General features: G+C 42.6%; 1 protein-coding gene across 2 annotated transcripts; it reads left to right on the top strand.

Moving 5' to 3' along the window:
- Positions 1-28,371: 28,371 nt before the first annotated feature.
- On the top strand, positions 28,372-71,226 carry NPL (N-acetylneuraminate pyruvate lyase). Of its 2 annotated transcripts, XM_070384830.1 has the most exons (12): positions 28,372-28,436; positions 33,086-33,169; positions 39,354-39,427; positions 40,532-40,619; positions 44,310-44,367; positions 52,512-52,587; positions 54,098-54,190; positions 55,130-55,278; positions 55,904-55,950; positions 58,561-58,645; positions 62,889-62,928; positions 66,488-71,224. In XM_070384830.1, the coding sequence occupies exons 2-12, from the start codon at positions 33,102-33,104 to the stop codon at positions 66,670-66,672; spliced, it is 963 nt and encodes a 320-aa protein (XP_070240931.1). In that variant the 5' UTR covers positions 28,372-28,436; positions 33,086-33,101; the 3' UTR covers positions 66,673-71,224. The 2 variants fall into 2 exon arrangements, with proteins under 2 accessions (XP_070240931.1, XP_070240932.1); XM_070384831.1 differs by lacking the exon at positions 28,372-28,436 and having other exon boundaries at positions 33,135-33,169; positions 40,444-40,619; positions 66,488-71,226.
- Positions 71,227-72,089: the final 863 nt, after the last annotated feature.

Below are 72,089 nucleotides of genomic sequence, written 5' to 3'. Positions count from 1 at the left end.
GCAGGGTGACAATATACAGCCTTGATGTACTCCTTTTCCTATTTGGAACCAGTCTGTTGTTCCATGTCCAGTTCTAACTGTGGCTTCCTGACCTGCATACAGATTTCTCAAGAGGCAGGGCAGGTGGTCTGGTATTCGCATCTCTTTCAGAATTTTCCACGGTTTATTGTGATCCACACAGTCAAAGGCTTTGGCATAGTCAATAAAGCAGAAATAGATGTATTTATGGAACTCTCTTGCTTTTTCCATGATCCAGTGGATGTTGGCAATTTGATCTCTGGTTCCTCTGCCTTTTCTAAAACCAGCTTGAACATCTGGAAGTTCACAGTTCACATACTGCTGAAGCCTGGCTTGGAGAATTTTGAGCATTACTTTACTAGCATGTGAGATGAGTGCTGTGGGTTAAATGTGATCATTTTAAGGTGCTTGTCAAGCACCTTAAACAAGCACCGTGCTTGTCACATGATAGGTTCTATTACACGTGCATGTAAACTGAGGGGCACACAGATCACTTTGCTGTCCACCTGAAACTATTAGGACATTGTTCATCAGCTACATTTGTTGTTGTTGTTGAGTTGCTAAGTCGTGTCCGATTCTTTGCAACTCCATGGACTATAGCCCGTCAGGATCCTCTGTTCATGGGATTTCCCAGGCAAGAATGCTGGAGTGGGCTGCCATTTTCTTTTTCAGAGGATCTTCCCAGCCCAGGGATCGAACTCATGTCTCCTGCATTGGCAGGCAGATTCTCAACCGCTGAGCCACCAACTGTAAAGTAAAAAGTTATTAAAAATGATCATCATTATTACTAGCTTTTACTATACTGGCACTTGGAAAAGGCTGAGTGAATGAATGAATGAATGACCTACCCTTCAGTGTATTAAGAATAGAAAATTACCAAGAAATACAGAATACTGCTGTTCCAGGCCAAATACCGTGACATTTAGTGCCGCTGCTAAAGCACACACATTCGGTGCTTGTCACCTATCCTGAGGTGGCCTTGAGATAACGCATGGGACACAGGGTCTCACTGATGATCACCAGCTGACGCTGGCAAGAACTTCAGCCTTGATCAGGAATGCACTTCGTGGTTATGCCCATTAATTTACACCTGGAAATGCTGTGTTCAGTGGAAATCAATCTTGCAATTTTAGCCCCAAGTAGCAGTAGAATAAATCTATTTCAAGAATAATGGGAAATCAAGAAATGTGTATCCTTCTATGGGACCATAGATAATATTTAAGACAACCTTCAGCCAACAACTCAGCAGTGTGAATAGTTGGACAGCAGCCATTTGAAAACATTCAGATTTTAAGAAATGGTGTTGACAAATTCCTTTCCTAATATCCTCTGGGGGGGCAGGGGGGGGAAACCTCTGCATTGAAAGAAAAATGATGCGTGTATGATCAATGGTCCTGTGTTGCTTTCCCATAGAAACACAAAACAAAAGCCTTTGTGCTGTCTCTGGGCCTTTGCCTATGGTGTTCCCTGAGCCCAGAATGTCCTCCACACACCTCCTGTCCTCACTCGGTCCCATAATCCCAGCAAATCAGGGTTAACAGCATGGGTTCAAATCCCAGCTCCACGTTTCCCTGGATAGGCGACACTGAACAGGTTACTTCTCTATTATTCAGTTTTCTAGGGGATGAGAACTGTGCCAACCTTGTAGGGCTTTTGGAAAATTAAATAGGTTAATATATGTAAAACACTTAGACTACGACGGCTCCTGGAACAGAGGAAGCACTACATAGTCTTGTTGTTCACATCCTAGCTTCAGCTCTGACCTCTTGTGAAGGTTCCTTCATTCCCCTGGGCAGAATGAACACCTCCTCCTCCAGGCTCACACACATCTCTGCTGTAGTATGTATCACCTTCAATCACAACCGCCAGTGTGTATGTCTGCCCTGCCACTCTGCAAAAATATGAAGAATAGGAACACCATCATTAGACCCCGGGAGTCTTCAGGCTTTTTACCAGAGCCATGAGCATGATAGATGCACAATAAATATTGGGTTACTATAGGAGGGCATTAGTTAAACGCTCCTTAAGCTTTTCAAGCTTCCTATGCAATCCTTTTCCTTCCTTTCATGAAACTGTTGAAGAATTGTTGTGGTTCGGTCTGCTTGGAAAGTCAAATAATGTAAGGTTCTGAGCTTGTTCGACTATCACTGATTTCATAAAAATTCTTTCTCGCACCACTAATAATGGTGGATTAATGTTGTTACTGAGAAGGCAGAATGACTTGACCTAACACATGTTAACTCTAGAGATGACCTTTAACATGTTCTCGGGAAGCCTCAACTTCTCTGCATTGCTGGGACATGAGACCAATCACAGTCCTGTGCAGAGATGTGGGAGTGGCTACTCACAGCCAATCAGCAAGCGGGATAGGACCTTGGCCGGAATGTGATGCCAGGAGACACCGAAAATAGCAAGTCCATGGAAGGCCAGGGGAATTTCACCTTGTCAAAGTGAGAAGGGGATGATGAAATAAGAAGCTTCCCGGCAGTTGAGTGGAAAATATCCTGACTGAGTTGCAAGGCAATGAGGAACCAGGGAAGGTTCTGCCCACCTTGGAAAGGCAGTGGAGCAGTCAGGAGAGCACCAGATAGGGGATCCCAAGAATCGAATCTCTCCTTCTGCACAGCACAGGGAGCTCTGCTCAGTGTTACGTGGCAGCTCGGCTGGGAGAGGTGTTGGGGGTAGAATGGATACATGTAAATGTATGGCTGAGTCACTTTGCTGCCCCCCTGGAACTATCACAACATTGTTAATTGGCTATACTCTGATATAAAATTAAAAGGTTTTAAAAAAAGAATCAAATCTCAGTTCTTCCATTGGATGAGTTAACTTTCTCCTCTTCAAAACAGAGAATTAAGTGAAGAAAACTGCAAAGTGCTAGATAAATGTAAAAGAAATGAGGACTTCCCTGGTGGTCCAGTTGCTAAGACTCCATGCTCTCAGTGCTGGGGGTCCTGGGTTCCGTCCCCAGCCAGGAAACTAGATCCTACATACCGCGACTAAGATCCAGTGCAGCCAAACAAATACAAGTAAACATTTTTTTTAAATATAAGAAATGATTCAATATGTTTGAAAAAAGGCCTCTTCACTCAAGAACTCATGGAAAGAGCTCCCACCCTGAAGAGAAACCTCTCCATCTTCTTCACTCTACGGGTTGGAAGAGAGGGTCTCTTCCAAGCTTAAATGAAGAGAGACCTTCATTTAAGCCTTCATTTAACTTAAGTTAGCAACTTTTTAAGAAGTGTAGAGGGACAAGAGGTTTAAAGGTTTTACCTTGGGATAAAACATTATTAGGAATCTCCTCTTTTGGCTACTACACCTTTGAAACATATTCAACTATACAGTATGATTTATGGCCTATGTAATCTTTTACCTTAAGAGCAAACATTTAAGATGCAAACTTGCAGTGGTGTGTATTGGGAGCTGGTGCCTCGAGGTAGCAAGATTATTTTGCATATCTCTTCCCAGTTTTGTGTTTTGTGATGCCATGTTGGTAACTTTAAGTTAGCATAGGGCATGTGTTTAACCCTGGCAGTTGACGAAGGCTATAAATCAGTTGTTGGGCTTTTTTTTTCCTCTCTCTAAAATTTGGCTGACCCGCACACCACTGACTGAGCCCCAAAGGACTCAAAATTCCCCCGGCCATCACTCTCCATCCAAACACTACAAAAAGGAAACTGCAATCACATACACAAATACTAGACAGGGATACAACACTGTGTGGATAAAACAGCAAAAACAAAATGAAAACCCCTGATGTATTAATTGTACATTCTTATCACATGAGATTCTGACAAAGAGATGTCTTGAGTTTTCTTCTTTTTAACTGAGAGTAACTGTAACATGCCAGAGAATTTTGAATTAGCCTTATCTGGAGCTTCAGCTGAATCTACTCAAAAGACATACAACAGCTGGAATTCAAACATCTCCATTGCATGTTGCAGGTAATAGAATGATAGAATAACTGGCTTGTCAAAATAGGTGACCTCTCATTTTTCCCAGTGAGCTAATGTAGTGTTGCATTTATAACCTTTCAATCCATGATGGTCAACTGAACACATAGTCTTTGCTTTCTCTTACTTCTATTATCTACACTCTTAAAGTTTAAATGGATTGTTCCTTTTCTTCTGCAACTCCAAACATTATGCTATGTTCCCAAGACTGACAGGGGAAGAGGAAAATGCCCGCATGTATAGACCACTGACGCTTCTCAGGGGTCCTTCTCACAGGCAATTCTCACTTAATTCTTACGCACACTCTCTAAAGTAAGGTGCATCCATTTTCAGATGAGGAAAGAGATGTTCCTCATGATAAGAGCTGTGGACTCCGCACCCTATTGTCATTATTGTTACTAGCCATTGGACACTGACTATCATAGCCATCAACACTCTGCCACTAGAATGACTATAGTACGGGAACAAAAATTGCCACCGCAAATTGTGCCTCTTTGGCACGAAAATTAATCTAGGCTGGTTATTTTTCAGGCCTAAAAGATTCAGGAAGAACCACTGAATTTTCCCTAACAGACTAAAAGAGTGTAAATAGAAGACCAATTCCAGGAAGGCATTATCATCATTATTGATACCTGTAGTATGAACTAGGGAGGAAACTGGGAAATTCCGGCTCGTAAAAATCCCTCTCTGTATCCCACTGTCTCTGTATGCCCTGCAAACATTTATTTATCAAGTATTTGCTTTTCCACCTCCATATATATAGCCTTCCTCCTTTTTGTAGGTCCAAACCATTACCCCCAACATCCTCTTTTATCTTTAGCTAAAAATGGAATTTATGATGAGGGCTTTGGCCATTTTGGTGAGTTACTGAGTTTTCCTGGGTTTCTCCAATGTATACATGTTACAGGACTTTCTCCTGTTAATCTATCTCCTGTCTACATAGTTTTTTAGATCAGCTAAAAGAACCTAGAAGGGTAGAGGAAAATTTCTTCCTTCCTGACATTACCAAACTGCCCCTGCTTCTTTGGGTCATAAAGCATAGGACAAGAACTTAAGTCTCATGTTCAAACACTGTCTCATGTCAACATTTCAAGCAAACCAGTATCTGGTCTTTTTTTTTTTTTTTCTTCTTTTTTTGGCTTTGGCCATAGGAAGATTCTCCACCTAGAAAGACTTACAAAAAGTTAAATTTCCCAAACATAGGAGGGAGTTCAAATTCAGGACAGTAAATATTAACATGATGATCATGGGCATCTATCCTATTCATGGCAGTCTATTAGCTTTTGAGTCTCCTTCTTTATTTGGGGCAATAACCAAATTCTGATCATCACCATTCCAACATAAGAAAGAATACAAATTCCCAGCCTTCCTGGCAGGTAGGATTCAGGCACGTGCTTTAGTTAAAACCGATCAGGGATGCCATGATAAGACTTTGATTCAGAAGTAAGCCACGAGGAAAGATGCTCTGGCTTTCTGTGCTGGCAGCAGCAGTTGTGGCTATTTCCCAGGGATTGCAATGGTGTATTTCTGATGTAGAAGCAGCGGTTGTGCAGCAGCAGCAATTTTCTATTAGATCTATGTCCTGGTTTGTAGTATTGCTCCTCCAGGCTTATCCTCAAGTCCAGTTTTCCAGTTCACTCAACAGTTCTGTGAGCCATCCAGTATGTTTTAAATAAAATGCTTTTCCACTTATTCGGCAGGAGTCAGCTTCTACTGTTTAGAGAACTCTGAGTAAGAACAACTATTTTTCTATTTCTCAGATGTGGAAACGGAAGCTTTAAGAGGTTAAATTCCTCAAGATCACAAAGTTAAACAATGACAGAGCAAAGATTTGAAGCAGGACCGTCATAATCCAAAACTCACATTATAAACCAGGAAAGTTATACCACAAGGATGTAAAACTGATGAATCAGAGTTGAGTGTCTGTTGTTTTTTGAAGTTAGAATAAATTATAGAAATACCTAGCCCTGGCAATGGCACCCCACTCCAGTACTCTTGCTTGGAAAATCCCATGGACAGAGGGGCCTGGTAGGCTGCAGTCCATGGGGTCGCTAAGAGTCAGACACGACTGAATGACTTCACTTTCACTTTTCACTTTCATGCATTGGAGGAGGAAATGGCAACCCACTCCAGTGTTCTTGCCTAGAGAATCCCAGGGACGGGGGAACCTTGTGGTCTGCTGTCTATGGGGTCGCACAGAGTCGGACACGACTGAAGCGACTTAGCAGCAGCAGCAGCAGCAACCTGAAGTTCTGAGATATAAAGTGAAAAAGCAGAGGCCACAACCCAGATCTTCTGATCTGACGTGCTTTCTATGGTACCTCTCATCCGCATAATCCTATCACGTTGTTTCTTTATACATTTTGAGATTTTTAAAAATTATTTATTTATTGGTTGCACTGGGTCTTTGTTGCTGGGTATGGGCTTTCTCTAGTTGCAGCGAGCAGGGGTTGTTCTTCACTGCAGTGCGCAGGCTTCTCTTGTTGCGGAGCCCAGGCTCTAGGCACACAGGCTTCAGTAGCTGCAGCTCACGTGGGTCCAGTAGCTGCAGCTCTCAGGCTCTAGTTGCCCGTGGCATGTGGGATCTTCCCGGACCACAGATTGAACCTGTGTCTCCTGCATTGGAAGGTGGATTCTTATTCACTGTACCACCAGGAAAGTCTTTTGAGATGCAATGTTAAGTGCAGTTGAATTCAAGACTTATACAGGGAGGCTTTCCATTGTTTCTTGCATCTCACATTTCCCTTCTATACCCAAAGCCTATCTTACCAAAGAATATACTTTGGTAGTTTTGTCCACAAAAGTCTATTTTTTAAATTATTTATCATTAAATACTTTTATTTCCCTCTCATTCTTGATGATAATTCTGTTGAATATGGATTTCTGGGCTTCCATGGTGGATCAGATGGTAAAGAATCTGCCTGCAATGCAGCTGACCTGGGTTTGGTCCCTGGGTTGGGAAGATTCCCTGTAGGAGAGAATGGCTACCCAGTGCAGTATTCTTGTCTGGAGAATTCCATGAACAGGGGAGCCTTGTGGGCTTCAGTCCATGGGATCGCAAAGAGCCAGACACGACTAGGGTACTAAGCACACATAGATTTCTAGGTTGAACATTATTTTTCATCAAAAAAAAGGATAGAGAACCTCTCCCTGCCTCCCTAATGGCTTTCTGATATGAGAAGTGATGGTTGTATCTTCTGCATGTGCTTTTAGGGAAATGGGCATCCATGCCTCTTTTCCCTGCAATCTTCCCACCACCACCCCTGCCTAGGATACAGACCAGAAGGCCAGAGCTAAAGAAGCCATGGGGGATCCTGAAATAGAAGCCACAAATTGAAAATAACAGAGCCACTCTAGCAGCCTTTGACCTCTTACATGGGAGAGAAGTAGCTTTCTATCCATGTTTTAGGGTATCTTTTTAAAAACCTTTTTATGTCATATTGGAATACAGTTGAGTAACAATGTTGTGCTAGTTTCAGGTGTACAACAAAGTAAAAAGTGATTATTTTATATATATACATATGTGTGTGTGAGTGTGTATACACATATACATGTATCTGTTCTTTTTAAAATTATTTTTCCATCTAGTTTGTTGCATAACATTGAGCAGGGTTCCCTGTGCTATACAGTAGGTCCTTGCTGGTTATCCATTTTAAATATAGCAATGTGTACGTCAATTCCAAACTCCCTAACTGTCCCTAGCCCCCAACCCCTCCCTTCTGGTAACCAAAAGTTCATTCTCTGTGAGTGTGTTTCTGTTTTGAAAATAAGTTCATTTGTATCATTCTTTTTAGATTCCGCATATAAGTGATATCATATGATAGTTGATGTTCTTTGTCGGACTTACTTCACTCAAGTGGTATGACAATTTCTTGGCAGGACACTCTGTTAAATCTGAATTTCAGATAAACATTTTTCCTTTAAGTATGCACAATTCAACTCTTAGGACATACTTATACCAAAAAACATGTATATGTATGTATGTATATACATTCACTGTTTCTGCGGAACTCAACTGTAACTGAGTATTCCATATTTTAGTTTGCGAAACCTGACAAGCTTAGTCGCCCTGCCTAAAACTGGCCTGAGGCCACATATCCAGTCTCTACATGAGCCTCAGCACCCCGACCCCCAGATTCTAGGACACACATGCAGATCCAGGAATATTAGCTACAGTTAACACATTGACTCTAAGTTCCTTTTTCATAATGAGAACTAAACTGTTTCACTTACTTTTTCAATACTGGTTATACATATTTTTAATTGCTGACATGTTTTATCCAGACCTCTACATACATGTAGGGGGAGAGGAGACTTGTCCATGTCAGCTGTTGGCCATTGTCAGAAATGCTTTAATTACTTGTCATATGCCTCTCGGCCTCCAGCAGAGCAATGTGCGATGCCATCCAATTGAAAGCCTGGAGCACAGAGGGTTGATTCACCCGAATTAACAGGAAGACAAGGGAATGTGCAGGAACAAGCCCTCACTTGTACTCCAGGGATGCTGCCCATCTCAGCAAAAGGAATTATTCCTACAGGATGCACTCTTCAAAAGGGGGGCAAACACGCCCCCGTTTTAGCTAAGGTTTGACTTTCCCCAAACCTGGGTATCCAAAGATTTCTTCTATATTTGGGAAACACAGAAAAGGAAGCAAAATTTTGACTTTGCTGGGTTTTATTTTCACTGGGCCAACTGAAGATGAGACACTAGATGGTGAGGTAAAAATAGAAAATTATTAACTAAACGGGGTTCAAACAAGTATATTTTAAGACCTTAAATTAGTCAAAACCTAAAAAATGTAAGACACCGAGTCATAGGGTGAGAAAATAAAGTACTTTTGTATTGAAATGTTTCAGAGAAAGGCCCCTTTCAAAACAGTTTTAAATCAAGTTCTCGGAATTGAAAAAGAGTATTTTGTTTTGACTTTAGACATGGAAAATCCCGTGCACCAAAAATTCCAAAATCCTTTCCAGAATACTCCAGTATTCTGGCCTTTTTTTCAGCAATTCCACATCCTCCATGTGGTTTCAAGGCAGGGCCTAATTTGTCTTCAGCCTCATATTCACCAAAATTCTCAAATTCAGGCCTTTGACCTATCTCCAAATAAAATTTTACTTTCTGTTCTTGTACTCTGTGTTCAGGGTATTCATTTGTTCAAGATAAACATTTAAAATACAACACAACTTCTCAAATTCTGTTTTGGTGTGTTTTGTTTTGTTCTTTTTTTTTTCCCTCGGTATTTCAGACACCTTTAAAATTGATTCATGTCCTAGGCTTTCTGCCCCCTTTAAGGTTTTGCTGTTAAAAATTCATGTTGTATGGGCCTTAAAAAATGTGCATACCTCCAAAACATCTCCTACTTGATATGAGTTCAAGAAATAAGGTACATATTCTGCTAAATAGAAATTATTTATAATTCAAAGGAAAATGGAATAGTGCTTTTGATGTGTGTCTCTAAGCCCAGAACTCCTCTGTTGCGTGAGTTCTTCAGTTCCAACAACCTCCACCTCCACCTCCAGCCCCAAGATCTGTAGAATTCCTGTAGGACTGGTCTGCTGCTACTGTTCAGTCACTTCAGTCGTGTCCAACTCTGTACGACCCCATAGATGGCAGCCCACCAGGTTCTGCCGTCCCTGGGATTCTCCAGGCAAGAACACTGGAGTGGGTTGCCATTTCCTTCTCCAGTGCATGAAAGTGAAAAGTAAAAGTGAAGTCGCTCAGTCATGTCTGACTCTTTGCAACCCCATGGACTGAAGCCTACCAGGCTCCTCTGTCCATGGGATTTTCCAGGCAAGGGTACTGGAGTGGGTTGCCAGGACTGGTCTACCCCATGCTAAAAATCTCACAGGGTAACAGTCCAAAGTATGACTACTCAAACGCTCAAACTAGATCAAATCAGAAAACCATAGGCTTTTAATACATATTTTACTTCAGAGCAAACCATGTAGCTTGGGCAACATTTGGAAATTACACAAAAGTGTAAAGAAGTGGAAAATCCATATGTCTCCACCACACTGATAAATTTTTCTACACAAAACATTTTTAACAAAAAATGAAATCCTACTCTAGAAGATGTAGAATTTGCTTGTTTCCACTTAGCTACATATTGTGAATATTTCCCACCATATTAAGTATTTTTCTACAGCATTTTAGTAATTACACATGCCATTTTCTAAATGTGTGCTATTTCATTAGTCCTTTATTTGAGGACATTTAGGTTGTCCCCAATTTCTCTCAACTCTGTAATACTTATTCTTATAGAAAAGTTATCCTTGCAGTCAGTCATGATTATTTCCTTAGAATAAATTCCCAGAAGTGAAATTGATAAGCTGACGACTAAGCGCATTTTGAAGATTTGAGGGACACGTTGCCAAATTACCTTGCAATACGTTTGTCAGCCCCATCAGCATTCAGGAGTATCTATTTGCTTGCTTTAAGGAATCTTGTATAACTAGGAAGATTATCTATTATGCAAAAGTACTCTTTATTAATGAAAAGGACTTACAACCCAGTTCTATAAACACTGAATCTCCTAGTACATGTAAAACATTATTCAATTTAAAATAAGACTTTAGGAACCCCGTTGGTGGTCTGGGGCTTCCCTGGTGGCTCAGACGGTAAAGAAGCTGCCTGCGGTGCAGGAGACCTGGGTTCGATCCCTGGGTGGGGAAGATCCCCTGGAGAAGGGAATGGCTACCCACTGCAGTATTTTGGCCTGGAGAAACCCATGGGCAGAGAAACCTGGCAGGCTACAGTCCATGGGGTTGCAAAGAGTAGGACACGACTGAGGGAGTTTCACTTGATGGTCCAGCTATTAAGAATCCCTGCTTCCAATGCAGGGGGCACAGGTTCGCTCTTTGGTCAGGGAACTAATTTCTCACATGCTATGCAGTGGAGCTAAAAAATAAATAAAAGTAATTTAAAAACAAACAAACAAACAAACCTATCACAGGAGCAAAGACCATTAAAAAATAAAATATGTGCTTAAGACTCCGTGCTTCCAATGCAGGGGGCGTAGGTTCGATCCCTGGTCAGGGAATTAAGATCCCACATGCCTCAGGGTGCAGCCAAAAAACATAGAACAAAAATATGATTTTACATTTCTGAGGAAATTTTCTGTAGCACAATTAATAAAGAAAAGAAGGCATTTCTCTATTTGAATATTTTTTAACGGAGGATGCCACCTGTCAAAGAACCCCTTCTCTTTCTGTCCTCATGCAGCCGGAGGGGAGGTGCCAGGGTACCGCAGTTGCTCGGCTCTATTCCATCTCCTATTTCACATTCAGTTTCCCATCATGCACTGGGGGAGCACGGCAGCCTGACATGATGAGAAGCCTCCCTGAAGACTGCAGCCCACACTCATCCATCCCTTCATGAACTCTATTATACTTATTGTCTGTACCACACAATTAGCACTTTATTATATACTGTCTTGTTCTCTAATTGCCTCCACCACACAATTTAGCACTCTATTACATTCTGTCAGATTCTGTAATTCTGTCATGTATTTCTGTCTTGTCTTTCCACATAGATTAGGAGTGCCAGAGTGGCAGGGACCCTGTCTGGTCTTGCTTCGGAGCTTCCCACAGACCCGAACACTGTTTCAGGAACAACAAAGTGGGCCTTTGACAAGTGCCAGCTGCTTTTCTGGTGGGTGGGGGGTTTGGGAGACTATTTAAGTCAGCATCTGAGCCATCTAGAACCTGGAGGAGAAAACAGAGAAGGTGCTGGGTTACAGAACACGGCACCTTGGTCGTTCCAGCCACCATCCTTCAGTTCAAACTGCCTCATCACCGACCAAGTCATTTCGTTTCTCTCTACCTAGGTTTCCCTTGTATATAGACTAGAGAAACCAAAACATGTCACCAGATAATGCCATTTTTTAGATCACATGATGTTTTTCATCCAAAGATTTTACATGATAACATCCTCCCGTGGGACAGGCATCACTGTGTAGAGGAGAGGTCATGCTTTGAAATTAGAGAGACTTCTTACCAGCTATGGGATCGTTCACCAATAGTTAAACAAACTTCACTCTCTGAAACTAAACTCTCATCTCTGAAGTTACTTCAGTGACTGTAATTATTTGTAATATTACTACTGTCCATAAGCTTGTTGTAATATTCTTATTTTTTCCAATTTCTGCAAGTGCCATGCCTCACAGGAAGTGTTAAGAATTATTATTATCCTAATAAGTATAACAAACATCTCTGTCTCATACACTAGTTAAAGAGCGTCTGCTTCAGAGGTGATTCATGGATTTTCTTCTTAGAGAACAAAGTTGGGGAGTTACACAATTTCTTTATCTTTCTTGGTTGAGGAATTGTTTATGCTTAACGGTCTATCACATGACTTCAGACTTATTCAACTAAATAATTAGTGAAGAAACACCCGATACAGGGCACTAACAAATCCATTCCTCAGCCTGTCACTTTCACCTCTGCTATAAACATGTAGGTGAATGGAGCACAGAGTCAACTTATTTCTCTGAACTAGGGATGATACAAATAAAATATTCTGTCCCTGTGTGTCACTTGCTTTTCCCCCTTTTGATCAATATGTTTGCCACACTGTATCCATTTCTGTTTTGTTTTTGTTTTCTGGATCGGCAGGTACACAACTAGTCACGTAGTTGTGACATGTTATTTTCTTAGAACAAGAGCAGTTCAAGCCTCCCCCAAAGTGCTGCTCTAACCCTGGATCTTCTCCACCTGAGGACCCCAGGAGACTAAAGAGCTTTGAACGGCTACTTTGTAGGATAGATGACCACCCTTTTTAAAATTATTTTTAATTGGAGGATGATTACTTTACAAAGTTGCGTTGGTTTCTGCCATACAACCATGTGAATCAGCCATAAATATACATATGTCCCCTCCCTCTTGAACCTCCCTTCCATCCCTCATCCCATCCCACCCTCTAGGTTGTCACAGAGCACTGGGCTGAGCTCCCTGTATTATAGAGCAGCTTCCCAGCAGCTCTCTGTTTCACACTAGGTAATGTATATGTTGGAGAAGGCAATGGCAACCCACTCCAGTACTCTTGCCTGGAAAATCCCATGGATAGAGGAGCCTGGTAGGCTGTAGTCCATGGGGTCGAGAAGAGTCGGACACGACTGAGCGACTTCACTTTCACTTTTCACTTTCATGCATTGGAGAAGGAAATGGCAACCCACTCCAGTGTTCTTGCCCGGAGAATTCCAGGGATGGCAGAGCCTGATAGGTTACTGTCTGTGGGGTCGAACAGAGTCGGACACGACTGAAGCGACTTAGTAGTAGTAGTAGTAATGTATATGTTTCAACGCTACTCTCAGTTCGGCCCCGCTGGGTCCACAAGCCTGCTCTCCATGTCTGTGTAGAGGACACCCTTTAAGATGAGTTTTCCTCCCTCTTCGTAGGTTGCCTGAATATCCCTTTGGAAAAGATGAACTGTTTCCTTTTGCATACCTGTGCTAAACAACTATTCGATTATTCTCTCGAAAGTATTCATCAAGGTCTGCCGTGTAACGGGCAGGGCCTGGGTGCTGGAGAGACAAAGGTGACTACCACTCTACCCTCCAGAGCTGGGGGACTCCCACTGTAAGAACCCACAGTGGGAACCCCCCTTTGATGGGGGAAGCAGAAAGCCTGAAAGATAACTACCACTCAGGGAGATAAGTGTGAATCGAAAGTGTGTGGCCAGGCTGTCAGCCTGAGGCCAGTGTTGGCCACCACTAGAAGTCAACTTTGTTTGATAAATCTAAGGGAGCGGTTGGCCTGGTTAGGAACTGATTAGACTGAAGGGAAGGGATGGCTTGAAGGTGCTTGCGACAAAGGAATGATAGGAAGGAACAGTCCTGGGGTGCAGAATGGGGCATGGGAAAGAGAAAAACGTCTTCTGACTTTGGCTCCCTGCCTAAGCTCTATAGACTCATTTCTGAGCCTGTGGACGGAGAGCCTGCAGGCAGAGAGGGTAGGGCTCAGTGAGCCGCTGGATACAAGTCATGTCATTTTGAGACAAGGGTGAGAAACTGTGGCCAAGAAGGGGCTTTTCTCTGTGTCTTTAGGCACCGAGAGAGCAACTCTGGCTGAGAGCAGCTGTGAAGTGGCTGAGGGGAGACACTGCCCCCCAGTGGCCTCATGGCAGGGGACACCAACAAGGAGCTGGAAGACTAACAGGAAAAGACTGGAGGGAACACCAGCAGTACCACATGCCTCCCAGGAACACTGGGGGAGACGTGGAGGGAGGGCTGCCCACTCCGCAGGTGGGTGGACACATAGCCAATGCAGTGGGAGTTCTCACCACTAAGACAATAACCGTTACCAGCAGTGCTGACACATAGGTAAAACTTCAGGAAACAGAGGTTCGGTTCAGTTCAGTCGCTCAGTTGTGTCCGACTCTTTGCGACCCCATGGACTGCAGTGCACCAGGCTTCCCTGTCCGTCACTAACTCTGGGAGCCTACTCAAACTCATGTCCATCACGTCAGTGATGCCATCCAACCGTCTCATCCTCTGTCGTCCCCTTCTACATGCACAAAAGTTATGTGAACACCAAAAAAAGCCCTTATTTTCTGGCCACAAGATTAAGCAGAGTGGTATGTACGCTAGTTAGTAATGGGTCTGATAGGTAGAGCTATAGGAAGTCCAAGATAAGTAACAAGAGGAGATTCAGACACAACTTTGGGGGTGAGGGTGGAGACTGGATGGCGGTGAGCGGGAATTCAGCCAGACACAGAGAGGGCTGCTCCAAAGCTCTGGGTGGAGGAGTTTCCAGGAAGATGCAGCCAAAGAAGATGGCCCCGAGGCTGCGCACAGACTGGATGTCAGACGACCAGACAGGAGTGCTCAGACCAAATTTAAAACAGGACTTCTCTCCTAACTAAACAAAATGAAATTCTATCCACAAGTACGTGGTTCTCGGAAAAAAGAAGCAAAAACTTTGAACAGCCCTAAAAGGCATGTTGAAAAATAAGTCCCTCCCTTCCTCAATCCCTGTTGCCAGGAGAAATGACTGATAGTTACTGGCATGCTGCTGCTGCTACTAAGTCACTTCAGTCATGTCCGACTCTGTGTGACCCCATAGACAGCAGCCCACCGTCCCTGGGATTCTCCAGGCAAGAACACTGGAGTGAGTTGCCATTTCCTTCTCCAATGCATGAAAGTGAAAAGTGAAAGTGAAGTCGCTCAGTCGTGTCTGACTCGTAGCGACCCCATGGACTGCAACCTACCAGGCTCCTCCGTCCATGGGATTTGCCAGGCAAGAGTACTGGAGTGGGGTGCCATCACCTTCTCACTAGTATAAAACAACTAGCGAGTTGTTAAAATTCTTAAAATATTTCCTTTCAGGTTGATAAGTAGCTACTGCTTCAAGCCCATAAAGTGCTGCCTGCCCAGAATTTCAATCCATCATTAATGGGTTAAAGCTTAGATTCGAGGGGGTCTCCAGCAACCTTCCAGCTTGAAGGCCAGCAGCCATCCTGTTTGTCAATGCCGAGCCAGATAAATATTCTGAACATCACTGTTATCCTTCCAGATAACCTATTTGCATATATAGGCATATCCCTACACACATCTTTACTTCTTTTAATACAGATAGAAGAATTGAACACTGTTCTGTGTTCTGCATGTTTTTACCTGCTTGGCCCACCTTTACAAATGTAGACTGTATGTATTTCTTTCAGAGCTAACATAATCTAGTTATAACTAAGCTAAACTGGCCTGAGAAATGGGGCACAGGAATAAAGAGTGAGATTCTGGAATAACTTATGGGAGCTTTCCAGTAGACCCAGAAGAACTTGGCCGATGGATTCAGTGGAAATACCACTGAGAGCTGGAATCCAAGAGTGCTGGCCTAGGACAATGATGCCCTGATGGCTTGGGTAGAGAGAATGAGGAGGGACAGGCCCAGCAAAACCTCCCTGAGTCTCCCTCCAGAGACCATCTGGGCTCCTACCCCTGCTACCAGCTGGCAGAGAGGACCTAAGCTTTCCAGAGGTTGAACTATTAGTACCTAAATTCAGGCCTTACCCAGAATCAAACCAGTCTTGGGTAAAAATATATTAAATTTCAAATTGCCCTTACCTCAATGAATTTCCTTTCTTTCAAAAGGGACACATAATAAATTTTCCTCATAAAAGAGTCAAAATATATTTCTCCTAACTGCTCCATCTTCATCTCAAATGTGAAAAGAAGCGTAGAGCTTTTTTATTCATGAGGGAGAAAATCCTTACAAACTAAATTTGAAGAGGATACTTAAAAACTACACATTTTTAAGTATCCTCTACATATCAGAAAGTCAAGACCACTGAATATACATCTTCTTATAGTCATCTTTATCATTAAAGCACAAAAGACTACAATTTGCGGGGGAAGGGGGGAACATAATTTTTCATGTCTAGCTTTTGTGTTTCTATACATCCTTTTTTTAATATTAAGAGGCAAGGATTAAAGAAGATTTAAAATTAAAGATGTCACCTGCATAGATTAAGGGGAAAGGAGGATGAGGAAATGGGAGAAGGAAAGGATTAGCTAATATTTTTATTGTTCACTGATATTCCCAGAAACTTTCAGTCCAGGAAGGATTCATCAAAAGAGAAAGTAATTTCCGCTGATAGACTGCCACCCAGTGGTGAGTTTTTACTTTACGCATCGTATTGGGTTGGCCAAAAAGTTCTTTCGAGATAACTCGAAAGAACTTTTTGGCCATCTCGAAAGAACTTTTTGGCCAACACAATACAAGCAGTTACTGAGTTTTGGGGATGTTTTGGGATACATGCTTATTTCTCTTTAAGATCCCTGGGGAATGCTATAGACTATTGTCACAAGGAGAATGGACTCACTTGTATGCTTCCCAAAGACCTAATGATCAGGTGGCACAGTAGTAAAGAATCCGCTTGTCAACGCAAGAGACATAAGACACAGAAGAGATGTAAAAGCAGTGCTAAGGGGAAAGTTCATGGCAATACAGGCACACCTCAAGAAACAAGAAAAAAGTCAAATAAATAACATAACTCTACACCTAAAGCAACTAGAAAAAGAAGAAATGAAGAACCCCAGGGTTAATAGAAGGAAAGAAATCTTAAAAATTAGGGCAGAAATAAACGCAAAAGAAACAAAGGAGACCATAGCAAAAATCAACAAAGCCAAAAGCTGGTTCTTTGAAAGGATAAATAAAATTGACAAACCACTAGCCAGACTCATCAAGAAACAAAGGGAGAAAAATCAAATCAATAAAATTAGAAATGAAAATGGAGAGATCACAACAGACAACACAGAAATACAAAGGATCACAAGAGACTACTATCAGCAATTATATGCCAATAAAATGGACAACATGGAAGAAATGGACAAATTCTTAGAAAAATACAGCTTTCCAAAACTGAACCAGGAAGAAATAGAAAATCTTAACAGACCCATCACAAGCATGGAAATTGAAACTGTAATCAGAAATCTTCCAGCAAACAAAAACCCAGGTCTAGATGGCTTCACAGCTGAATTCTACCAAAAATTTAGAGAAGAGCTAACATCTATCCTACTCAAACTCTTTCAGAAAATTGCAGAGGAAGGTAAACTTCCAAACTCATTCTATGAAGCCACCATCACCCTAATACCAAAACCTGACAAAGATGCCACAAAAAAAGAAAACTACAGGCCAATATCACTGATGAACATAGATGCAAAAATCCTTAACAAAATTCTAGCAATCAGAATCCAACAACACATTAAAAAGATCATACACCATGACCAAGTGGGCTTTATCCCAGGGATGCAAGGATTCTTCAATATCCACAAATCAATCAATGTAATACACCACATTAACAAATTGAAAAATAAAAACCATATGATTATCTCAATAGATGCAGAGAAAGCCTTTGACAAAATTCAACATCCATTTATGATAAAAAAAAAAACTCTCTAGAAAGCAGGAATAGAAGGAACATACCTCAACATAATAAAAGCTATATATGACAAACCCACAGCAAACATTATCCTCAACGGTGAAAAATTGAAAGCATTTCCCCTAAAGTCAGGAACAAGACAAGGGTGCCCACTTTCACCACTACTATTCAACATAGATTTGGAAGTTTTGGCCACAGCAATCAGAGCAGAAAAAGAAATAAAATGAATCCAAATTGGAAAAGAAGAAGTAAAACTCTCACTGTTTGCAGATGACGTGATCCTCTACATAGAAAACCCTAAAGACTCCACCAGAAAATTACTAGAGCTAATCAATGAATATAGTAAAGTTGCAGGATATAAAATCAACACACAGAAATCCCTTGCATTCCTATACACTAATAATGAGAAAATATAAAGAGAAATTAAGGAAACAATCCCATTCACCATTGCAATGAAAAGAATAAAATACTTAGGAATATATCTACCTAAAGAAACTAAAGACCTATATATAGAAAACTATAAAACACTGGTGAAAGAAATCAAAGAGGACACTAATAGATGGAGAAATATACTACATTCATGGATTGGAAGAATCAATATAGTGAAAATGAGTATACTACCCAAAGCAATCTATAGATTCAATGCAATCCCTATCAAGCTACCAACGGTATTTTTCACAGAGCTAGAACAAATAATTTTACAATTTGTATGGAAATACAAAAAACCTCGAATAGCCAAAGCAATCTTGAGAAAGAAGAATGGAACTGAAGGAATCAACCTGCCTGACTTCAGGCTCTACTACAAAGTAGCCACAGTTATCAAGACAGTATGGTACTGGCACAAAGACAGAAATATAGATCAATGGAACAAAATAGAAAGCCCAGAGATAAATCCATGCACCTATGGACACCTTATCTTCGACAAAGGAGGCAAGAATATACAATGGAGAAAAGACAATCTCTTTAACAAGTGGTGCTGAGAAAACTGGTCAACCACTTGTAAAAGAATGAAACTGGAACACTTTCTAACACCATACACAAAAATAAGTTCAAAATGAATTAAAGATCTAAACATTAGACCAGAAACTATAAAACTCTTAGAGGAGAACATAGGCAAAACGCTCTCCGACATAAATCACAGCAGGATCCTCTATGACCCACCTCCCAGAATATTGGAAATAAAAGCAAAAATAAACAAATGGCATCTAATTAAAATTAAAAGCTTCTGCACAACAAAGGAAACTATAAGCAAGGTGAAAAGACAGACTTCAGAATGGGAGAAAATAATAGCAAATGAAGCAACTGACAACTAATCTCAAAAATATACAAGCAACTCCTACAGCTCAATTCCAGAGAAATAAACGACCCAATCAAAAAAATGGGCCAAAAAATTAAATAGATATTTCTCCAAAGAAGACATACAGATGGCTAACAAACACATGAAAAGATGCTCAACATCACTCATTATCAGAGAAATGCAATTCAAAACCACAATGAGGTACCATTTCACGCCACTCAGAATGGCTGTGATCCAAAAGTCTACAAGCAATAAATGCTGGAGAGGACATGAAGAAAAGGGAACCCTCTTACACTGTTGGTGGGAATGCAAACTAGTACAGCCACTATGGAGAACAGTGTTGAGATTCTTTAAAAAACTGGAAATAGAACTGCCATATGACCCAGCAATCCAGTGCTGGGCATACACACCAAGGAAACCAGAATTGAAAGAAACACGTGTATCCCAATATTCATTGCAGCACTGTTTATAATAGCCAGGACATGGAAGAAACCTAGATGTCCATCAGCAGATGAATGGATAAGAAAGCTGTTGTACATATACACAATGGAGTATTACTCAGCCATTAAAAAGAATACATTTGAATCAGTTCTAATGAGGTGGTTGAAACTGGAGCCGATTATACAGAGTGAAGTAAGCCAGAAAGAAAAACACCAGTACAGTATACTAACGCATATATATATGGAATTTAGAAAGATGGTAACGATAACCCTGTATGAGAGACAGCAAAAGAGACACATATGTTTAGAACAGTCTTTTGGACTCTGTGGGAGAGGGAGGGGAGGGATGATTTGGGAGAATGGCATTGAATCATGTATAATATCATACAAGAAATGAATCACCAGTCCAGGTTTGATGCAGGATACAGGATGCTTGGGGCTGGTGCACTGGGATGACCCAGAGGGATGGTATGGGGAGGGAGGTGGGAGGGGGGTTCAGGATTGGGAACACATGTACACCCGTGGTGGATTCATGTTGATGTATGGCAAAACCAATACAATATTGTAAAGTAATTAACCTCTAATTAAAATAAATAAATTTTAAAAAACAACAACAACAAAAAGAGACAGAAGAGACATAAGATCCCAGGGTTGGATCCCTGGGTCAGAAAGATTCGTTGGAGTAGGAAATAGCAGCCCGCTCCAGTATGCTTGCCTGGAGAATCCCATGGACAGAGAAGCCTGGCGGGCTACAGTCCATGAGGTCCCAAAGAGTTGGACATGACTGAGCACAGACAAATGCAATCATCAAGTAGACAGCAGCAATGCAGGCTGAATGTCTGGCCTTTGTAATTATTTGAAGATTATCAAAGAAGCCCAGCCAAGCAAAATTAATATTATTACATTTCTGTTTTCAACCTATGGCATGCTCATAAGTCACCCTTGCTAGCTGTCAAACAAGGCCCAAATTTTCAAAGTGTTTTCCTCTGATTAGGTGGTGACAAAACATGTGTGCAACCCACTGGTACTTCAGTCTAAAGACAGAACAGAGAATGTCCAAGTCAGCAACAAGGCAATGTTCCCTGGGTTTAATCCACACCAGGAATAATCCCCTCCCCGCTCTCAGAGGGGCACTACTGTTTTTGTCTGGCTCTTGTGCCCATCAGGCTCCCTAGTTTCACATCTTCTGTGCTGACACCATCCCTCTTAACCAGAAAGGTCCCTCAACAAAATATTAGCCAACAAAATTCAATGAAATATCAAAAGGATCATACACTATGGTCAAGTGGGAGTCATTTCAGGGACACAAGATGGTTCAACATCCACAAATCAATGTGACACACTACATTAAGAAAATGAAGGATGGACTTCCTTGGTGATCCAGTGGTTAAGAATCTGCCTGCCAATGCAGGGGATGTGGGTTCAGTCCCCTCTCTGGGAGGATTCCACAAGCTGAGGAGCAACTTAGCCTGTATGCCATAATTACCAAGGCCCATGCACCCTAGAGCACACATTCCAAAACAAGAAGAGCCACTGCATTGAGATGCCTGAGCACCGCAGCTAGAGAGTAGCCTCCACTCACTGCAACTAGAGAAAGCCCCCACGCAGCAACGAAGACCCAACACAGGCAAAAATAAATTAACTAATAAAAAATAAATAAAATGAAGGATAAAAACCATATGACCATCTCAATCGATGAAGAACAAGCATTTGACAAGATGCCAAATGAACTCAGCGACTAAATCACCAACCACCACCAAAATGAACTCCAGCTTTTCAACCAGGCCCTCTGACATATCTGAATGGCCAGAACTTCCAAGAGAATTCTCGTAACTGTAAGCTGGTTATACGTTCTTTCCCCTGAATGGAAACAACTCCGGCTCACTTAAGGACAACACCTGTTTCTGGTCCACAAAGGATGGCGAGACTTTAAGATCCAACTTACACTCTTTCCTTCATGGATGTGCCCCAGCATAGCGCATTCAGACAGCATGTTAGCTGTCCGAAACCCATTTCTTCTTTTCTAATAAGGCAACTGTGATATTTTGATCTATAGTAAGAAATATACATTTGGTCTTCATTCAGTTCCTGGTATGGAGGGCCTAACACCCTTGGAATTTCCTAAGTGATAAGAGCAAATCACTGCAGATGGTGACTCAGCCATGAAATTAAAAGACGCCTGCTCCTTGGAAGAAAAGCTATGACCAACCTAGACAGCATATTAAAAAGCAGAGACATTACTTTGCCAACAAAGGTCCATCTAGTCAAGGCCATGGTTTTCCAGTGGTCATGAATGGATATGAGAGTTGGACTATAAAGAAAGCTGATCGCCAAAGAATTGATGCTTTTGAACTGTGGTGTTAGAGAAGCCTCTTGAGAGTCTCTTGGACTTCAACCAGTCAATCCTAAAGGAAACCAGTCCAAAATATTCATTGGAAGGACTGATGCTGAAGCTGAAACTCCAATACTTCGGCCACCTGATGTGAAGAACTGACTCATCGGAAAAGACCCTGATGCTGGGAAAGATTGAAGGCAGGAGGAGAAGGGGATGGCAGAGGATGAGATGGTTGGATGGCATCACCGACTCGATAGACATGGGTCTAAGCAAGCTCCGGGAGTTGGTGATGAACAGGCAAGCCTGGGGTACTGCAATCCTTGGGGTTACAAAGAGTCAGACATGACTGAGCAACTGAACTGAACCGAACTGACCTCTGCTCACCAGTGCTGAATAGAAACGAGAAGACAGAGTCTGAAGGGGTAGAAAAGAATAGCTTTATTACTTTGCCAGGCAAAGGAGGACACAGTGGGATCCTGCCTTGCAAAACTATGTGCCCCTACCCAGGAGGATCTGACCTGGAGTCTTGTAACTCCTAAGGGTGAGGTCTCTGACAAGCTGAGGTGTGTGCAGGGCCTCAGGTGATGGGTCTCCTAATCTTTACAAACGTCTCATTAATCTTGCCTCAGGTGATTCCTTGGCTGCTTCTCCCTTGATTAGCAACTGTTCATATCTGCCCTTTGGAACTCAAGGAAGGTCATGGAGGCTGGAGTCTTGTGCTGCGTGCTTGGTCACTCAGTCATGTCTGACTCTTTTCGACCCCATGGACTGCAGCCCGCCAGGCTCCTCTGTCCATGGGATTCTCCAGGCAAGAATACTGGAGTGGGTTTCTATGCCCTCCTCCAGGGGACTCTTCCTAACCCAGGGATCGAAACCAGGTCTCCCACAATGCAGACAGATTCTTTACCATCTGAGCCACCAGGGAAGCCCAATTTCTTTTGAGAAATGGGGGACAAAAAAGAGGCCTCCATGCCCCAGGCCCCCACAGGGCCCCACTCCGTTTTACTTGGAGAGTGGTCAGCGTGGTGAGGGCATGAAAAAATCTCCTTACCCTCTTTCCATGCCTTGCCGTAAACATCTCTTCCATCTGGCTATGCCTGAGTTGTATATTTCTCTGAGTTCTGTGAGCCATTCTAGCAAATTAATCAAACCCCTCCTGGCACAAATATGTTGAAATTGGCACTAGCATCTTTCAACAACCTCACAAGAAAAAAAGGGCAACCTTTGGGGGAAATCACCCTTTACTCACAGTCGGCAGTTCAGGAGCTTGTAATATGACTGCACATCCTCCTCCAAAGATGGAGCCTGTGGCCATTCTGATCAATTACAGTGCTCCAGAGGCTCGAGCTCTTTTCTCTGAATCACCAAGTTTCAAACCTGAGTTACAGTGAACAATATACGATGCGGAACCCCAATATATTTTTTAAAAACAAAGAAGGGTTGAAGGGAGTCAGTGCCTCCAAGCCCCACCCTTCTGGCCTCCAGGTGGACAGACACTGCTCTCTGCACCGCATGAAAAACAAAGAAATGGGCCCCGGTGCCTGCTTGGAGCACCTCACAGTGGTGCTGCAGGGCAGAAAATAAAAGCATAAAAAGTTAATGAAGGTGATTAAACAACACTGGATGACAGGAGACGAAATGTCACAGAGTCCTTGCCACTCATCAGAAAAGTGTCAGGGTGGGGAGTGATAGTTAGGGAGTTTGGGATGGACATGTACACACTGCCATATTTAAAATGGATAACCAAGAAGGACCTACTGTACAATACAGAGAACTCTGCCCAATGTCATGTGGCAGCCTGGATGGGAGGGGCGTTTGGGGGAGAATGGATACATGCATATGTATGGCTGAGTCCCTTCGCAGTTCACCTGAAACTATCACATTGTTAATTGTCTATATCCCAATACAAAATAAAAAAGCTTTTAAAAAAGAAAAGTGTCAGAGGACTTGAAGCCCATAGTGGGTTTTTTGTTTTTTTTTTTGCCTCTCCCTTCTTCTAAGGCCTACTCAAGTGTCTAAGACTGAACTTAGGTGTCATCTTCCCCTAGGGAGACCTCCCTGAGACTCTCTTGCTTCATCATACACACACTTAGTAAAACACACACACATACTCAACCAATCCACATGGAGTCTCCCCTCAGTGCTTCTTAATATCTTTACACAGGTATATATATATATATACATATATATATATTAATAAATGCCTTTCCCACAATTCATAGTTGAGGCTGTGAGTTTCTTCAGAGCAGTTAGTGGATATTGGGATATGCACATCTCTCCCTCATTCTAATGAGACTCTTCCCACCCAACCCTCTTTCTTTCCTTCTCCTTCCAGAAGTATCAGAGCTCCATGACAACCTAAAGGCTCTTCCTGCCTTCCCTTGCTACCTCCCTCTGAAAATCTGCACATCAAATTCCACGTTAGCATCTGCTTCTTAGCAAACCCTAACACATTATAATAAGGAATTTCCAGGTGGCCCTAGTGGTAAAGAACCCACCTGCCAATGCAGGAGATGTGGGTTTGATCCCTGGGTTGAGAAGATCCCCTGGAGGAGAGCACGGCAACCCACTCCAGTATTCTTGCCTGGGGAATCCCATGAACAGAGGAGTCTGGCAGGCTGCAGTCTATAGGGTCACACAGAGTCAGACATGACTGGGGTGACTTAGCACATAAGTGACTTAGCATACATGCACCAAACTTATATAAACATTTATATATTTATATAAATAAACATATGCTAAGTCACCCCAGTCGTGTCCGACTCTCTGTGACCCTATGGATTGTAGCCCTCCACGCTCTTTTGCCCATGGGATTCCCCAGGCAAGAATACTGGAGTGAGTTGCCATTTCCTTCTCCAATAAATAAACATAGTTATTTATAAAATATTTATATCAAATAGATTCAGAATATTGGCTTATTGGCTGGCAATATTAATCCTACTGATTTACATCTTTTGGGTACTTAATTTTTCATATATTAAGGTGTGACTTTGAGGGCTTCCTTGGCGGCTCAGTGGTGAAGAATCTGCCTGCCAAGGCAGGAGACATGGATTCAATCCCTGCACTGGGAAGATCCCACATGCTGAGGAACAACTAAGCCCAAGAGCCACAACTACTGAAGCCCGTACACCTAAAGCCTATGCTCCGCAACAAGAGAAGCCACCGCAATGAGTAGCCCACGCACCACTAGAGTTGTGCTACTAGAGAAAAGCCCAAGCAGCAACAAAGACCCAGCACAGCCAAAAATGAAAAGAAATACAATTTAAAAACATTTCTTTAAATGTGACCTTGAAAAAAAAATACTAACATTGTCCCATTGGGATATAATATTCTTTTTAACATAATGAAACAAACAGATGTAACTAGGACTCTTCCTTCCTTCCTTTTTCGCAGGATAACACAGAGTAGCAATTAATAGTATCAGCTCCCAGATGACTTGAGATCAAATCACAACTCAACTGCTCACTGGTTCTAGAGCCTTTGGCAAATCACTTAAGCTTTTTAAACTCCTGTTTCTGATCTATAAAATGGGAGAATGCGTCCTCATCTGTAAAGTATGACTTTTTAAAAAATGGTACCCACCATATAGGATTGTTTTATAAATTCATTAATAAGAAGAGGTGGCAAGAATACACAAAAGAACTATACAAAAAAGATCTTCACGACCCAGATAATCATGAAGGTGTGATCACTCACACTCACCTAGAGCCAGACATCCTGGAATGTGAAGTCAGGTGGGCCTTAGGAAGCATCACTACGAATAAAGCTAGTGGAGGTGATGGAATTCCAGTTGAGCTATTTCAAATCCTAAAAGATGATGCTGTGAAAGTGCTGCACTCAATATGTCAGCAAATTTGAAAAACTCAGCAGTGGCCACAGGACTGGAAAAGGTCAGTTTTCATTCCAATCCCAAAGAAAGATAATGCCAAAGAATGCTCAAACTATCACACAATTGCACTCATCTCACACACTAGTAAAGTAATGCTCAAAATTCTCCAAGCCAAGCTTCAGCAATATGTGAACCGTGAACTTCCAGATGTTCAAGCTGGCTTTAGAAAAGACAGAGGAACCAGAGATCAAATTGCCAACATCCACTGGATCATGGAAAAAGCAAGAGAGTTCCAGAAAAACATCTATTTCTGCTTTATTGACTATGCCAAAGCCTTTGACTGTGTGGATCACAATAAACTATGGAAAATTCTTAAAGAGATGGGAATACCAGACCACCTGACCTGCCTCTTGAGAAACCTATATGCAGGTCAGGAAGCAACAGTTAGAATTGGACATGGAACAACAGACTGGTTCCAAATAGGAAAAGGAGTATGTCAAGGCTGTATATTGTCACCCTGCTTATTTAATTTCTATGCAGAGTACATCATGAGAAACGCTGGGCTGGAGGAAGCACAAGCTAGAATCAAGATTGCTGGGAGAAATATCAATAACCTCAGATATGCAGATGACACCACCCTTATGGCAGAAAGTGAAGAAGAACTGAAGAGTCTCTTGATGAAAGTGAAAGAGGAGAGTGAAAAAGTGGGCTTAAAGCTCAACATTCAGCAAACGAAGATCATGGCATCCAGTCCCATCACTTCATGGCAAATAGATGGGGAAACAGTGGCTGACTTTATTTTTCTGGGCTCCAAAATCACTGCAGATGGTGACTGCAGCCATGAAATTAAAAGACGCTTACTCCTTGGAAGGAAAGTTATGACCAACCTAGACAGCATATTCAAAAGCAGAGACATTACTTTGCCAACAAAGGTCCATCTAGTCAAGGCTATGGTTTTTCCAATAGTCATGTATGGATGTGAGAGTTGGACTATAAAGAAAGCTGAGGGCCAAAGAATTGATGCTTTTGAACTGTGGTGTTGGAGAAGACTCTTGAGAATCCCTTGGACTGTAAGGAGATCCAACCAGTCCATCCTAAAGGAGATCAGTCCTGGGTGCGCATTGGAGGGACTGATGTTGAAATTGAAACTCCAGTACTTTGGCCACCTCATATGAAGAGCCGACTCATTTGAAAAGCCCTGATGCTGGGAAAGATTGAGGGCAGGAGGAGAAGGGGACGACAGAAGATGAGATGGTTGGATGGCATCACCAACACAATGGACATGGGTTTGGGTGGACTCCGGGAGTTGGTGATGGACAGGGAGGCCTGGCATGCTGCGGTTCATGGGGTCTCAAAGAGTCGGACATGACTGAGCGACTGAACTGAATGGAATGAATTAATTTCTGGTGCAACATGCAATGAAAGACCTATCCGAATGGATTTAAAAGCACTTTGCAAACTAGAAAGCACTTCAGGAAATCCATTTTTTCTAAATGAAATAAGCACTGCCCATTGCCTCTTATGGAAAACTGAGGTTAATTCACATCAGCAAGAGAAAGCTCAGGGAGTTGCTTATGGTTGTGTTTCTGATTTATTAACTCAACACTTGATATTAGAAAATAAACTCTTGACATTTTTACAAGTGGAGATATTTTGGTTAAAAATACTTTTTCCTTTCAAAATTCTTTCAATTGTTCTCCAGAATAAGCCAGAAAAACTGTTGCATTAGTAACAAATCCGCTTTTAATATCCGTTCATCTCTTCTTAAAAACTGGAATATAGTGATTCTCAACGTTGCGTTAGTTTCAGTGAATCAGTTATACCTGTACATATATCTTTTTTTTTTTTTAAGATTCCTTTCCCATTTAGGTCATTACAGAGTACTGAATAGAGTTCCCTGTGTTATACAGTAGGTCCTTATTAGTTATTTATTTTATATATAGTAGTGTGTATGTGTATGTGTCAATCCCAGTTTCCCATTTTACCACTCCCCCCCCTTTCCCTCCTGGTAACCGGCAAGTTTGTGTTCTATACCTGACTCTATCTCTGTTTCACAAATTAGTTCATTTTACCATTTCTTTAGATTCCACTTACACGCAACATCATATGATATTTGTTTTTCTGACTCACTTCACTCAGTATGACAACAATCTCTAGGTGTATCTCTTTCTAACAGGAGAACCTGCGGGGTTGGGGCAGCAGCTGGAGCTGGAAGATCAGGGAATCCCCAAGGGGCAGGCAGTGTTCTCGCCACGCTTCTAGAACAGCAGCCCGAATTTCCAAATCCTTTGTTGCAGGGCCTCGGGCAGAAGGCAGGTTAACACAGAAAGGACCCCAGAAGGGGAAGGACCGGCCCAGCAGGAGAAAAAGATAGGTGTGGCTGCACCTGAGGGGAGGTGCCGCCCGGACGGGATGAGCGCGCGCTCGGAGAACCCAGGGGCAAGTTCCGAGCTCACAGCTGCTGGGGAGCCAGAGCTGCGCGCCTGTGCGCAGCCAGACCCCGGCGCTGGCGGGGACACCCCGGGCAGAGGGAACTCCACCTGTGCGCCCGGCCTTGGGCTGCGGGCGGCGCGGGCGGAACTGCAGCTCCCGGGCCGGGCGGGGCGGGCACGTGGTGCGCGGCTGCCGCGATAAAGAACGCGCTTGGGAGCCGGAGCGCAGCGGCACAGGCGGCCTCGCGGCGGCTGGGTGAGCGCGCCCGGGCGGCGTGGACGGACGCACCGACGGACGGACGCATGGAGACCGACAAACAGGGAATGAGCGCAGAGGGGCGTCAGGGAGTGGACTCGGGGGTGGGTGAGACCGTGACGGCCGGACGCAAAGGTCAGGGCCGGGAAGCTGGGAAATGGAGCCTGGGGGAGTGTGAACGCGACACCCTCTCGGCCCGGGGGGAGTGTCTGGACGGACGGGAAGAGGGACCCACTCCGCTAGGTTCTGTCCAGACCGCAGAGCCGGGCCTCAAGGATCCTTTTTTAAAAGTAATCAGAGTCAGCCACTGGGGAGAAGAGAGTTTAGGGATTAAGAGTCATACAGTCCCTTCATTTGATGGGAAGCTGTATTTCTGCATTTTTGTGTGTTTAGTTTCTCTATTTCTGTTTGTATCTTTCCAAGTATTTCTGTCTTTGGAGTGATTTTCCACGTCTAGAACTGCATCTTCCTCTTCCTCCCCCAGCGATTTTTTTTAACTTTGTTCTTTTAAGAGAGCTTGACTTAGGCAGCTTGAATTCTTTGCATTAAGGATTCTTGTCTGTGGATAGAGGTGTTAAGATTTCGAGAATAATAAGTGTTTAAGTAATGATATTCTTAATATTCCTATTTACAAAATATGGATCATTCTCAGTTACCATGGTTGTGATTTTTTTTTTTTAACTCCATCTCATCCTGAAGCAGTTTCACAGTTTACAAAGCCAGCAAACTTTACTCATTTATTTTCCCTTGTGACTCCGCTGGTAAAGAATCCGCCTGCAATGCAGGAGACCTGGGTTCGATGGCTGGGCTGGGAAGGTCCCCTGGAGTAGGGACCCACTCCAGTATTTCTGGCCTGGAGAATTCCATGGACTGTATGGTCCATGGGATCGCAAAGAGTCAGACACGACTGAGCAACTTTGACTTCACTTCACTTCCTGAAGCATTTTCACGGTTTCCAAAGCCAGCAAATTGCTCGTTTATTTAGTGTATTGCGCCGCACAAAGATAGATATTTTGAACCGTTCTTGCCCCCTGATGGCTTACACTGTAAAAGAAGAGCCAGAACTACCTATCTCTGATGTAGTTTTTAATGAAAAGCAAATGTTTGAGGGAATGCTAAAGAGTAAGAAATTATTTTCATTTAGAGGATCAGAGAGTGTCCTCTCATATTTAAGGTGAGTTCCAAAAGTTAGTTATACTGAAGGGGCTGAAATGGGAGATACTGCCATTCTGGGTGGGAGAACAGGCGAGCCAGGATGAGGTAGGTTGCAGCAGAGCACCAGGGACCAGTTGGACTGGTGCACTTCAGGTGTGGAGAGATCTCTACAGAGACAATAGACCAGGAAATTGGCTATTTGTCCTGTGGAAGCCGGGAAGATGTTAATTAGTATTTTCTGAGCAGGGCAAAATCAAGATCAGAAACGTCTGAGCTACTAGGTTGGTCTGGTAGCCTGCCTGTGTTGAAGAAGAGAGTTGGGGTTAGGACAGTGATTCCCAACTCTTATCCCAAGCCCCATATGTTTTAACGAAGCAAGCTGTATTTAAGTGCACTTAATTTGAGACATAGATAGATAAGTCTTTCTATCTTGCCAGTCCAGGCTTTTGACCATCCTAAGAATATCCTTGTAACTGCCCTAAATATGAAATAAATGCAGCTAAAAGCACAAGAATATGGAAATCTAGAGTGTACAGCCTCTAGGAGACTTGATATGGAACCTAGCTCTCTGAACTTTTATCTCTTGAACCTTCTTGAGCCCCTTTAGTATGGAGTTGTGCCCATATGTATGTATGTCTAGATAAGAGGTAATTAACGATGTGTAAGTTATGAGAAGGACAGTAAGGGGAGCGGGAAGGGTTGCAGGGAAAGATGATAACAGATGGAAAGGAAATGACTTAGTCCCTGAATAGAAAAGAGTAGCCAGTGTTGGGGAGGTGGTACCGATGGAGCTGAGATGACAGGAAATGGTGCTGATAAAGGAATGCTGCCTATTGTCTCCTATAGTCAACAGGCAAGACTTCACGGAGGGGGCTGAACCTGTACTTACTATGTGCCTGACAGCCTGGCACTGTTAATCACTTTACAAGAATCAATTCATGTAATTCTCTCAGCACCCCTATGAAAAGTGATTACTGTTATCCCCGTTTACAGAAGGGGAACCTGAAGCACAGAGAGGTTAAATAGTTGTCCTGAGGTCACCCAGCTGGTAAGTGGTAGAGCCGGGATGTGAATGCAGGAAGTCTGACTCCAGACCTAGAGCTCTAACCCCCCTACTGTAAGGAGCAAACGAAGACATTGTTTAGATGATCAGATGGCGGGTTTGCTTTAGGCTCTCCTGAGTTGAGATGCGTGCAGGAGGAGGATGCGTGCAGTTGACGGTGTGCAGTGGACACAGCGTCAGCCTCATTTGGTGCTCAGACCTTCCTCTGGGGTCCTGTGTTCTTGGCCTTGCATTTTCCCCATGGGCCAGGTGATTACATTTCTCTTTCAAAACTTCCAACAGGATTTAGCGTCATCTTCAAACTAGGAGAAGTCAGAGAAATCCTAGTATCCTTTGTATCTGATAAGGTCCCCCTTTATTGCCCTTCAGTACAGAGCAAAACTACTGGAAGGCTTTGGGCTTAAGTTCAGGAGCAGAGCTCACCAGGGATGTATCTGTCTGTAAGGGGAGGCATCATCATTGGCCAGCCACAAAAACAATATGTTTTGCCACCTGTACCCTTTCATGTTTTTGTCCTTGTTCTGGCCTGTTTCTAGCTTCAAGAGCTCACTTGAGCCAAGATCTTGGGGGATACAGAAAAAGTAGAAAAAGTGATCTCTATACTCTGGAAGTTTATGCTATCTGGGGAGATGAGATTAACAGTTATAAAAAACGAACACAATAGGATAGTCCATGATATTACCTTATGTGGGCCAAATTTAAGCATAGTGGGCATTGGTGGTTTTTTGTTTTCTTTTTTTTGGTGCTCTAGGTCTTTGTTGCTGTGCGTGGACTTTCTCTAGTTGTGGTGAGCAAGGGGTAGCTACTCTTCCTTGCAGGTGTGCAATCTTCTCATTGCAGTGGCTTCTCTTGTTGCAAAGCAAAGGCTCTAGTTGTAGCTTTTGGGTTCTAGAGCACAGGCTCAGTGGATGTGCACAGGCTTAGTTGTTTTGCAGCACGTGGAATCTTCGTGGACCAGGGATCCAACCTATGTCCCCTGTGTTGGCAGGTGGATTCTTACCTGTTGCACCACCAGGGAATCTGGCATTGGGTTTTTAAAAGTGACCTCAGAAGTATTATATACTCTCTCTTGTTAATTATAGACATCACTAACTTTTCACCAAGCCAAACATCTTTTGTAAAATTGCCACCAAATACTGTCTGATTATGTTTTATTTTCTTCTTCAATTGTTAGACTTTGCATGTGTGGCTTCAAATTTTCATGTCCTCCAGCTCAAAAATTAATAGTGCTTCTATAACTAGTTAAATGACAGAGGTAGGAGATGAAGCAAGTAGCCTCCTGTGGAATCTAAGCTTTTAACAAGGATGCTTGATGCCTCTCATTGCCTGTTTTGGGCAACTTCTTAGCTTTTTTATGCTGGTTATGAGCAGGTACATTCTCTGCCAGGTAGTGAGGGATCCTTTTACCCCAGATGAGTGTGTGCTAGGTTCATTGTCTCAGCAGAGATCTCTGTGGGAGTCATCATCCAGCTACAATCTGGATACCTCATTCAATCACTCACATAGAAAGAAGAAAGTGAAGTCACTCAGTTGTGTCTGACTCTTTGCGACCCCATGGACTGTAGCCTACCAGGCTCCTCCATCCATGGGATTTTCCAGGCAAGAATACTGGAGTGAGTTGCCATTGCCTTCTCCAGGGGATCTTCCTGACCCAGGGATTGAACCCTGGTCTCCTGCACTGCAGGCAGACTCTTTACCATCTGAACTACCAGGGAAGCCCAATCACTCACATATCCATCACTTTGTAATTGAACACAGGGTGTCCAACAGAGCACTGAGTTCAGGGAAAGCAAAGATAAATGAAATCTATTTCCTGTGCTGGGGGAGCTTGGTCTAGTGGGGAAGAGGTGAATGTAGTATTTGTGATGTGATTTCCTAAAGCCAGGGAAACAGGGAAAAACTGATTAAAACTAGAATATGAAAGGATAGTTAGGTAAATCTAAAGATAATTATGTAGCTCACACTGAAGCCTTTTAAGGCTTAAATACTGGTCTAAGGGGAGATTCTTGTTCAACCATATGAAGTTATGAAAAGACATAAGACTGTCCCTTTTCTCCTGACCATATTTCAACTTGAGTAATGTCTTTGACCTTGCTGAATTTGATTCATATTCTTTCTTCTGCTGTTTTTCATCCCTGCTCTCTGAGGTTTCAAACTGCCTTGGTCATCTGTATAGATAAGTCGGGAGTCCTTTCCAATGGTATTTTCCTAGAACATTACTCTCTTGTCTCCCTCTCTCCTGTCTTTAAAATATAGTTTCCTCCTTTATAGTGTAAAGCTCTCACATTTTACATTCCTCTCATTTGCTCTGTGTTTGTACACTTGTAAGCATTTTTCACAGTTCTAAACTGTGTAGGAATGGACTTTGCCCCAGAGTTTTATCATTAATTGACATTTCTTGAAGACAGGAAGGACATTATATGTTTTCCAGACATTTAAGCAACTCGATGGCCTCCCCAAAGAAGAAGCTCCAAGGTCTTGTTGCTGCGACCATCACACCGATGACTGAGCATGGGTAACTATGGTTTGGGACTAAAGGGATCTCCCTCCACCATAATGATCAAAAGTTCTCCATAGTAGCGGTGGCTTGGACTCTGCAGCTTCCACCCCTACAGTGTCTCTGACCCCAGGTCAGAGAAGAGGTCTCTGTATCACAGGCAGTGCAGAGGAAGATGAGATAATATATGGCAGCTCACCTTCCTCCTGGTGTCTGTAGCCCCACAAAGCAAAATTCTGCTTGGATTTCATCAGAGCCCTGCCCATCCCAAATAAGACCAGTGGAGTTAGGTGAGGAAAATCTCATTTTAGCAGGATTTGATATCAAGCTCTGGCCTCTAGAAGCTGGATCTAGACTGTTCATGGACGTGATGAAATGTCCTACCCTGAAGAAAGTGGGGAAGGTTTCTGCCAGATGGCCCCCTTAAGGCATGTTTTACAGACTCATTTCAACATTGGTTAAATGATGGGGAGCTTGCAAAAGGGAGGTAATAACATGTGATTGCTGAGAGATTGTTACCAAGCAAGCATTTTCCAGATGAATAGTATGGTGGTACTAGCAGAGTGGTCATGTGCTCCCGGCATCCATGAGCAATATGTAAATCCTCCCTGAACATTACCATTAACACAATGGGGAATGGTCCACCTTCTGGATCTGTTTTTGACATGTTAGAAGAAAAGCTTCTCCTTTCTTCCTCTATTTAATTGCAACTATACCTACATTCTGGAGTTATGAGTATTAAAATGAGATAATCCATGTAATAGTGTTTAGCATAGGGTCAGCATGTGCTTAGGTTAATTAGTTTGAATTGCTGTTGTGGCGTAAGGGATAAATGAAAGATGATGTATTCTATAAGCCTTTAAATAAGACATGTTTTTGGTCTTCTGTTACAGAATTTTTACAAACCTTAACCCTATCCCTTTAAAGTGGATCACATTTCTTATGACTTTTACTGTTCTTAATTCAGAGTTGGCTGTATCACAGTTTTCCCTTAGGTCATTGGAGTTCAAACATTTTAACTTCTAAGATTCTCAAAAAAATCACATCTTTTACTAGGTCTAAGTAAAATTCTTGCTGAGATGGCGTGGTTAATAGCACTTTTTTTTTTTTTTCCTGTTGCCTCTCCATTTCCACAAGCGCTAAGAAAGACTGAAGTCAGCTCTTTCTCAATGTGTCAGCTACTTGTTGGGCGGATAAAACAGCAGTCATGTGATTGCATGAGCAGACAGGACTTAACTTCCTGTTATGGAGTAAGATCCTGTTTGCAAGCTCAGAACACTGTATCTGGTTGGTGCTACTTTAACCTTTTTAATCAGATCCCTCTTAGCCTAGAAGTGGCTTTCTTCAAAGTCCTGCTTATTCATCTGGAACCCTCTGAGTATCTGTGTTTTCGCTCTATCCTGCTGTTTTCCTGGGACACCAAGACCCACACATATTAGAGATAACTAAAATGACTCTGCTTTTCTGGATCCTTCTCTGTTTCCCAAATACTTCTAGCCCTGTTGCCTCCATTGACTATTTCCTCTTTTTTCATGAATTATTTTCTCTTCTACGACCCTCACTTTCCTGAAGTATGAAATAAAAATGTGTTTTTATAAGGGCCTTGTAAGAATTTAAATTAAATCAAAATGTGTGTAAGTACATGATACATAGTAGGCATGTAAGTTTTGTCAGTTCCCTTTTCTCTCCATCTTTCTGCTCCATCTAAATATTCCTATAGCTATGAAGCAGGTTTGGAGTACCACCAAGAGCAGGTAGATATTAACCTACTTGCCCACAAGAGAATCTGTTTTTCTGACATGTTTTCTAAGAGACAGGACAGAAAGAAGAGCTACATGGAATCTAACACCTAGAAATTCTGCCCGGTGACCTACCAAGATAGGAGTTTTCCTAACCTGGCTCTTAGAGTAAACCACGTCCTCCATAATTCAGAATGGCTGAAGATTCTTTTTTCTTCATAATTCTAGTGATTCGACTCTGAACAAAAGTTGATCTCCTAAAGTGAGGAAATTGGCAGGGAAAAAACATGGTTAAATAGATTTTAGTTAGACTATCTGGGTTCCTAACCCCCAGCTCTGACACCACTAACTATCTGATGCGGGGGAGCTCTATTCACCTTGTAAAAGTTCTCTCATATTTTGTAAGGAGACAGAATTCAACCACATAATCTCTAAGGCCATTCAAATGCTGAGAGTCCACAGTTCTCTAGTGTTAGGTTATTAGGGATACTATGGTGATGTCCGTTAAGTAAGAATTTCTGAGTACCTGCAACTGCAGGGCATCCTCCACACTGTAGTCCAATGAGTTTCCTCATAAATATAATCATGTGATGGACATGAACTTGGGCACATTCCAGGAGATGGTGAGGGACAGGGAGGCCTGGTGTGCTGCAGTCCCTGAGGTCACAGAGTTGGACACGACTTGACGACTGAACAACAAAAACAAATTAGATTTACTCTCTAAGAATCTTTCTGAATTCCGTTTTGTCTAAGCCTTGCTACTTGCATGGTCCAACATCACATAGGAACTTGCTAGAAATGCAGTATCTCAGGTGCTACTACATACCACTGAACTAGGACCTGTATTTTAGCGGTGTCCCCGAATGATTCTTTAGCACACTGAAGTCTGGCATGAACTGGTCTGAAGGTGGAAGCCCAGAACCTGGGATGACATAGGAAGTCCTTTACAGTCTACCTTTCCTCCTACATTTCTTTTCCCCAGAACACCTCATCCCCTTTCTTCTCTGTGCCTTTACACATTTTGTATCCTCTGCCTTTTTCTACCACCATCCTCTCCTTTTCCTGCTCCATTTGAACTTGTCTATTCATCCATCAAAACCATCCCCTGGTTATTCTTCCCCAGTTTCCCTAAAAAGAGTTATAGAGTCCTTCCTCTGTGGTCTCTTAGCACCCTGTGCCTACCCTTTCATATTATATCACAATTATTTGTTTATGATAATTATTATAATAGCTGTTTGTTACATGCGTGTTTCTACCAACAGATTTTTTTTTTCTTCAATCTGGCTGTGCCAGGTCCTAATTGAAGCATGTGGGATCTAGTTCCCTGACCAGGGATCAAACCTGGGCTCCCTTCATTTGGAGCCTGGAGTCTTAGCCACTGGACTAACCAGGGAAGTCACCCAACAGGCTTTGAGCTGCCTACCCTTATATATAGATATTTATTGGGTACCAGGCGCTGCATAGGGACTGAGCATATATCTTATTTATCTTTGAATCTTCAGCATTTCACACAGCATATGGTAAATTTAGTTAGCTGTAATTTCATGAGGAGAGGAAGCTGACATTGATTGGCTGAACACTATGTGTTAGTCTTCATGTGGGGTATTTTAAGGGACGTATTCCACTTAAATCTTCCTAGCAACTCAGAGCTGTCATGTCTATTTGTGCAGTTGATGAAACCAAGATCCTACGGATTAATGCCTAATTGGAAAGGAAGGTCAATCTCTACCCAGCCCAATTCGTGTCTTTTTCTACATTAGAGTGAAGGACTTTTGTTTTCCTTAGTTGTTTCAAGAAATCACTTTTTCCACTGGGCAAGTTCACAGTCATTAGAACAGAGAGTCCATTTCAGATTGGCCAAAATGTCTGGAAAAAAGTCGTGTTTTCTCCCCCGAAGGCCCTGGACTTCCTCATGAGAATTTTTACAACACACTGTAGTAACAACAAACCTGTTACCCAGCCAGTCAAAGGGCCCGGCCCGCTGGAGATGGATTTGTGTAGACTGTCGTCTTTGTAACTGTTGCGGGAGACTGAGTGACCCAGATTTCCAGAATAGGACACTTTCTGCCTCTGGCAGGGTGGGGTCATTATAGCCCCTGCATGCTGCTCTCCCAAAGGAGTTTTTAAGTAACTGAGTAGTTATTTTGCCAAAAAGGATGAGTAGCTTCCATCTGATTTTGAAAGCTGAAGTATACACGGAATAGTGTTAGAGTGAAAGTGTTAGTCACTCAGTCATGTTTGACTCTTCACAACCCCATGGACTGTAGCCCACCAGGCTCCTGTGTTCATGGGATTCTCCAGGCAAGAATACTGGAGTGGATTGCCATTCCCTTCTCCAAGGGATCTTCCGGATCCAAGGATCGAACCTGGGTATCCTGCATTGAAGGCAGATTCTTTACCATCTGAGCCACCAGGGAAGCCCAGGAAAACATTAGATTAAACCAAAAGAAAGCATATTAAAATGAGTATAGTACCTACTAGGCCTCAGTCACCTGGAGCTCTAGAGGTTCCTCCTTGGTGAAAAGTCCAGGCCTGCTCTCCGTGTGTATGTGGCCAGGGTGGAACTGGGGAGATGTTGAGACTTCAGTGAAAGTCTTCAGGAGCCACTGTGTCTGAATCCGTGACGCCAGCATAAGCTATTGTCCAGAGACTTTATTTCCGGTTTCCAGTCCATGATTGGAAAGTCCCTGGGACCTGCCAGAGGTGTCTCCTGGTTGCTTGCATGAGTAGGTGGACATCATCGGTCAAAACCAGAGCTACTGTCACACAGACAAAGCCCCTGCTGATGGTTCCTGCATCTCAGGGCTTGTTCCAGGTGGGGAAGAGCCGACGGAAGCAGCAAGGGGCAAGTGTGTTGTAAAGGTGTGGTTCCGAGTGGTCACAAATGTCTGAAGCAGAGAGACTTCGAGAAGTTGAGCAGGTCAAGCTGACCTAAACGAGGGTCCTGAGATGAATTGTCTAGGCAGCCCACTCCCCCATCTTAGAGTCTTGCTCAGTGGGACTGAGAGGCCAGGATTTGACATTTGAGCAAGTGGGCAGGGAGGGGCAGTGTTAACGATGCTGGGACATGAGCCATTATGGAGAGCGCCTGCTCCCCTTGCTGGCCTTTCAACTACACTAAAGCGGGCCTTTGCCCACGTGGCAGCTTGGACTGGTTACCTCTTGCACATTGTGGGCAGCGGTTGCCTAGGCATTCTTTGTTTTCATCTCTGTTGTTCTGTTTCCTTTGACAAATACCCTTTGATGTCTTTGTTTTCTATATGCCTCAGATATTTTGGTTTCTTTTGTTTTTTTTAAGGAGTAATAAGACAAAAAGAATGTTAATAAGGTTAAAATTAAATTAGTATTCTCTGGCCCCACTGACACAAATGCAAAAGTGCTAGCCAACTCATATCAATACTTAGTTTTCTTGTCAACCATGCATTCTGCAACATTTAACACACCCTTGCCCCACTGTTTTCCTTTGTTTTCATTCTCCATCCTCCCCACCTATATTTTGATTGAGAACAGGTCATTTTATCTCATCTGTCAGTTTCTAGATTTTCAAACTCATTATGATTTTAAGGAAAAGAGCCCTTATTGCCTGAAGTATCAGATCTTTACAAGGTTAGTACTTTTCAAACTGAAAAGCGCATCCAGATCATCTGCAGATCTTGTTACAGTGCAGATTCTGACCAGGAGAACTGTGTGTGGCCTGGGACTCATCATTTCCAGCTAATATCCCCAGATACTGATACCGCTGTCCCGCAAATGACACTTTGAAAGACAAACTGATGGCAAAGTTCCTTTCCAACTGTTACTCCCCTTCAGTTTAACACATATAAATGGCTTTACGCCTTCCTCTATTGTCGTAAATATTAAGTGCGAAAATTCTTCAATTACTAAGATTGGATTTTCTTACTTCCTAAGAAATGATTGCTTCTGGCCACACGGAAAATGTTAAGTTCTCATTTAACCACACCCCAGCCCATCACTCTTCCCCAAAAGGGCAAAAGATAATTAAGTAATTATTTTTTAAATATTACTTGTGACGAAGTTTAAATGTAAAACCTTTGTGGATAGCTAATAAGGTTTTGCTCACATAATTGAGTCACGTGTGGCTGAGTAGAGAAGAAAAAAACCCAGCCATTATTCAGAGCAGGCTAAGAATTTCAGTCTGATTGGGTGGATTTGAATAACGATTAACAAGAGAGAGCAGTGGCTCAGCTGTTAAGAATCTGCCTGCCAATGCAGGAGATGCAGGTTGGATCCTTGCATCAGGAAGACCCCCTGGAGGAGGAAATAGCAACCCACTCCAGTATTCTTGCCTGGGAAATTCCATGGACAGAGGAGCCTGACGGGATACAATCCATGGGGTCGAAAAAAGAGTCGGGCACCACTTAGCAACTAAACAATAAACATGGATTGAATAATCTAGAAAAGAATAAATGCACATTCTTTTCCGATTTTTTTGTGTTTTTCAGAGAAATCAACTTTTCAGTCATTGGTCGGTATGTGGACTATCTCGTAGAGGAACAGGGAGTGAAGAATGTCTTTGGTAAGTCATCTTTAGGGATTTCTCTACATATCTTGAGCTCAGTCCTTGGAAAGCAGATTACTAGCCTGGAGGTCACAGTAGTATTGTGTTATAGGTTATGGTTGAGCCTGGCTAAGCAGTGTAAGATTTGTGAATTTTTAGGTTCATCAATTTTAGACCTAAAAGATGATCAAGGGATTATCTAATTGGGTAGTGTGCTTGAAATCGGCCAGGAGCTGGGACCCTTAACCAGAGCACTTGCACCTAGAGCAACAGACTATAAAGAGACTGTAAGGGACTAAAAATCGCTATGCACGTGTGCACCTGGGGCAAATGATGAGCAATAAGATACAAAAAGGCAATGGCCAGTGGCCACTTCTGAGGTGCTGGGAGCAAAAGCAGGGTGCTATACATGATGCCCGCATACAGCACACCGAGGGAGTGGGCAGACCACCTATGCCTCCTGCCCAACCCACGGACCCGCCCTCTTGTGACCCCTTTTAAGGACCAGCTTGCCACTCTGGGGAGCGAGCAAGGGTGCCTGTTTCTGCTTCTCCCTCCCTCCGGCCGCATCAGGAACGGCCATAAAGCCTTGCCTGAGATTCTCGTCTGGCCTCTTACCAATTTCTATTGATTAAAGAGTCCACGGACCCAGGTCTATAGACAGAGGTCGTTTTAGATCTGCAGTCCCCACCATTGTCTTTGTCAATAAATGCCACTTAGGACCGCTGGGACATCCCGGTACTGGGTGGTATTGGTTTTCCTGCCATTAAACCCAAATAGAGAACTTGCCTGGCGTGTTCAGAGACTTGCCTGAAACCTGAGCAGTCATCTCTGTCTCCATTTAAAATACTTACTCTCTATCCCTGAAAACAAGGACAGATTTGTAATTACAAGTCATGCCTAACCTTCCTGGTCATTTTGATAAGATGAAGATGAACAAAAGACTGGCTCTGAAGTGAAGAATGGAAACATGACATCACACCACTGGCTCCAGACTCTCCTCAGTGTTCTCCGTGTCCCTTCCTCTTGAGCAGGGGTTTCTGCCCCTGCACTGCCAGCGTTGGTGCCGGAGGAATGACAGGTATCAGCTGGTCCCCATGACTGACTCTCTGTTTGGAACAGTGAACGGCACGACGGGAGAAGGCCTGTCCCTGAGCATCTCGGAGCGCTGCCGGGTCGCAGAGGAGTGGGTGACAAAGGGGAGGAACAAGTGAGTGGCTCCATCGAGATAAACACCCTTATCTGCCAGGGCGGCAGAGACCGTAGCTCTGTCTCAGATGACACAGCATTCCTGCCTTCCAGCCACAAGTCTGGCCCAAAGTCAGCTTGTGGAGAGAGGAACGCCCTTCCTTTCCATGTGGAAGGGCAGCAAGACACTCCCAGCTCTCAGAGATCCCATCGGGTAACCAGAAACTGCCTCTGGTCTGTTTACCAGGCCAGTCCCTTGCTGGGGGTGGGTTCCCTGTCCTTGGATCTGGGGCCGAGGGTCCTGGTGGTTGGCTGCTGGCCCTTCTGCTGAGCTGCTCAGCATCCTTCCCATCTCAGGGTGGGTCCTGTTGCTTCCATCACGTCTTGTCTCTGCACATGACTCCGCATGCTGTCTGTGGTGCTTCCTCTCATAGTCTTAGGGAGCTTTTTGCATCCTCTAAACTTCAGTGCAGTGATGGATTTTTGTCATAACACTCAATCATGCCCAGTGAAACCAATAGAACTGCATCGATTCAATAGGCGCAATGAACCAAGTTTGATTCGTTGTTACTTTGTGTATTATGCACTGTGCTGGCACTGGGGATATAAAACAGGATCTCTGCCCTCAGGTTGCTTACCATCCAGTGGAGATGTCAGACCATGAAAACTAACACTGATCCTTCTGATAAATAGTGTAAACAGGGATCAGAGGAGGGAGTGATTGACGATGCCTTAGATTGGAGGTAAGTCTCCAATCCTTAAATGGCTTTAGAGCACCTTGCCTGTGTGCTAAGTCGCTTCGGTTGTGTCCGACTCTGCAACTCTATGGACCATGGCCCGCCAGGCTCCTCTGTCCATGGGATTCTCCAGGCAAGAATACTGGAGTGGGTTGCTGTGCCCTCCTGCAGGGGATATTCCTGACCCAGGGCCAAACCCGAGTCTCTTATATCTCCTGGATTGGCAGGCGGGTTCTTTAACACTAGCAGCACCTGAGAAGCCCTTGGAGCACTTCGGGCACTCTGAAATTGTACGCCAAATTTGAACGTCCACATAGGCATTTTCTGTCAGTTTTCAGCTAATTTTCAGTCCCATCCTGGGCCCCAAACAATTAAAGACCGTGGGTGGAGTGAGAAAACAGGAAGGCCAAGGGTAAACATTAAGAAAAGCACCAGAGGAAATTCCCTAGTTCCAGCAGTTTAGGAAGCTGTGCTTCTATTGCCGGGGGTGCAGCTTCGATCCCTGGTCAGGGAACTAAGATCCCATGTGCCTCCCAGCATGGTCAGAAAAGCAAGGCACCAGAAACAGGGGGATAGTAAAGTGGGCCCAGACAGAAAACACTCAGAAGGGTTGGAAGGAGATGAGGAGAGAGTCCTGTCACTGCAGGAAGCAAGGTCTTGTAGAGCGTCCAGAGAACATGGGAATTAAGAGCAGGGCTTGAAGGCCAGACTGCCTGAGTCAGCTGCTGGCTCTGCCTCTCGGTAGCTCTGTGAGCTCAGGCTGGTCTTAAACGCCCTGTGCTCTATCAGCCTGGAATGTTAATCGTACCCATCCTATAAGGTGGTGGTGAGGGTCCAAGAAGTGCCTGACACAGTGCTAAGGATTATATAAGAATTCACTGTAATTATTTGCCATGGGTGCCATGTCCATTATAACATTTGTTATAACTGTTAGATGCTGTGAGAGTCGGCAGAATGGAGGATTGAGAAGGCAGGAAATAACCAGTGACCTCAGAGAGAGCAGAGCCCATCCGGTCATTGTCACAGAAGCAGCTGCAGAGGGGGTAGAATGCAGCAGACCCCTGGAAGGGGGACCTGTAAGGGTAGTTTATTCTCACACTCAGAAAAACCTTTGCATGTGGGGACTTCCCTGGTGGTCCAGTGGCTAAGACTCTGAACTCCCAATGCAGGGGCCCAGGTTCGATCCCCAGTCTGGAAACTAGATTGCACAGACTGTGACTAAGACCCAGCACAGAGAAATAAATTTTAAAAATACTTATTTTTAAAAATGTGCTGGGATGAAGGGAAGGAGAAAGGGAATAATGGATTAGAGAAGAGGAACCAAGATTAAAAGAAGGGTAGTTTATTTCTCTCAGAGTAGGAAAGTCTTAAACACATTTCCATGCTGAAAGGACAGTGCCATTGGAGAAGAGATAAAGAGAGTGGAGAACCGACGCCTTTGATGGAAGATCTCAGCGGGGCTTGAAATAAAACCAAATGTAGGTAGAGTAGCTCTAGGAGACAGTAAGAAGCTGGGAGGAACACTCAGAAGGGGACACTGCTAAGCACAGAGGTGAGGAGGAGGAAAAGGGAGTCTGTGCAGACTGCCTTTATCTTTGGTGCCTTGCAAGCGAGGAGCAAGGACATCTGCCAAGAAAAAGGGGTCGTGGGGTAGAATTTAGAGCTTGAGGTGAAAAGTCAAGACTTGGAGCAGCCTCTGCAGGGACTTGGAAAACGAAGTAAGTCATGGCGGCTAGAACACTTTGGGGAGTCTTTTCCTCCTGAATTGAGAAACTGCAAGTTTGTACTAAAGCCACAGAGTCAGCAGCCTGGTGGAGAGAAGGAAATGCATGATTGTTTTAACCTAAGCCAGGAGATGGGGTAGTAAAAGGTTTAAGGGAGTCACGCAGTAAAGCTGCTGGTGAGGATAAAAAGCCAGCCACCTTTTCTCCTTTCAGAAGTCTTCTGTTATCCTTTACAAATGCAGACCTGATCACAGGACTTCGCAGTGAGATCCCATTTTACCTAAGACAGCACAAGTCAAGGATGATGGGAGGGCTCAGTGCTCAGGCCTCAATGGGGATGACATGTCTCCATCCCGTGAGAGCAGCACGTGTGTCATTCAGAGTCCCTGGAAGACTCACCAGCATGACTGAATTACAGCTGAGTCTTATTGATCCTACCCACAGAGGACCAGTCTAAGTGTGGCTTCTTCCCCGGGGACCCAGTGGCACACATCCAAAGATGAACACTGGGGTCTCAGAGAAAACCTTTTCCATGGCCAAATCCTGAGGACTTTCAAGATAGGAAAAAACTTTTCACAGCGAGTTCGTTTCTTATAGGACTGATTCCTGGATGTACGCCTTAAGGAACCTCTTTATTTTTATCTCCAACCCAAAATATCTCAGTTTTACACCTATCTGCATGTATACCGTCACCATCAAATGCAGAATCTCTAACAAGGCATAGTCAAAACAAGTCCTCAAGTGTTGATTAATCTGTTACTGCTTTCAAAATTCTATTGCTTCAGTTCAGTTCAGTCGCTCAGTCGTGTCTGACTCTTTGTGGCCCCATGGACTGCAGCACGCCAGGCCTCCCTGTCCATCACCAACTTCCGGAGTTTACTTAAACTCATGTCCATTGAGTCAGTGATGCTATCCAACCATCTCATCTTCTGTCGTCCCCTTCTCCTCCCGCCTTGAATCTTTCCCAGCATCTGGGTCTTTTCAAATGAGTCAGCTTTTCACATCAGGTGGCCGAAGTATTGGAGTTTTAGCTTCAACATCAGTCTATTGCTTGGTTGGATCTTAAATTGTATTCCCTGGACTTTTTAAAAAATCCCTGATCAGGTTAATTATAAGTAGACCACAGTAGAATTCACTAGTCTTAAGAGTGAGATTAGCCAGATATTAGCTAACTGGTAAAACCAGCACAAACCAGAGTAGCACAGCCCTTTGTAAACTTCAAGTGATGCAACAGAGTTTTCTCTTTTGCAGGTTGGATCAGATAGTAATTCATGTGGGAGCCTTGAGCTTGAAGGAGTCACAAGAACTGGTATGTATGTGGGTCCATCTGGGAGAGACCAGTTGAGGGACCTCCCTCTTTATGCTGGAGTTAAAGTCAGTATCACTTTTGCTAACTATTGGATGCTATGCTGGTGCATATAAGGTCTAGGACCTCAGGGAAGCCAGCACGGAGCTATGAAGAGAGCAGCCCAAGGTGATAACTGCTGTAGCAGAGCGTCAAATAGGAGACAGAGGCACCTATTCTATTGGGCAAAGTAAGGATGGGTATGGAGCTATCTGGCTTGCAGGTAAGGAACTTAACTTGAGCCAACCTCAGTTTTCTCTGGGAAGTGAAAGGCAAGACCATCTGCTGCGCCTAAAGGAGATGGAGTGAGTGTTCAGACATGAGAAGTGGTAAAAACTGAGAATGAATGCCTGGAGAATGGAAGAGAAAGTTTAGACAGAAGAAGCTTGCCCCCACCCGTGTTTATAGCAGCACTGTTCATGAGGTCGAGGCAACCTAGATGCCCGTGGATGGATGAATGGATAAAGAAAAGGTGGTATATAGTATATACATACAATGGAATATTATTCAATATTGAAGCAAATCCATCTTGTCACATGCTGCAGTATGGATGAACCTCCTTGAGGACATTGTGCTAAGTGAAGCACCCCAGTCACTAAAGGACAAATACTATATTATTCCTCTTATGTTATGAGGTATGCAAAGTAGTCAAATCCACGTGAACAGAAATTAGAATGGTGGTTACTGGGGACTAGTGGGAGGGGGAAAGAAGAGTCGTTTAATGGGAATAGAGTTTGTTGTCTGAGAAAAAGCAGCAGGCTATAAAACAAAGACATACATTTATTTGAGATCTTGTTTTAAATAGAAGTATAGTTGATTTACAGTGTTGTGGTAGTTTCTGGTATACAGCAAAGTGATGCAGTTTTATATATACACACATACAGAGATACACACACACGCACACACACACACATCTAGATGAAGCAGTTATTACCTTCAGAATTCTATCGTTTGGTTGAACCTTAAATTTTATTCCCTGGACATTTACTTAAATCCCTGATTGGATTAATTTCAAATAGACCTTGGTAGAACTTAGTAGTCTTGAGATTGAGGTTACTTAGGTGTTAGCTGACTGTCAAACGAGCACAAACTGCAGCCGTGCAGCCTGTCTGCGTCACTATAAACGTCGAGTGATGCAGCTGTGTGTTCTCTTTTGCAAATTGGATCAGACGTATATCTAAATACAAAGAATATCGATTCAGATTCTTTTTCGTTATAGATTACTACAAGTTCCCTGTGCCGTACAGTAGTCCTTGTTGCCTATCTATTTTGTGGGGAGTGGTATGTATCTGTTAACCCAGCATGGATGGACCTGGAGAATATCATACTAAGTGAAGTACGTCAAATTTGTATGTGGAATCTAAAAAAAATGATACCCAAATGAACTTATTTACAACACAGGAACAAACTCACAGACAATAGAAAACAAATTCATGGTTATTTGGGGTCTTAGAATTACAATTCAGGGAGCACAGATTCCAGCAGCCACCAGAACAGTGCCCCTCTGGGAACCAAAAGGCAGAAGTTTTTAAAGGGAAACAGAGAAATACACTTAGTTTCCATAAGTTATTTGCCAAGAGCTCTGATTGGGAGGTCTATATCTTTTTTTTTTTTTTGGTTACAATTTATTGACTGGTCAAATGTGTCTCAGATACACAGATGATACCACCCTAAGGGCAGAAAGCAAAGAGAAACTAAAGAGCCTCTTGATGAAGGTGAAAAAAGAGAGTGAAAAAGCTGACTTAAAACTCAACATTCAAAAAACTAGGATCATGGCATCCAGTCCCATCAGTTCATTGCAGTCGCTCAGTCATGTGTGACTCTTTGCGACCCCATGAATCACAGCATGCCAGGCCTCCCTGTCCATCACCAACTCCCGGAGTTCACCCAAACTCATGTCCATCAAGTCAGTGATGCCATCCAGCTATCTCATCCTCTGTCATCCCCTTCTCCTGCCTCCAATCCCTCCCAGCATCTGAGTCTTTTCCAATGAGTCAACTCTTCGCATGAGGTGGCCAAAATATTGGAGTTTCAGCTTTAACATCAGTCCTTCCAAAGAACACCCAGGACTGATTTCCTTTACTTCATGGCAAATAAATGGGGAAAAATAGAGACAGTGATAGACTGTATTTTCTTGGGCTCTAAAATCACTGCGGACAGTGACTTGCAACCAGGAAATTAAAAGATGCTTGCTCCTTGGAAGAAAAGCTATTACACACCTAGACAGCATATTAAAAAGCAGAGACATCACTTTGCAGACAAAGGTCCGTCTAGTCAAAGCTGTGGTTTTTCCAGTAGTCATGTATGGATGTGAGAGTTGGACCATAAAGAAGGCTGAGCACTGAAGAATTGATGCTTTCGAACTGTGGTCCTAGAGAAGACTCTTGAGAATCCCTTGGACAGCAAGGAGATCAAACCAGTCAATCCTAAAGGAAATCAACCCTGAATGTTCATTGGAAGGACTGTTGCTAAAGCTGAAGCTCCAACTCTTTAGTCACCCGATGCAAAAAGCCAATTCATTGGAAAAGACCCTGATGCTGGGAAAAATTGAAGACAGAAAGAGAAAGGGGTGACAGAGGATGAGATGATTGAATGCCATCATTGACTCGAATGGAGATAAGTCTGAGCAAACTCGGGGAGACAGTGAAGGACAGGGAAGCCTGCTGTGCTGCAGTCCATGAAGTCATAAGGAGTTGGACACGACTGAGTGACTAAACAAGTGTGTCTCACTTATTATCAGTAAAGGCACATTTCTGCACATTGCCCCAAGATGCCTTTCTTAACAGATAGCTGCTGCTGCTGCTTTTTTTTGTTTTTGTCAGCAGGGTCAGCACAGTTCACAGTTTAACAGGATGGAGCCCTAAGGTACAAAATAAAGTTCCTATTGACAACTCCTTCCACAGGTTTCAGATTTGCAGGATGAATAAGTTCTATAGATCTGTTTCTCAACAATGTGAATATATTTAGCAGAACTGAACTGTACACTTAAAAATAGTTAAGATTTTTTTTTAAACCTCACTGTGCAGCTTGTATAATCTTAGTTCCCCACCCAAAGATTGAATGCAGGCCATAGCAATGAAATCCTGGAATCCTAAGCATCAGGCCACCAGTGAATTCCCAGTGTTGCATTTTTCTAAGTCACAATTTTGAAAAATAAATTTAAAGTAATTAAATTTTTTTAAAAGGATTGCCCTAGTGGTGCTAAAAACCAACTAAAGTTGTACGTCTTCAGTTTGTCCCATCACCACTCAACACAGCTGTGGAAATTTTCTTCTAGGTACACTCTTCAGTTAGAACATAGGAACAAAAATGCAAAGAGTTACATTGCTTTGGGTTTAGAGGTGAGCAGGTTAGGTGGAGTAAAACTGTGGCGAGGGAGGAAGGAGTTAAAAGTTGCTAGCAGAAAAGTAAATGGTGATTTTGAAGCCTTTGTGAATGGAGTAAGTAAAGAAAGCCCAGAGGTATCGTAGACTGGACTGCTGTCAGTTAACTGTTGACTGAAAAAAATGTGCAGTCTAAAAGGCAAGAATTATATTTTAATCAGCGTCCTTAACTAAGGACTGGGGCCTGGGGTACAGCCACTCAGCTAGCTCTGAGGGACTGTTCCAAAGAGGCAAGGGAAGAATCTGCACATGTAGGAGTTTCTGGCTGAAAAAAACAAAAATAAACCACGTAGTTGAACATCAAAAGATTATGCTACTGCTAAGTCGCTTCAGTCGTGTCCGACTCTGTGCGACCCCATAGACGGCAGCCCACCAGGCTCCCCCGTCCCTGGGATTCTCCAGGCAAGAACACTGGAGTGGGTTGCCATTTCCTTCTCCAAAGCATGAAAGTGAAAAGTCAAAGTGAAGTTGCTTAGTCGTGTCCAACTCTTAGCGACCCCATGGACTGCAGCCCACCAGGCTCCTCTGTCCACGGGATTTTCCAGGCAAGAACACTGGAGTGGGTTGCCATTGCCTTCTCCAATGCATGAAACTGAAAAGTGAAAGTGAAGTCGCTCAGTCGTGTCCGACTCTAGCGATCCCATGGACTGCAGCCTACCAGGCTCCTCCGTCCATGGGATTTTCCAGGCAAAAGTACTGGAGTGGGGTGCCATTGCCTTCTCCCAAAAGACTATAGCTTATCACAAAAATACATTTCAAGTTAATTGCTTTAGTGCTTTTCTTTGTATGGGAAAGTGCATGCAGGCTTATCGAAACCGTTCCTTTGATATGCATGTTTTTCTCCATCCTGAGTTCTCCTCAGGGCACACTGACCTGGTGGCTGCAGCAGCTGATGGCAGTTTGGCCGAAACACTGTTTACTGAAATGGCAGAGACATTGTCCACGTAACTTTGATGCTTTAATTCCAGGGAGCACAATGACCCGATCTAACTCCAGCATCTTCTTGTGGGTTTTGTTTGATCGAGAAGGAAATGGCAACCCACTCCAGTGTTCTTGCCTGGAGAATCCCAGGGATGGGGGAGCCTGGTGGGCTGCCGTCCATGGGGTTGCACAGAGTCGGACACGACTGAAGCAACTTAGCAGCAGCAGCAGCATGAATGCAAAATCGCTTCAGTTGTGTCCGACTCTTTGCGACTCCGTGGACTGTAGCCTGCCAGACTTCCCTGTCCATGGGATTCTCCAGGCAAAAATACTTGAGTGGGTTGCCGGGCCCTCCTTCAGGGGAATCTTCCTGGCCCAGGGATCCAACCCATGTCTCCTGCGTCTCCTGCATTGACAGGTGGATTCTTTACCACCAGCGCCACCTGGGAAGCCCTTGTTTGATTCTATTTCCTGTTATTTGAATGAATTAATTAAGTTTTTATTTGTCTATTTATTTATTTTGGCCCTGATGTGGTATTTGGGATCTTAGTTCCCTTACTACAGATTGAACCCGTGCCCCCTGCAGTGGAAGCCCAGAGTCTTAACCATCGGACTGTTGGAGAAATGCCGATTAACTGAATTTAGAAATGGGATGCATACTGTATACTTGCAAAACTGCAATTCAACACTCTTAGGCAAGCCACAAGTGAAGGCATTACTAAATGATTGCTTAGTAAGCCTAGAATCTGAACTTGAAAACTTAATTTATTCTTTTTGATTTGTTGTTCCTACAGTCAGTCTTTCAAGTAAGGTAGTGTAGTGGAGGAAATCTTTTTTCTCCCCCTTCTCCTTTCAATTGCCGTTTTTTCCGATGGAAGAGGTGTTAGTTGCTCAGTCATGTCTGACTCTTTGAGACCCCATGGACTGTAGCCCACCAGGCTCCTCTGTCCATGAGATTCTCCAGGCAAGAACACTGGAGTGAGTGGCCATTCTCTTTTCCAGGGGATCTTCCCAACCCAGGGACCGAACCTGGGTCTCGTAAATTTTAAAATATTGTTATATCATGACATGAGAGCCAATGTTGTTCATTGGACTCAATACTAGAATAATATAAAGATAATCTTAGCATAAAGATTAATCCCCTGCCGTGGGATAATCTTGCCAAAGAGACAGTGATATTGGCATCTGCTTAGTCATAAGTCTCCACTGGATGATGCCTGAATGGGCCCTGCCATCAACTATCTATGAAGTGGTTTTTGTCCTTCCTTTCAGCTAAGGTTACCCTACTACTCTTGTCCTGAACAGTGTACTGAATGATTCAAATATATCTCATTTCAATCCTTTATTAATAAAATTCTGTCCAATGTCCTTGACTGGTCTTTAGACTGTATTCCAGTCTCTTTTTGACTCTTCTGCTTTACTTCTGCAGAAAGTTAATCACATCTATTAGATACAGATATCCATAGTTAATGTGATGCCCCTTTTAGGTAATGGGGCATGTTTCACACATCTACTGGGTACTGGGTACTTGCTATGTGTTCAGCACCATGACTGATCTGAACACAAGAGTCAATAAGATCTGACATCCTACCCTCAGGGAATTAACTCTAGTTGGAGACCAGTAACCATATGCAACTATCTTACAGTGTGGTAGGCTTAGGTACTCTACTTGAAATACATACAAAAAAAGTTATGAGGGCTCAGTGGGAAGAAATGTTCATTTTTGATGAGATAATGTGAGAAAACATCAGAAGAGTAGCACTCTATCTTCTGTGATGTGTATTATCTTTCTACTCAAACTTTCCCAACTGCCTTGCTGAAACCATTGTGGCATTTCAGGATGGCGTGAAGGGTACTCCGAAGAGCTCCAGTCCTTTATGTCTCAGTGCAGAAAGATTTCAGCAAGAGGCAAAATGATAGCTAAGAAGTGATTTATTCGAATAGGATGCTTGTGAGGCTTACACAAGAGAGTGGGCGAGAGATTACCGGGCTATAGTTTTATAATCAGAAGAGAAGTGGGGAGGGGGAGAAGACCTTCTTTGTCTTTCTTGAATAGATGTCATGCTTCCAACTTCAGTTCCTCCTTCAGGTTGGGCAGGGGAGTTTTTTTATCCCTTCATGGTCAAGCTAGGTACACAAATTATTGTTTTTCATGGGTGCAAAGAGTGTGTCCTAACAACTGAGCTCACTGGGCATGGCGTAGGTCTTACGATTGTTGTTATTCAGTTGCTCAGTCGTGTCCAGCTCTTTCCTACTGTTGCAATTGTTTTATTGTTTGGGTCATGTCTCATGCTTCTGCTGCAAAGCAAGCATGCTTGGTTTTGTGGACAAGCAAACCTGCTTTCTGGAGTAATCATTAACTTACAGAGGTCTCCCATTTTTTGTCTACGTATAATGCACTAGTGGCATTAACTATTTAATCACCTGCTTTGTCCCTTCTACCCTGTCCCTAACATTTCCAATCTGTAATATGAATTTTGAAATGTGACTGTTGTATCTTTGGAGAGGAAAGTCGGTGTTATCCAACGGGCTGAACGCTGGAAGAGCCGTGACATTTGCTAGTTTCTCTATCATGAACAGTTACAGTTTATCAAAACAAACTGCTCGTGTCTCCATAGCGAGTTTTTTTTTGTAGTGACAAAGCCTTGGAAGGTTCAAGTTAAATAACACAGCTCACCTCCTCCAAAGGTCTCTACTTTGCAACCTGGGATTTTCCTGGTAATGACATTATTAAATATGGCTAATTTCCCACTCTAGTGGTACATCAGCTGGCAAATTTGAAAAGTCTGTTGTTAACCTCTAGTATCTAAGTTAGAGGTGAATATAATAAATCTCTTAGGATAGTTGTGATATTGTGATTTATAACAAGAAATAGATTGAATTGGCCAAAAAAGCATTTGGTTTTTTCCATAAGATCTTATGTATTTGGTTTTTGTCCCATTTCTGGCACAGAGCCCCTAAAACCCTTAGAATTCCCAGAGATGAGAACAATAAAAGTGTCTCTTGTTATGTTAATGAGGTGATTTTTGGAAAGCACTTAAGGTTGGGAGCTGGTTGCCAAGAACACCAAGCCAGTGAATTAAGGGGTTGGAATTTTCATTCTCAGCTCTGTCCCTGCAGGGAGGGAAAGGGGCTGGAATTTGAACCAGTCACCAATGGCCAATGATATAACCAATAATGCGTATGTAGTAAAACCTCATTAAATACACCAAAGGATGGATTTCTAGTTTGGTGAACATGTAGAGATTTGGGGAGGATGTGGGAGACGTCCACTGGGAGACGATGTGGAAGTTTTGTGCCCTCCCCGCCCCTTGCCCTGTGCAACTCTTTGATCTGGCTGTTCCTGAGTCATATCCTACTTTATATATATATAAAGTAGACAGTGGTCTCCTCAGTCGTTTCTCTGAGTTCTGTGAGCCACCTTAGCAAATTATTTGATCTTTGGAGGGGGCATTGACACCTCCAGTCTACAGCCCATAGGTCAGGAGCACAGGATAACATGGCATTTGACGTGAGGGTGGTATTCTTGCCTGGAGAATCCCCGTGGACAGAGGTGGCTGGCGGGCTACAGTTCATGGGGTCACAAAGGGTTGGTCCTGAATGAGCAACTAAGCACAGGAGGCTGGTCTTATGGGACTGAGCCCTTAACTCGTGGAAGCTGACTCCATCTCCAGATAGACAGTGTCAGAGTTGACTTGAATTGTAGGAAACCCAGCTGGTGTTTGAGAATTGCTTGTTGGTGTGGAGAAACCCCCACACTCACCCACACTGGAATTGTGACCAGTGGTCTTTCTTCTTTTAAAGGCCCAACATGCAGCAGAAATAGGAGCCGACGGCATCGCTGTCATCGCACCTTTCTTTCTCAAGCCATGGAACAAAGGTAGGTAGATAGGTCTAAACACACAATGCCACACATGTTCCATTTCTTTATGCTGTCGTTCCAAATGCTTGTATTTAACTCATGAAAGTAAAGTCCTATGAACTGCCGTGAAGAGTCTCACGGCATGAGACTGCCATGGCATAGTTCTCCGGAATTTTCAGACTTCCTGGATCCACAGGAGAAAAGACTCCATCAAAGGACTTTGGCTCTTTTGCCAAGTAATCTGATTAGGTCATTCACCAAGCCTGGGGTCAACCTACAGGTGCCTGTGTTTGGGTCAGGTGTCCACTTCTTGTCCAATCCGTTGTGTAGAGTCAGAGTTACATGGCAAAGCGTGAGACCATTTTTCTCCAAAAAAAAAAAGAGGAATATAAGTGATGGGCATTTTGAGACTACATGTACTATTCAAGTGAGTCAGATGAACTGGAAAAAAGATTTCACAGAAATATCCATTGCTTTCAAAATATCAAGTTCTTGTTTTCTGTATGGAAACTATCTGTGGTTTCCAAGTGTACTGAGTCCTTTTAATTCTTTTGATTAGCAAAAATACAATACAAATGTAAAAGGATTAAAAACACAAGATGTTATTTGCATGCAGTTAAATAAATATTTATTGGTAGAGAGAAAATAGTTGTTAATATAGATAAATAATTTAAATATTACAATTCAGAAATTTAGAATGAATATTTTAAAAGTTTTTTAACATGGTTTTTCATTTTTCTTGCATAAATACTTTACATAAAAGACAAAAAAAATAATGCATAATTTTGTCAGAAATATTTATCATAGATAAAAAACATTTATCACAGCATTCAGATGAAGTACGTTGGATTCCTTTTCCCACTATTCAGTGGCATCCAAGTGTAAGCAGTCTTGCTGGATTTGTTTATCATAAATATCTATATAAACAGCAGTGAAATTGTTGTTGAAGCTCAAATTGGAGGATGTAGGAAACCCCAGTTCTTCAGTAAACCAAACTGAACTCTCTTCTGAAAAATATAAATTTCTCTCCAAAGGGGAAAAGTACCAAACTCTGGTTGAAATGTGCCATTACTTTCATGTCTTCCCATTTTGAGCAGATGTTGTTTTATCTTTTTGTTGTAGGATTTTCTCAATTACAACTTTATTCTGATGCTAATGCAAAGTCTTTACTATTCACTGATCACACTTAGCCTGCTGGGTAAGAGGAAGAGGATCCTGTTTGATGGGCTCCTGGTTTTTGTAAGAGTATTTCATGACTTCTCTTAGTATGTGGGAAGATTTGCACCAGTTTTTTGTTAGTATTTTAGTATAGTAGGAAAGTGAACCTCTTATTTTGGCCCTTCTGGAGAGAGGAAAACAAAACTTTGCATGAAGTGAATTGCAATAGCAATCTCAGAGATAGTAAGCATGGTCAAGAATTTTCAGCCTCTGAAATAGATGGTTGCATGTCACTCGGTGGCTCGTTTTTCCCTGGGGAAAGGCAGTTTTACACCTGTTCACACCATGACTTTTCCTGCTGTTCTTTCAGATGTCCTAATTAATTTCCTAAAAGAAGTGGCTGCTGCTGCCCCTGCATTGCCGTTTTACTACTATCACATCCCTGCCTTGACCGGGGTGAAGAGTAAGTACTGCCTCTTTCCACGTTTCCCCCCCTTTAGCCCTCACGTTGTACCCTATTTCACTAAGAAACTCCCACACTCCATCCCATCCCACCCCACCCCATGTCACAAAAGCACAAGACTGTTGACTGAGATAGTTCCAACTGCTCCAAAATAAGTCACTCATCAAAACTAAGGCAGCCTGGGACTGCCCTGGTGGTCCAGTGGTTGAGAATCTGCCTTCTAAAGCAGGGGACGTGGGTTCTGTCCCTTTTAGGGAATTAAGATCCAACATGCCACTAGGCAGCTAAGCCCATGCACTGCAACTAGAGTCTGGGAGCCGCAATACCCAGCACGGCTGGGGGAGAATAAAATGTCCATCCTTATCAGTCATCTGCACTACCTTAAATGGAATATTTTAAGTATGAAAGACATGTTGGCCCCTAGGCACTTCTAGCAGACGCCTTGTGTCTATGTCACACACCCCTCCTTCTTACATGGGAAGATACAGCCAGCAAACCCCACTAGGACAGTCGGCTTTGTACCCTACCGCATACTCGGTGCCTGGCACACAGGAAGGTACTCTGATCTCTTCTCACTTTTCTTCTAGCTTTTCTGTCATCATTATCGTACTTCTCCAGCGTGAAGACTGTTACAGTAGATGAAATTTCTTAGGAGGCTATTTTTAAAATTCTGCTCCTTTTAACTTCCTTAAAAGAAAACACTGAGGTTGCGCTTTATAAATATCCATCTATTGTTCAAGGAACAGAAGATTTAGATCTATAATTTGACAAGTACAGACGAACGAGGAGGCAAGGGCAAGTGATTATGTTCAATCTGCAGCCAGTTGCAGCTGAGAGCAGCTCCTGGCAGCTCCGTGCAGATGTATGGGGCTAGATGGGGTGTCCTCTGATACTTCCCAGGGGTGTACAGGTGAACAAGATGTTTATTGCTTTGAACAGTTCGTGCTGAGGAACTGTTGGATGGGATTCAGGATAAGATCCCCAGCTTCCAAGGGCTGAAATTCAGTGACACGGATCTCTTAGACTTCGGGCAGTGTGTGGATCAGAATCGCCAGCGACAGTTTGCTTTCCTTTTTGGAGTGGATGAGGTAAGTCACCTCCTGGCATGTCCCAGCTGGTTAGTTTCCCTCCCAAACAATTGATGTAGCTGCTTATACAGTAGCAACTCCTCTTCTTTTTCATCATAGTAATTATGTTCTTTGTTTCTGTTTTTTTTTATTTTAAATTTTTATTTGCTATTTATACCTCAATAAAACTGATAAAAGTCTATCATAGCCTCATGATGAGGTTTTTGCCATAATCTGTTAGAAGCAAGTTATTGGTCCCACCCACTCTCAGGGAAAGGGACATATTTAGGGGGTAACAGTAACAAATGGAGATCATGTAGGCCATCTTAGAATTCTGTCCATTATAATGAAATAACTCAATAGGTTACTGAACAGTATTTGTATTATTGGCTAACAGCAATTTGGATGTCACTCTCTAGCATGGGGAACTAGGGTAATGGGCAGAAAACTGCTTTATGTGACTATTCCTTGCAAACACTGCACACATTTATTGATAAAAGTTATAAGAATATATAGTAAAAAAAGCTGTCATTAAGCAGAAGTTGAATGTAATTATGTAGAGTATGTTCAATGATGTTTATATTTTACAAAGTATATATTTTTATCTGTCAAAACATAATGGAAGAAAATCTTTGTTTCTGATCAGCAACTGTTAAGTGCTCTGGTGATGGGAGCAACTGGAGCGGTGGGCAGGTAAGCAGGACTCAGTTTTCCCCAGTGATTATAACTGTAAAATCCGCCCCCCACCCCGCCCCAGGGCCATTTGTCACCTGAGTAGTTGTATTTCTTGCATGTAAACCTTTTCTAAGAGAAGTTGCCCTTCTTTGCCACATTCTCAGTGAAAATGAATTAAGTAGGGCTTAGCACTTTGGTGGGCTTCCCTGGTAGCTCAGATGGTAAAGAAGCTCTAACTCTACCAACAGTATCTTAGACTAATCACTGGATTCTTAGAGTAACCAGCAAGGCAGGAGATTCTTGAAATTCAGAACAAGAATGTTTTCCCAGTTTCTCATACAGTAACTCAGATCAGAGAAGTTTTATCTTGTTGTACTGGGAACAGCAAGTTCTTACCTCCTCCTCCTCTAATGCAGGAGACCTGGGTTTGATTCCTGCGTTGGGAAGATCCCCTGGAGAAGGGAATGGCAACCCACTCCAGTATTCTTGCCTGGAGAATTCCTTGGAAAGAGGACCTGGCGGGCTGCAGTCCATGGGGTCGTAAAGAGGCGGACATGACTGAAGGACTAACCTTCACGTAACACTTTGTTAGTGACTCAGTCGTTGTTTTACGAAGCAGCTGTTGCAGTTAGAGGTGAGGCACACAAGCTGAAAGTGTGCATAGAACTTCTTTGTCAGAAATTACTTGGTTACAAATAACAGAAAACTCTTCAAACTAGCTTATGTGAAAGAAGGTAAGTTATTGTAAAATACTGAGAAATTTCATACACCCCAAGGGGAGGGAGTGCAGTGAGGTCTCAGAGAAGATGAGAACCCAAAACTGCAAAGCTCTCAACTGCAGACTGTTCTCCATCTGTGGTCTTTGGACGTATCTCTATCTCCCTTCTCTCCAGACGGGCTTTCTCTGCTTCAGCATGTGTGTGGCCAGTCATGGTGCCTGATTGGGGCATCTCAGGCTGTCACTAGATAGCACTGCCAAGTCAGATGTCCACCTAAAGCCCAATCAGTTGCAACTGGGAGGGCAGAATCATGTGGCCCGATGTCTACTCAGCAAAAGGCCCTGGGACATTCAATTGAGCATGTCCACTGCACATGTTAACCTAATTCATTAGAAATGTGCCTGCAAGCAGATTGAACTATTTCTATTAACTGAAAGTGTATTTTTCCCCCTGTGGGAAAAGTACAGGGGAAGCAAAGTGAAAACTCATAGTATATCTTGGTGAGCATGCCTTTGATGAAGAGTAGTTGAGTTGGATAATCTTAATGGCTCATTCATCGAGCCAGGATGCCTGAAACAACCATTGTCACACAGGCCATTTATACTGAGGAAGCCTGAATGCCTGGATCTGCTGACCATGGAAGTTCTTTTTAGACTTTTTTTTTTTTCTGACCTTCATACTAGGCATTTTTATTCTGTCAACATAATCTGAAGGCAAAGTACATTTGGTTACAGTTCATTTCTTCTTAATCATGATCAACATTCCAAGACCCCTGAGACCTTCATGTAACATATTGTGAACTCCGGTGTTTCACGTCTGCAAGTAACTTACCTCAGCAATTATATTTTATTCTTCCCTATTTTATTACTGGGAGAAAATATGAACTTCACAGTCTTGGAATCCCTTGTATGGACTCCAGGGACTACATGTTTGAAGTACCAACAATATGCTGTTCCCAGTACAAAAAGATAAAACCCTTCTCTGATCCTGAGTTACTGTATGAGAAGCTGGGAAAACATCCTTGTTCTGAATTTCAAGAAACGCCTGCCTTGCTGGTTTCTCTAAGAATCTAGTGATTAGTCTAAGATACTATTGGTAGAGTTAGAGTTTCTTTTTTAAGATGGCAAGAACATCTTATCAGATCAAATAACTCTCATCTCTGTGTTTGTTGAGGTGTGATAGAAGGCGGTACAAAGGGATGGAAAACCTTCTTGACAACTCTGTAGCCTTTCTTTGAGGCATAGCATCTTCACGGTGAAATGGAGACCACATCTCCCTCGCAGGGTTTTGGGAGGATCAGACATGGTTTATGTCAGGCAGTGAAATATAATAGTCAATGAGAGGTCTCTCATATTATTATTATAATCAGTATTCATATTATTATTAGAAACTAGTCTCTAGGTAGCATGTAACCTGACAAAGAACTGAGGTAATCTGCTAGGATTTTCCCCTTTTACTGTGGTGCTCCATTCACCCTGTTCCTCAGCTTAAGGTTTCTAGGATGTACTTTAGACATTGCATTTTATCCACAGTTCTTTTTTTTTTTTTTTTTTTAATCCACAGTTCTTATCTAGCATTGCACCTCTGTGTGTGCCCTGGCTCAGGTGTTGCCCTCAGTCACTCTTTGCCAAATATACCTCTGTCTTTCACTTTTTTCCAACTCTACCCTTTTTGCATTTTTCCTCCCTTTTCTTCATTCCCTTTAGTGTTCTCTGCCTCCTCTGCACTGCTTAGTATTGCTGGAAAATTCAGAACTAAAGACACCTGATGCTTTAAAAGATTAGGGCCCAAAAATAGGCTTCTGGAAGGCTTGGTATATTTTTCCCTTTTAAGCTTCAGAGGGGTTTGCAGAGCTGGGTCTTCCTGCAGAGTTACTGACCTTACAGTATGTGCTGTTTTCTCTTTCTAGTACCTATAACTACCTGGGAAAAAAGACAAAGCAGATGTTGGAGGCTTTTGAACGAAAGGACTTCTCTTCAGCTCTGAACCATCAGGTTAGCTTTCTTTTTCCCTCCTTAGAAATCACAGCCTTTTTTCTTTCCCACTTGAGAATTCTTATTCTCTCTCATCAGCATTCCTACCATGCCTGCCCTCTTTAAAATTGCCCAGCTGCTTCTTTCTGTATTTCCTGTCTTTTTTTTTGTTTAAAACCAAATCTGCCCCATTGTCCACACTCCCTACATGTCTAATCAGGACAGGCCCCATACGGGAATGACTCCTTTCTGTTCCTCCTAGAAATGATCTTATTTTTAATCTACATTCAAAGTGTTTTTATGACTGTGAAATAATAGTGATGGGTTTCTGGGTAAGTGACCACATGCCATCCCCTTGAGAACTTGACACTTGAGTCACCAGAGTATATAAAGAAACTATGAAGCTGGTGACCCAAAAACAGGAGACTTTATCCAAAATCAGAGCAGGTCAGTCTCCTTTGCCCTGGAAATGTTGCTGAGAACTTTATCACCAGGCAGGAAACAAGAGCTAAGTAGGTGATGCAAAGGAAGACACCAACTTTGAAACAGGAAGAGAAAAGCATCAGAAACTGGTGTGTCTTAGGGGAGACCCCTGGGGGAAATGGTGGCTGCTGTTAATGTTACAGGGAGGACAGCCTCGCTGTCTAGAAAAGGAAGAGCCTCACCAAAGGCTAGAACCAGTCACAGCAGCTGGTAGTGTGTATACTTTAGGTAAACAGAATAAGGTGGAAAGAAAGAGTCAGCACAACAGAGTAACTTCTGGAGGCCCTGAGAGGTCTAGGAACTTTCAGGATCATAAAAGTGACCAAGAGGAGTAGCCAAAAAAAAAAAAAAAAAAAAAAAAAATGAGTGGGAATGAAAGGCATAAGCAAGATCAGAGCAGGTGGTTGGTTCCAGTAAGCTCAGATAAGGGATCTTTTGAATAGGACAGGCCACCATCCTGTCCTAAGAATGGACTCATTGGAAAAGACCCTGATGCTGGGCAAGATTGAAGGCAGGAGGAGAAGGGAAGGCCAGAAGATGAGATGGTTAGAAGGCATCACCGACTTAATGGACATAAGTGTGAGCAAGTTCCGAGAGTTGGTGATGGACAGGGAAGCCTGGCGTGCTGCAGTCCATGGGGTTGCAAAGAGTCGGACATGACTGAGCGACTGAACTGAACTGAACTGGCCACCATCAGGGCAAATCAGGAATTACAGAGCAGAAGCCACAAAGCATCCTGAGGGTTAGAGGGGGTGACCTGAGCTCTAACCAAGAAGAGAATAGAAAGAAGCAGTTGCCAAGAGTGATTAAATACGTCCCTCCTGGGACTTCCCTGGTGGCCCATTCCTTAGGAATCTACCTTGAAACACAGGGGGCGTGGGTTAGATCCCTGGTTGGGGAACTAAGATCCCACATGCCACAGAGCAACTAAACCTTTGTGCTGCAACTGCTGAGCCCATGCCACAGGGAAAGAGCCAAAGATGCAAACAAGACCCTGCATGCTGCAACTCAGACCCAACACAGCCAAATTAATTAGTTAATTTAAAAAAATACATCCTTAGCCTTTAGGCCTGAATGTTGAGCCAGCCTAAATCTACTTCCTACTTAAAGTTTAAAACAGCTTGTTTAATATTCATCTTTGTTCAGCCTCAGACCAGGTGAGGCTGAAAGCGGGAACACCGTAAGGACTTAGGAGGCTATGTCACCTAGATTAAGCATTGGCAGGACGTTGGTTTTAAACTAAGGCATGAAGTCTGAATTGTGCAGACTCATGCCATCTCTTTTCATTTATAATTTTCTTCTTCCAAAGTTTCCCAGAAAAAAAAGTATTTTTGAAAATTTCAACCTGTTCTGAGCTGAATGGAGGGAAAATCATAGAATGGCATGAAATGGATGCAAGATGGACCCTTCCATTTAGTGGTTTCTTTTATGGGTTGACTCAGCTTCCATCTCCATCCCATTTTTTCTTTTAGTCCTACTCAAATAAATCATCTCACTTAAAACATTATTGGGAAGGAGTTTCGTTCATCACATTCTATTTTTTCTTACAGAAAGCCAGTGTGAGTGGGTCTCATTTACTTATTTGTTAATATACCAAGGGCTGAACTGAATACTTGATTTCAGTAAAGCTGGTCTCTGCCCTAAAGGAGTTTGTAATCAAGTGAAGAAACAAACAAGTAAAAAGTTAGGGCTAAACTTACTCATTCTCATAGATTTAAATGCCATCCATTATATTTACAAAGTGAAATAATGCATATACAAAGCTATTCCTTATAACATTGTTTATAATAGCACAAGATGGAAACAGCTCACATATCCACCCAAGGAGACGGTTAAATACCTTGTTGTTTAGTCAGTCTTTTATGACCCCATGGACTTCTCTGTCCATAGGGTTTTCCAGGCAAGAATACTGGAGTAGGTTGCTATTCTCTCCTCCAGAGGATCTTTCTGACCCGGGGATCGAGCCCATGTCTCCTGCATTGGCAGGTGGCTTCTTTACCGCTGAGCCACCTGGGAAGCCCAGAAGACAGCTGGGCACAGCCTAAAGGGAAAGGTCCCACCGCTATGTTTGAGTTTTTTAATGGATCTATTTACAGCCCTTTAAAAGTTTTATATGCACAGATGTGAAGATATCTCTATGATATATTAAGTGTAAGAAAAAAAACAACAAAGTAGAGACTTTTGGGGTTTTTTGTTTTTTTATATATTTAATTTTATTATGAGTAGCTAACATTATTAATGAATGGTTTGATTAAATTATTTCCACTGAGCACCAAGCTAAGACAAGGTTGGATAGTGTGATAGTGAATAGGAAATAAAAGCTTAGAAGAGAAGCAAAGTAGAGACTTTTGAACGTAATGTGCCATAGTTTGTCAGGAAAAAAAGAACATATGCATATACATTCTTGGTATTCAAATTTTAATCTGCATTGAATTTTTTGTTGCTTGTATACAATTGATTAAGGGCTTCCCAGGTGCCACATTCTAATGCTAAAGCACATTCTAATGCTAAAGAATCCACCTTGCAATGCAGGAGATGCAAGAGACACTGGTTCAGTCCCTGGGTGGGGAAGATCCCCTTTAGTAGGAAATGGCAACCCACTTTAGTATTCTTGCCTGGAAGAATTCCCATGGATAGAGGCACCTGCCAACCTACAGTCCATGGAGTCACAGAGTCAGACATGACTGAATGACTAAGCATGCACACACACACATACAATTGAGTAAAACAACACAAAAAGCAAATGTTCTTGAAAATACATCTCTATTGAAAATAGTGAGATGGATGGGGATCTCTTTTTCTAAGAATTGCTTCATGAATTTGGGGATGAATATCCTTTAATGCTAGAATGAGTTACAGTTCAGCATCAGTACTATTTCTGGTTTTTGTTTTTATAGAAATAAGTGCTGTGAAAGCATCATCATGTGTATTAGTAGATAAGAATGGAAGAAGCAGTGGCACTCAGTTCTTTAAGCAGTTTTTGAGTCATATGCCACAGATCACAGAAAGCTTGATCATTTAATGATTTTCAACTGACAGTGTGAATCACAACATTAAAAGCAATGTTGAAAGGAAAAAATGGAAAACCCTACGATTTTTAAGAGGACTTGTTATTCATTAATTAGAGGAATCACTCTGTCAGCTCTCTTTGTGGATGCCAATACCAACATTTGATTTGCTCCTTTATTTGATTGCAAGAGGTGTCCCAAGGCAGTGATATAGGAGGTATGTCTTTATTTTTTCAAAAGTAGGAGAAGGACTGTGAAAGGGAAAATGGAAAAGGACAATCTACACCTCCGTTATGTGTAAATCCTCTCTCTGATCAATTTTAGAAATAGCACTTATGGGATTTGAGTATCTAGAAGTTGATTTCCATAAATCAGCCTTGGCCAAGTGTCCCCAAGGTGTCTTGTAAAGTCATCCAGAAGTTAGAGCACCCCAATTTGGAAACAACTACACTAGCTGGTTAGCTTACCTAGGTAGCCTAGATGGGTAGAGGTTGCCTTCCCCACCCTAACTCTGTATAGAACAGTTCCTTCATTGGAGCTTCTTTTCTTCATGGGCTCGATTCGTAAAGCTTATATATACAGAAGGATCCTACGTTATCCGAGATGGATCTCAACCATCCTCACTTGGCTGTTTTTCTCCATTCAGTCAGACCTACAGAAAAATAAGATGTGTGGACCTTTGGTTTGAGGTTTCTGTAACTGGACCTCCAAATTCTTTAAATTGTTACCACGGTTCAGTAATACTGACTGTAGATTTGTTTGTTTCTTTCCAGTTTTGTATTCAGAGATTTATCAACTTTGTGGTCAAACTAGGTAAGTTTCCCTCTTTGCTACTCGGGAGGGTTTGGAGGCTTCCCAGGTGGCACAGTGATAAAGAATCCACCTGCCAATGCAGGAGATGCAAGACACTTGGGTTCGATCCTGGGTTGGGAAGATCCCCTGGAGTAGGAAATGGCAACCCCGCTCCAGTATTCTTGCCTGGAAAAAAATCCCATGAACAGAGGAGCCTGGCAGGCTACATCCCATGGGACTGCAAAGAGTTGAACACGACTGAGCAACTGAACACACGATGCTGGGAGAGTTTCAGAGAAAGTAATGAGGGACTTTCATCACTTTGTCCGAGGGTTCAACAAGAACACCTTTTAATCAGTTGTAAACAAGGTTCTATCCCTAATGCTAACTTTCAGAGCCAATCCTATAAAACGGTGAAGTAAACCCAGTTGGAAGGTCTTGGCACCCTTCTGCAAACCTCTCTTTTCCATCTTAGCACTTTACTCACCTTCCTACTCTGTGCACACACCATTTTTTACCCCTTTTCTTCTAAACCATCAGTACTCCCTCCCTTCCCTTGCCTCTGCTCCTTAAAATTCTACTACCACACTATAGCTGATTTCAGCCTAAGTATTTGGAAGCAAGCAGCTTGAATATGTGACTGACTGACAGCTCTCCCAAGAGTATCTGCAATTTAAAAGTTTATTAACACAAGTAAGCTTGAATGGATAGAGGTTTGAATAATATGACAATGTAAAGTTTGAGGGAAATACCCTGAATCTGAGTAGAGAAACCTCTCCACAGTCTCCGAAGTCTTATCCATAACAAATGATAAATGCCACCATTCACTCCACTTCTGCAAGAACTTGGCCCTTCCTGAGAACCTGGGTCAAGTCCAGGAAAAGTTTTAGGTTTTTTTCTTGGCAGACCTCCTTCCTTCCTTTCAGAGCCTTTCTGCCTCTTCCTGGCAAGTCCTCCCAAGCCCTAAGCACCTATTATGTATTATGTCCCTCATTCTCATGGGTTTTCAGCCAGCTCTCTTTATCCTTCAAAGACAATGCTTCCCATTTGTTTTTCCACTTTGATGATTTTGGTCATATTTGTGTGCCACCAGTACTAATGGATTGGCCACAAAGTTCGTTCTGGGTTTTCCATAACTAGAAGGAACTTTTTGGCCCACCCAATATTGTTAGCTATTATTATTCCCTTGTCTTAAGCAATACTTTTCACAAAATACCAAAATGGGTTGGTATATATTCCTAAGGTGCGTAAAAGTAGATATTGAACTACTACTAGGTTTTCCAGTTTTTAAGGAACTAAACATTTCCCTGTATGTCTAAGATCACTTTGCATACCAGCAGTGATACTGCAAAGAAGGATTTTTCTTCCAGTTTTATTGAGATAAATTTGACATACAGCATGTATAACTCTGTTTCTGTCTTTGTTTATTTTTTGTAGTTAAGATTCCACTAATATAGTGCCTTTTTCTGTCTGACTTATTTCAATTTCATTTAGTTCAATACCCTCTAGGTCCATCTGTTATAAGCTGCAAGCTTTCGTTCTTTTTTCAGTTTCAGTTTCAGTTCAGTCACTCATTCCTGTCCGACTCTTTGCAACCCCATGAACCGCAGCATGCCAGGCCTCCCTGTCCATCACCAACTCCCGGAGTCCACCCAAACCCATGCCCATCAAGTCGGTGATGCCATCCAACCATCTCATCCTCTGTCGTCCCCTTCTCCTCCTGCCCTCAATCTTTCCCAGAATCAGGGTCTTTTCAAATGAGTCAGCGCTTCACATCAGGTGGCCAAAGTATTGGCGTTTCAGCTTCAACATCAGTCCTTCCAATGAATATTCAGGACTGATTTCCTTTAGGATGGACTGGTTGGATATCCTTTCAGTCCAAGGGACTCTCATTCCATTGTATATAAGAGAGACTTAATAAATATGATAGCCTTATCATGAAGGTAGCTCTCCCTCTCCCACCATTCATAATAAGAATAGGAGGGTCACTTTGCATTTAGCAAAGTATATTCTATGTATTTAGCCAAGCTAGTATTTTCTTTCCCAGTGCTCAATTGTTACTGACTGTAACTAAGTTACCTTAGGAAAAGAAAATTACTGCTCATACCTTTAATCTAAGAGCAATAGCCAGTTAAGAAAACAAATATCTTCCTGTGCCATATTCTGGTTTATTTCCTTAGACCTACCTTCAAAATCACTAATATTATCTTCAGCTATTTTCTACAATTTCATTTCACTGGTTATATATTTTTCATTTTCATGATTTCTTTTTGGTTATTTCTTCCAAATGATCCCATTCTTTATATGTCCTTCTCTTAGCCTATGGCTTCTATTCTTAAATATTTTATCTCTGTGGAATCTCTTTCAGAATTTTGTGTCATCTTTTCTCAGGATGTGAAATTTGTGAGTTGTGTATTTGCTGGTTCCCATGCAGCTTCTTTTTCCTCATGTGCTTTATAACTTTTAACTCTGAATTCATCTTCAGAGACAGTTGTTTCCTGGGGAATTCGTTGTCCTCCAGGTTGTGAGGTGTCCTATCAAGGGATTTTATATCTGCCTCTGCAAACACTTCAGTTTCATCAGTTCTAACCAAGTCTTTAGGTATATTTTTTAGTATGGTTCCTGAACTAAGCACATAATATAGATCCAGCATTTATATATGGCACAGGCGTGGGATTTCTTTTACTTCCTTTTCCAGCCACAGCCCTGGCAGAAGTCAGGCTCCCTTGCTTCTTAGGAGAGTTTTTCTTTGTTTGTTTGTTTAGTTTGGTTTTGTTTTTTCTATTGCTTTTTGTATAAGACTGACTACCAACTTGATACTGGGAGTTTTAATTCCACTTCACAGACTGAAGACTCTATCTTGCATTGCAACCCTAATCTAAACACCAGCACTGAGTCATAAACTATTCCCTTAATTAGTGCATTTCTCAGGGACTTCTTAGATGTGCTGGAACTAAATTCTGTCTTAGTGATGAAGTCCTCTATCTTTCAATCCACAGCGGTACATCCCTGAATCACATTATCCTCATGGACCATTGGCTTCAGTGTCTCCCTACCACTTTGACCTCTTTATTCCTGATACCTCTTGTCCCTCCTTCTTGCTTTTGAGGTTGACTTTGAGTCTCATTTTGTTTTATTTTATAATTTATCAATTTGTTAAAAAAGCTTCCAGCATTTGTATGTGTTCAGAACAGGCCTACGGATTCCCTAAGGGGCTTCCCAGGTGGCGCTAATGGTAAAGAACCTGCCTGCCAGTGGGGGTAGACACCAAGAGACCCAGGTTCAGCCCCTGGGTCAGGAAGATCTCCTAGAGAGGGCATGGCAACCCACTCCAGTATTCTTGCCTGGAGAATCGATCCCATGGACAGAGGAGCCTGGTGGGCTGTAGTCCACTGAGGCCCCTGAGCATGCATGCAGGGACTTCCTGCATCTGCTCAATCTGCCGTATTGACAGAAATACCCCATCTTTTAGTTCCATTTTATCCTGTGCTAGGAATCACTGTAAGAATATGATCTCTTCTCTGGAATGTTTGTGGCAAAGTGAACTGTCCCAGCCATGTTTCCTGTTTATTTTTCCTAGGTTTTGGAGTGTCGCAGACCAAAGCCATCATGACCCTTGTCTCCGGGATTCCAATGGGCCCACCCCGTCTTCCGCTACAGAAAGCCTCCAGGGAGTTTACTGATAATGCAGAAGCTAAACTGAAAAGCCTAGATTTCCTTTCTTGCACTGATTTAAAGGATGGAAATATGGAAGCTTGTAGCTAGTGTCTATCAAATCAGGGTGTGTACATTGAAATATAATGCACCTTGAATACAGCATTTGTTTCTCAAAGACTTTAGATGAGCTTGAACTCAACCTTCCTAGCAAATGAAATCTTACAGCAGTCAACAAGTATTTAAATACCTACTATGATCTTTTAAAAGTTTTTATTTGTGAAAGGGCAAAAACTTCAAAAGGAGTCATAGCCCTAAATCATTCAATATTTCACAAAATTTTTGTAGAGAAATTTTTGCATATGTGGATGAGATCAAATCAAGAGGAAAACTGTACTTGATTAATTCCATTTGCCTTCAGGAGCTCCCATTATCTTAATTCCTGGTTCTTAATTCTATTTTAAAGTTTTCTAATTTTAAACTACTACAATATACTTTCATTTTAATAAATATTCATTTGTAATCTAGGACAACTCTGAGTGATTGCATTTAGGCAGATATTCTAACTGTAATGCCAATTACAATTACATCTAACAACATAACTCAACTATGCACAATTATTAACATATCAGTTCACTTGGCTGCTCAGTCTAACTCAGTATATCTTCTTGCAGATTAATTACAGTGTCACAATTTTCCCCAAAAACTTTGGGTTAGGTGAAGACTTGCTTCAGTTACTATAATAAAGGGCTATTTGGGTGGTTTTCACTAACAAAGGGGAGGCCTTCCGAAAAGATGAATTCATGTCTACTTGCTGCTGTAGAGAACTTCTTAAAGCTCAGAGTTTCACAGAACCAAAGATCTCTCTGCTCTGGGCACTGCAACTTCCTCCTTTCCTCACTCGGGAGAAAGTGTCCCCCAACAGTGCACTGAATTATTGGCAGTGAAAACCAGAGTCCCTTCTGCAGTGAGCCCAGTGGCTACTTACTTTCATTTTCCAGTTGCATTTTCAAGCAGTCACTTTTCAGTGATAAAAAGTTTAGGGAGGACCCAAGGCAATGGCACCCCACTCCAGTACTCTTGCCTGGAAAATCCCATGGACGGAGGAGCCTGGTGGGCTCCAGTCCATGGGGTCGCTAAGAGTCGGACACGACTGAGCAACTTCACTTTCACTTTTCACTTTCATGCATTGGAGAAGGAAATGGCAACCCACTCCAGTGTTCTTGGCTGGAGAATCCCAGGGACGGCGGAGCCTGATGGGCTGCCATCATGAGGTCGCATAGAGTTGGACACGACTGAAGCGACTTAGCAGCAGCAGCAAAGATCTCACTTTAACTTTCTCTACACACCCTTTACTTCTTTTTTTCCTGAAATGTATAATTGGCTGCTCAGCCTCCTCTGTAACAAACCCAGGTGTGTGGTTTATAGCAACAAAGTCTATTGATGGTTAATCCCTAATGCTTTTAAACTTGATTATCCAATCTAGTAACTACCTAGGGTTTCATTTTGTTTCCTGTCTGATGAGTCTGCAGAAGAGAACTGTTTGAAATTTGTATCAGTTTATGCTGTTTTTTAATTTTTTAAATTAACAAGAAAACTTGTTCAAAATGAGAATTCAAAATGAACAATGGATTCAGTTATCTTTGCTAACCCTTTTAAAAATTGGTTGGGTAGGTAACAGTTGTTATATTTATATCTCCTCCCTCCTTCTGCCGACTCAATGGACATGAATTTGAGCAAACTCCAGGATATAGTGGAGGATAGAGGAGCCTGGCATGCTGCAGGCCATGAGGTCACAAAGAGTCAGATATGACTTAGTGACTGAACAACAACACTCCTTTTTTGCCCAGGAATAACACATACTGTTTTCTCATATTTCTGTCTTCTTTAGGAATAAGGTATCTAAATTAGAAATTGAACCACAGTTGCTTATGTGAGCTTATATTCTACCTCATTGAAACTTCTCTGTATAGCTGTTAACTTCCAGAAGAAGAAAAGTGAGGTTTTTTGTTAATGTTTGTTTCTGAGGATGTCATATCCCTATTTAATGATACTAAGGCCAAATTAATTTTTCAGTGAAAATAAATGCTGGATATCCATTAAGCAAAGAGCTCTGTTTTTCTTTTTTTGCTCATCTGAAATTAGCACTTGGAGAGCTTTTAACATGATTAATGAGATCTTGTGAACACAAAGAGAAAGATGATGGTTAAACAAATGACCAAGGCTGAGTTTAAACTTTGTTATGTTGTTGTTGTTTTTAATAATTTTCATTTTATTTCTTATTTTTGGCTGTGCTGGGTCTTTGCTGCTTTGCACATGCTTTCTCTGGTTGCAGTAGGGGCTACTCTTTGTTGTGCTGCATGGGCTTTTCGTTTCAATGCTATCTCTTGTTGCAGAGCACAGGTTCTAGGCATCCAGGTTCAGTAGTTGTGGAGCACAGGCTTAGTTGCTCCGAGGCCATGCGAAATCTTCCTGGACCAGGGATTGAACCTGTGTCTCCTGCGTTGGCAGACAGATTCTTTACCACTGAGCCACCAGGGAAGCCCCCAGTGTGTGTTCTTTATACACCAGAGAGAAACATGGCATTGCTGCTAAACCGCTAACTCAATAGCTGGCAAAATAAAGTTGAAAAAGATACAAAACCCAAGAAGTGATATAGAAATTTCCATTTATTATCATCAGAGATCAGATCACAATTCCACTCTCAGATTTTTTCCTAGGTTGCAAAGTTTTGACTGTGCTTCTAACAGTAGCAGATGGGGAATGGAAAATATCTACGGACTCTTGAATGACCGATGTATCACTGTTTGGAACAGTGGCAAATACAATAAGAGAATGCCTTTTGCTAAGTGACTTTAGAGGAACAACCATGTCAAAGAGACATAGATTTTAAAAGTTACCATCACTGAAAGATTTGAAGTATTTATGGGGCTTCCTTATATGTGCAGTACATCATGAGAAACACTGGGCTGGATGAAGCACAAGCTGGAATCAAGATTGCCAGGAGTAATATCAATAACCTCAGATATGCAGATGACACCACCCTTATGGCAGAAAGCGAAGAAGAATTAGAGCCTCTTGATGAAAGTGAAAGGGGAGAATGAAAAGTTGGCTTAAAACTCACCATTCAGAAAACTAAGATCATGGCATCTGGTCCCATCACTTCATGGCAAATAGATGGGGAAACAGTGGAAACAGTGTCAGACTTTATTTTTTGGGGCTCCAAAATCACTGCAGATGGTGACTGCAGCCATGAAATTAAAAGACGCTTACTCCTTGGAAGGAAAGTTATGACCAACCTAGATAGCATATTCAAAAGCAGAGACATTCCTTTGCCAACAAAGGTCCGTCTAGTCAAGGCTATGGTTTTTCCAGTGGTCATGTATGGATGTGAGAGTTGGACTATAAAGAAAGCTGAGCACCAAAGAATTGATGCTTTTGAACTGTGGTTTTGGAGAAGACCCTTGAGAGTCCCTTGGAGTGCAAGGAGATCCAGCCAGTCTGTCCTAAAAGAAATAAGTCCTGAAAATTCATTGGAAAGACTGATGTTGAAGCTGAAACTCCAATACTTTGGCCACCTGATGCAAAGAACTGATTCATTGGAAAAGACCCTAATACTGGGAAAGATTGAAGGTAGGAGGAGAAGGGGATGACAAAGGATTAGATGGTTGGATGGCATCACTGACTCAATGGACATGAGTTTGAATAAAGTCTGGCAGTTGGTGATGGACAGGGAGGCCTGGCATGCTACTGTCCTTGAGGTCGTAAAGAGTTGGACATGACTGAGCAGCTGAACTGAACTGAATGTGTTTGTGGGCTGGGAAGGTATGTGACATGACTTTTTGTTTTAAAAATGTCACTCTTGAAGCGGTGTGATGAGTAGATTAAAAGACAGACTGGGAATAGGGAAACCATTAGGTGGCCTATTGCAATAGGTAACCAGTGGTGGAGACTCAAACTAAGGAAGTGGCAGCAGTGATGGAGGGGAGAGAGTGGAATAAAAGATATTTAGAAAAAACAATGAACAGAAACTAGATACAGAAGATACAACTGGCACTCTGTATCTGCAGGATATCTCTGTATCCAAGGATTCAACCAAATACAGAAGAAAAATATTGGGAAAAAAAATTCCAGAAGGTTCCAAAACCAAAACTTGAATATGCCACATACTGGTAACTACATTGGAGAAGGCAATGGCACCCCACTCCAGTACTCTTGCCTGGAAAATCCCATGGACGGAGGAGCCTGGTGGGCTGCAGTCCATGGGGTCTGGGAGTCGGACACGACTGAGCGACTTCACTTTCACTTTTCACTTTCATGCATTGGAGAAGGAAATGGCAACCCACTCCAGTGTTCTTGCCTGGAGAATCCCAGGGACAGGGGAGCCTGGTGGGCTGCCGTCTATGGGGTCGCACAGAGTCGGACACGACTAAAGCGACTTAGCAGCAGCAGCAGCAGATAACTACATAACATTTACATTGTATTTACAACTATTTACATAGCACATACATTGTAGTTATTATAAATCTAGAGATGATTAAAATATACAGAAGTATATCCTATAGGTTTTATGCAAATACTGTGCCATTTATTTAGAGACTGGTGAGTCTCCATAGATTGGTATCTGGGAGGGTCCTGGGACCAATCCCCTATGGATACTAAGGGACAATTGCACTTGTATTTGTTATTTATTTCATGTAATAAATCACCCATAAATGTAACAGTTTAACATTGGAATCATTAACTCATGTAGTTTCTGAGGGTTAGGAATCTAGGAGCAGCTTAACTGGATGATTCTGGTACAAAGTCTTTGAAAAAATTGCAGTCAAGCCGTTGGCTAGAGCTTTATTCCTCTCAAGGTTGAACTGGAGCCAAAGAACTCACTTCTGGGTTCACTTACGTAGCTGGGCAGGCCTCTGTTGCTGGCTGTTGGCCAGAGACTTCAGTTTCTCATGACACTATGGCAGCTTTCTTACTCCAGAAAGATATGAGAGTGATCCGAAAGATAGAGATGGCACACAAGTGAGCCAAAACTCAAAACAGAAGCCACAGTCTTTTAAAGCAATCTCAGAAGTGGCTTACTATCCCATTCCGTGTGCTTTAGTCAAAAAGACCAGTCCTAGTAACAGTGTAGGATGGGACTACACAGGGTTCATATGCCAGGAGGAAAGGATCGTTGTTGGCCATATTGAAGGCTGCCTACTCCAATGATAAAAGAATCAGGATTGAGACCCGAGACTCAAAAGCCTGGGGGACGTTAAGGAGAGAGGTTCACCAAGCATTTACCTATGATCTGAAGTTCAAAAGAAAGTTTGGATAGGAGATTGAAGTTTAGAGGGTATTCATTCACACATAGATGGTAGTGGAAAGCATGTAAGATAGTCCAGGCAGAGTGTATATAGAGTGCTGAGAACAGAACCTGGGCATGACTGGCATTCGGTGCGCTTACAGAGGGAGCTTCATAGGAGTCTGAGATGGAGGGATTGGAGACATGGGAGCAGAGCTGTGCTCGGAGGAACTCCAAAAGC

Source organism: Bos mutus, chromosome 16, assembly GCF_027580195.1.
Source record: "Bos mutus isolate GX-2022 chromosome 16, NWIPB_WYAK_1.1, whole genome shotgun sequence".
Classification (NCBI taxonomy): domain Eukaryota; kingdom Metazoa; phylum Chordata; class Mammalia; order Artiodactyla; family Bovidae; genus Bos; species Bos mutus.
Note: the sequence above shows the minus strand (reverse complement) of the source record. Positions and strands in the feature narration are given on the sequence as shown.

Coding starts and splice junctions, on each gene's coding strand:
- NPL (XM_070384830.1), top strand. CDS start 33,102: ATGGCCTCCCCAAAGAAGAAGCTCCAAGGTCTTGTTGCTGCGACCATC. Junction 55,951..58,560: donor GCAACTGGAGCGGTGGGCAG/GTAAGCAGGACT, acceptor TTCTCTTTCTAG/TACCTATAACTACCTGGGAA. Junction 58,646..62,888: donor CTTCAGCTCTGAACCATCAG/GTTAGCTTTCTT, acceptor GTTTCTTTCCAG/TTTTGTATTCAGAGATTTAT.